Source organism: Schistocerca serialis, unplaced genomic scaffold, assembly GCF_023864345.2.
Source record: "Schistocerca serialis cubense isolate TAMUIC-IGC-003099 unplaced genomic scaffold, iqSchSeri2.2 HiC_scaffold_1362, whole genome shotgun sequence".
NCBI lineage: Eukaryota > Metazoa > Arthropoda > Insecta > Orthoptera > Acrididae > Schistocerca > Schistocerca serialis.
The window spans coordinates 27,621,664-27,693,752 of record NW_026047583.1 but is presented as its reverse complement, the minus strand read 5'-3'; the positions used below and the strand labels follow the sequence as shown (position 1 = coordinate 27,693,752).

The following is a 72,089-nucleotide window of genomic DNA, read 5'->3' as shown; positions in this document are numbered from 1 at the left end:
GGATTGGGCATATATTAAGAAAGAATGACGGACTGATAAAAACAGTTTTAGAAGGTTATGTAGAAGGGAAAAGGAAGCGAGGAAGGAAGAGATTCCAGATACTGGATGACATGATGGACGGTACAACATACAGCAGCCTTAAGAAGGAAGCATTGGATCGCAGAAAATGGAGAGGCAAAGGACCTGCTAATATAGCAGATAACTGATGATGATGATGATGATGACGATGATGAACACTTTCATTGTAATCTACATCTACATCTACATTGATACTCCGCAAGCCACCCAACGGTGTGTGGCGGAGGGCACTTTACGTGCCACTGTCATTACCTCCCTTTCCTGTTCCAGTCCCGTATGGTTCGCGGGAAGAACGACTGTCTGAAAGCCTCCGTGGGCGCTCTAATCTCTCTAATTTTACATTCGTGATCTCCTCGGGAAGTATAAGTAGGGGGAAGCAATATATTCGAAACCTCATCCAGAAACGCACCCTCTCGAAACCTGGCGAGCAAGCTACACCGCGATGCAGAGCGCCTCTCTTGCAGAGTCTGCCACTTGAGTTTATTAAACATCTCCGTAATGCTATCACGGTTACCAAATAACCCAGTGACGAAACGCGCCGCTCTTCTTTGGATCTTCTCTATCTCCTCCGTCAACCCGACCTGGTACGGATCCCACACTGATGAGCAATACTCAAGTATAGGTCGAACGAGTGTTTTGTAAGCCACCTCCTTTGTTGATGGACTACATTTTCTAAGCACTCTCCCAATGAATCTCAACCTGGTACCCGCCTTACCAACAATTAGTTTTATATGATCATTCCACTTCAAATCGTTCCGTACGCATACTCCCAGATATTTTACAGAAGTAACTGCTACCAGTGGTTGTTCCGCTATCATATAATCATACAATAAAGGATCCTTCTTTCTATGTATTCGCAATACATTACATTTGTCTATGTTAAGGGTCAGTTGCCACTCCCTGCACCAAGTGCCTATCTGCTGCAGATCTTCCTGTATTTCGCTACAATTTTCTAATGCAGCAACTTCTCTGTATACTACAGCATCATCCGTGAAAAGCCGCATGGAACTTCCGACACTATCTACTAAGTCATTTATATATATTGTGAAAAGCAATGGTCCCATAACACTCCCCTGTGGCACGCCAGAGGTTACTTTAACGTCTGTAGACGTCTCTCCATTGATAACAACATGCTGTGTTCTGTTTGCTAAAAACTCTTCAATCCAGCCACACAGCTGGTCTGATATTCCGTAGGCTCTTACTTTGTTTATCAGGCGACAGTGCGGAACTGTATCGAACGCCTTCCGGAAGTCAAGAAAAATAGCATCTACCTGGGAGCCTGTATCTAATATTTTCTGGGTCTCATGAACAAATAAGGCGAGTTGGGTCTCACACGATCGCTGTTTCCAGAATCCATGTTGATTCCTACATAGTAGATTCTGGGTTTCCAGAAATGACATGATACGCGAGCAAAAAACATGTTCTAAAATTCTACAAGAGATCGACGTAAGAGATATAGGTCTATAGTTTTGCGCATCTGCTCGACGACCCTTCTTGAAGACTGGGACTATCTGTGCTCTTTTCCAATCATTTGGAACCCTCCGTTCCTCTAGAGACTTGCGGTACACGGCTGTTAGAAGGGGGGCAAGTTCTTTCGCGTACTCTGTGTAGAATCGAATTGGTATCCCGTCAGGTCCAGTGGACTTTCCTCTATTGAGTGATTCCAGTTGCTTTTCTATTCCTTGGACACTTATTTCGATGTCAGCCATTTTTTCGTTTGTGCGAGGATTTAGAGAAGGAACTGCAGTGCGGTCTTCCTCTGTGAAACAGCTTTGGAAAAAGGTGTTTAGTATTTCAGCTTTACGCGAGTCATCCTCTGTTTCAATGCCATCATCATCCCGTAGTGTCTGGATATGCTGTTTCGAGCCACTTACTGATTTAACGTAAGACCAGAACTTCCTAGGATTTTCTGTCAAGTCGGTACATAGAATTTTACTTTCGAATTCAATGAACGCTTCACGCATAGCCCTCCTTACGCTAACTTTGACATCGTTTAGCTTCTGTTTGTCTGAGAGGTTTTGGCTGCGTTTAAACTTGGAGTGGAGCTCTCTTTGCTTTTGCAGTAGTTTCCTAACTTTGTTGTTGTACCACGGTGGGTTTTTCCCGTCCCTCACAGTTTTACTCGGCACGTACCTGTCTAAAACGCATTTTACGATTGCCTTGAACTTTTTCCATAAACACTCAACATTGTCAGTGTCGGAACAGAAATTTTCGTTTTGATCTGTTAGGTAGTCTGAAATCTGCCTTCTATTACTCTTGCTAAACAGATAAACCTTCCTCCCTTTTTTTATATTCCTATTAACTTCCATATTCAGGGATGCTGCAACGGCCTTATGATCACTGATTCCCTGCTCTGTACATACAGATTCGAAAAGTTCGGGTCTGTTTGTTATCAGTAGGTCCAATATGTTATCTCCACGAGTCGGTTCTCTGTTTAATTGCTCGAGGTAATTTTCGGATAGTGCACTCAGTATAATGTCACTCGATGCTCTGTCCCTACCACCCGTCCTAAACATCTGAGTGTCCCAGTCTATATCTGGTAAATTGAAATCTCCACCTAAGACTATAACATGCTGAGAAAATTTATGTGACATGTACTCCAAATTTTCTCTCAGTTGTTCTGCAACTAATGCTGCTGAGTCGGGAGGTCGGTAAAAGGAGCCAATTATTAACCTAGTTCGGTTGTTTAGTGTAACCTCCACCCATAATAATTCACAGGAACTATCCACTTCTACTTCACTACAGGATAAACTACTACTAACAGCGATGAACACTCCACCACCGGTTGCATGCAATCTATCCTTTCTAAACACCGTCTGTACCTTTGTAAAAGTTTCGGCAGAATTTATCTCTGGCTTAAGCCAGCTTTCTGTACCTATAACGATTTCAGCTTCGGTGCTTTCTATCAGCGCTTGAAGTTCCGGTACTTTACCAACGCAGCTTCGACAGTTGACAATTAGAATACCGATTGCTGCTTGTTCCCCGCATGTCCTGACTTTGCCCCGCACCCGTTGAGGCTGTTGCCCTTTCTGTACTTGCCCAAGGCCATCTAACCTAAAAAACCGCCCAGCCCACGCCACACAACCCCTGCTACCCGTGTAGCCGCTTGTTGCGTGTAGTGGACTCCTGACCTATCCAGCGGAACCCGAAACCCCACCACCCTATGGCGCAAGTCGAGGAATCTGCAGCCCACACGGTCGCAGAACCGCCTCAGCCTCTGATTCAGACCCTCCACTCGGCTCTGTACCAAAGGTCCACAGTCAGTCCTGTCGACGATGCTGCAGATGGTGAGCTCTGCTGTCATCCCGCTAGCGAGACTGGCAGTCTTCACCAAATCAGATAGCCACCGGAAGCCAGAGAGGATTTCCTCCGATCCATAGCGACACACATCATTGGTGCCGACATGAGCGACCACCTGCAGATGGGTGCACCCTGTACCCTTCATGGCATCCGGAAGGACCCTTTCCACATCTGGAATGACTCCCCCCCGGTATGCACACGGAGTGCACATTGGTTTTCTTCCCTTCTCTTGCTGCCATTTCCCTAAGGGGCCCCATTACGCGCCTGACGTTGGAGCTCCCTACTACCAGTAAGCCCACCCTCTGCGACTGCCCGGATCTTGCAGACTGAGGGGCAACCTCTGGAACAGGAGAACAGGAGGAAACTTTGAGAAGGCCTTCCCTTTCCATATTCTCAAGGCATGGAAAGGTATTGCTTGGTCCCAAAAAAGAGTCAAATAACTATGTAATGGAACACTTCTAGTTGAAACTGCTAATTCAACCCAGGTATCTAAGCTTCCGGGATCTAAGGACTTAGATGAATACCCACTAGAGGCCTTAACTTTAGTGAGGGTGTTGTTACTAGCTCCAATATGCTATATCTGTCTCGAGGTTTGTCCATTTGTTCCTAACCCAGAGTGATGGTAAAAATTGGAAGAATTTGGCTGTACCTCTATGGGATGTAATGGGAGTGCTACATGTGGCCATTGCTGAGGCTCAGCTCACAAAACAGGCAATTATTGTATACTTCTTGCAAAATATATGAACTGCTCCTAGGATCACCCAGTGTGGAGCAAGAAGTGCGAGGTTTTACAACAAGGAATGGAAAATTCAGGAGTTGAAAGTCAAGCTATGGTGAAGCTATAAAAGCTTTCAGAGCTACGCAATCTCACGTTCTTGCTAGTTCTTTCACATGAGCCCTTAAGACGCCAATTGCTGAGCGTGATGCCTCTGCACAATCTCAGACCACAGATTAAAGTATGAGCTATGAGCTTGTTGGAGAACCTGTGGGGGAAATGCTCCAGTTGAAACTGAAGTCTTCGAAAGCCATCAGCAGTGGGTGTCACCATCTAAGGCACATACCACTACCCACCATCAGAAACAAACTAAGCCATACCTGTAACCCATCTGTAAAGAAAAACGTCATTCAAAAAGTAATTCAAAGTCCAAGAAAGTGGTAGCTAAACCTTCAGATTGGTGAGCTTTCTCCCTCTCTGGTGGGAACTAAGCTTTGGAAGATACGGCCTTCCAGTGACAGGATCTGGAGAGCTAAGAACTGGCTAACATTCCCCCTGATCTCACCAGCAAATCACCTCTGAAGGAGAAAGAAAAGACCAACCATCACTAAACAATGGTTGCCACATGAACTTCTGCATTGCAGTTGTATTTAAATTGATACCGCTCACATTTGGAAGAATGACAGCTCCTGGTCCAGGAGAAACACTTCTGCATCTGGTGACAAGATACTCATTTTAAAGTCAGACACACCAGCATTATGAGGTTACCACCCCTACAGGAAAAATGATGACACTGGAGGTAGGGCTAAAGGTGGAGTGACTGTTTTCATTGATGACAGTCACCCCTCCTCACCTATCCCTCTTACCACGACCATGGCAGTAATAGCTGAGAAAGTTCTCACACCCTTTAATATCACAGCATGTTCTTTGTGCCTTCCACCTAATGATGATTTGGTTGTAAACATACTGACAGAACTCTTCAGGCACTCCCACACCCATTCCTCATGGGGGACTTAAGTGCACACATTGTGTTGTAGGGCTCACCTACCACTTGCTGCAGGGGTCAGATGCTCTAGCGATTCATCCGTTCTGAGAATATCTGCTTTCTGAACTTGGGTCAGATGATGCACTTTTCCACAGCTCCAATGTCTTTTTTTCAGCCACTGACCTTTGTTATTATTCCCCAGCTGTTGCAGACTGAGTTCAGTGGGAAGTGGCTACAGATTCACATTCCAGTGTCCTCTTCCCAGTGTGGATCATTCTGTCGACAGGGGCTGACAGGAGACCATGCAGATGGATGATAGAAAGGGCAAATGGGTTGCAGTATAGTTGATAGGCTATTTTTGAACAAAAGGATTGTGCACAAGACACAGTGGTCCATATCAGTTGTGAGATCCATTCAGCTGCTGCAGAGTCCATCCCCCAGTCTAGTAGCCACCTCAGATGATGGCCTGAGCCTTGGTGGAATTAAGACTAGATTGGCAATCAGGGCCAAATGAACAGTTCTGCAGAACTTCAAACACCATCCAAATACAGGAAACCTTCATGCCTACAGATCTGTGAGAGCACATGGGAGGTGAGTGATAAAAGAACAGGTCTTCCTGGAAGGAATTCTTGACGTACATTAATTGGTCCACTTCTGCTGCGCAAGTTTGGGACTCAGTAAAGTGGATTTCAGGCAAGTGCAGTACACTTCCCCTTACAGGCTTGCCAAGGAATTTGGTGTTGATAGACATGACAAGCCATGGCGCAGGTTTTAGCTGAAAACATTTTTACTGTCACCAAGTCATCCAGACAAGCTCCTGCTTTACAGGTGTTCCATAGGATTGCAGAGATTAGGAAATTCAATTTCTTGTCATGTAATGAGGAAGTCCACAACCTTCTGTTCTCCATTTGGCAACTGGAATTAGCTTTGTCTGTAGCCAGAGACACAGCTCCAGGACGTGATAAGATCCACTATGTCAGGCTTTGTCATCTGTGCTCAGAACTGAAAGGATGGCTCCTTTGTTGTTTTAGTCAGATCTGGTTTCATGGACACTACCCCATGAATTTGAAGGAGGCAATATTAATTCCATTCTGGAAACCAGGCAAAGACCTTAGTGCCCCTAACAGTTACTGGGGTGTAGTCCTTACAAGTGGTATGGGTAAGACTCGTCAACGCATGGTCAACTGCCACCTCCTCTGGTTGCTTGTGTCGTGAGGTCATGTGATCCCCTAGTGGTGTGATTTCAGCCCCTACACTAAAATTCCACTCTGGACAATCAAAATTTACTGGAGACAGCGATACAGGAATCCTTGTTATGCTGAAACCATTTGGTTTGGGGAATTTTTAGACATCCAGAAAGTATGAAACGTTTTGCAGGTACAACATCCTTTGCCAACTTCATGAATGGGGACTACATAGACATCTGCCACTTTTTATCCAGTTCTTTCTTGTGGACCAGCATTTTTGATACACATGGGAAATGCCTTGGGTGACTGATATGTTAAAGAGAATTGTCATGCTAGGCAGTGTATTCAGTGAAATTTCCTGGCAGATTAAAACTGTGTGCCGGACCGAGACTTGAACTCGAGACATTCACCTTTCGCATGCAAGTGCTCTACCATCTGAGGTACCCAAACATGACTTAAGCACTCTCTGCTGCAGAGTGAAAATCTCATTCAGTTTACTCAGTGTCACACTGTTCGCCATCACTGTCAGTGGCATTTCCTCCACAGTCAGGAGAACTGTCAAATACTCTTTGTTTGTGGATGACTTTGCAATCTTCTACTTTTCCTCTGATCTTACAACAGTGACAATGTAGCTGAAAACCTGGACCAGGACTACTGCTTTTTGGTAATCACCAGAGAAGATTACACACGCCAATTTTAACTGTCCTTGTCAAAGTTTTAACCAACCAGTATTCACAGTGAGGGACAATATTTTACGTTTTCGAGAAACTGAGCACTTTTTGGGTTTATTATTTGACTCAAAATTAACTTGAAAGACATATGAACAAAGGGCTTTCAGTCACTGAACACTTTTAACTGCCTTAGTGTACAAATAAGGGACGCTTGACAGGTCCTCCCTCTTGCAGTTTTATACGGCATTTGTTCAATCACTTTTAGTTTACGGCAGTGTGGTCTATATATCAGTCCTTATTTCCTATCTCAAGGTGTTAGGTGCTGTCCACCATGAGGACATTCTGATATTCACTGGAGCCTTTTGGACCAGTCCATTTCAGTCTCTCTGGATTTGGCTGGACAGGTGCTGAAAATCTCTCTGTCCCAACTTTGGTTTCGTCCATTTTAAGCACGTACCACAGTTTTATTGTCGTTTATACAGATGGATCACAGGACAAGAATGTCTTCAGTTTTGCTGTTTTCCCTCAATGGGTTTTCAAAGTGTGTCTTCCAGAATAATTCACAAACTATGATGCAGAGTTAAATGACATTCTAATGGCACTGAAGGGGATACAGACATCACCGTACAAGGTTTCTTGTCTGTTTCGACTTGCTTAGTTTACTACAAGAACTTCACCAATTGTATCAGGAAATCTGGAAGACCAGTTGATTCAACACATCAATGACTCACTATAGTGATGCAAACACTGTGGCAAGGAAGTGATAATTTGCTGGGTACCTGGCCACATCATGATACAAGGAAACTATATGGCCAACAAAGCCACTGAGGATTCATGTTAGAATGGTGCTGTTCATCAGTGTCCCATTTTGTTGCATGCCATCATTTCATTTTCTGACAAATGCATCATGTCAGTAGGAGACTAAATGGTTGCATGAGACACAAAACTAACCTAATTCTTGTTGTCATCTGTCTTCTGACTGGTTTTATGTGGCCCATCGGAAATTCCTCCTTGGTGCCTACCCCTTCATCTCAAAGTAGCACTTGCAAGCCATGTCCTCAATTATTTGTTGGATGTATTCCAATCTCTGCCTTCCTCTTCAGGTTTGCCCTCTACAGCTTCCTCTAGTACCATGTAAGTCATTCCCTGATGTCTTAACGTCTTATTATCCTGTCCCTTCTCCTTTTAGTGTTTCCCATGTATTCCTTTCCTCACCGATTCTGCGTAGAACCTCCTCATTCCTTACCTTATCATCCACATAATTTTCAACATTTGCCTGCAGCACCATATCTCATATGCTTTGATTCCCTTCTGTTCTGGTTTTCCCACAATCCGTGTTTCACTGACATACAACACTGCTCCAGACGTACATTCTGAAAAATTTCCTCCTCATATTAAGGCTTGTGTGTGACACTAGTAGACTTCTGTTAGCCTTTCTGACAGGGCTAGTCTGCTTTTGATTTCCTCCTTGCTCCACTGGTCATTGGTTATTTTGCTGTCTAGGTAGCAGAATTCCTTAACTTCATCTACTTCATGCCCATCAGTCTTGATGTTAAGTTTCTCACTCTTCTCATTTCTGCTACTTTTCATTACTTTCGTCTTTCTTTGATTTACACTCAGTCCATATTATGTACTCATTACATTGTTCATTCCATTCAGCTTATCATGTAATTTATCTTCACTTTCACTCAGGATAGCAATGGCATCAGTGAATCATATCATTAATATCCCTTTGCATTTTATTTTAATTCCAGTCATGAAGCATTCTTTTATTTCTATCATTGCTTCTTTGATGCACAGATTGAACAGTAGGGAGGAAAGACTACATCCTGTCTTTCACACTTTTTAATCTGAGAACTTCATTTTTGGTCGTCCTCTCTTATTATTCCTTCTTGGCTCTTGTATATATTGTATATTAGTGTCTGTCCCTATAGCTTACCCCTATTTTTCTCAGAATTTTGAACGTCTTGACCAGTTTACATTGGCGAATGCTTTTTCCAGGTCAACAAATCCTATGAATGTGTCTTGATTTTTCTTTGGTGTTCCTTCCATTATCAACTGCAATGTCAAGATTGCCTCTCTGCTCCTTTTGTAAAGCCAAACTGATCGTCATCTAGCACATCCCCAATTTTCTTTTCCACTCTTCTGTGTATAATTATTGTCAGAAACTTGGGTGCCTGAGCTGCTAAGCTGACTGTGTGATAATTCTTGCACTTGTCAACTCTTGCAGTCTTCGGAATTGAGTGGATGATATTTTCCTGAAAGTCAGATGATACGTCCCCAGACTCATACGTTCTAGACACCAATGTGAACAGTCAATTTGTTGCCACTTCTCCCAATGATTTTAGAAATTCTGATGGAATCTTATCTGTCCCTTATGCCTTACTTAATTTTAAGGCTTCCGAAGCCGTCTTAAATTGATTCTATTGATGGATACCCTATCTCTTCTAAATTGACTTGTGGTTCACCTATCACATCTGAAAAATCTTTCCCCTCATAGAGGCCTTCAATGTACCCTTTACACCTATCTGCTCTCACCTCTGCATCTAACAGTGGAATTCCCATTGCATTCTTCATATTATTACCCTTGTTTTTTGTGTCACCAAAGGTTGTTTTGACTTTCCTGTATGCTGAACTTCTTTGATTTATTCGGAATTTCCATGGAGCCTTTTTGTCTTAGCTCCCTGTGGTTCCTATTTATTTCCTTCCTCAATGACTTGTATCTCTATGTTCCTGAGTTTCCCTGAACTTTTTGTACTTCTTTCATTCATTGATCAACTAAAGTATTTCTTCTGTACTCATGGTTTCTTCACAGTTACCTTCTTTGTACCTCTGTTCTTCTTTCCAACTTCTGTGATTGCCCTTTTAAGAGATGTCCATTCCTCTTCAGCTGTATTGCCTACTGAGCTGTTCCTCACTGTGCTGTCTATAGCCTTATAGAACTTAAAAGTGCATCTCATCATCCCTTAGTATATCTGTATCCCACTTTTTTGAGTATTGATTCTTCCTGACTATTCTCTTGAACTTCAGACTACTCATCATCACTATTTCAATAGAGTCTGTACCTGCTCCTGGGTATGCCTTACAGTCCAGTATCTGATTTCCGAATCTCTGTATTGCCATGATGTAATCTACCTGAGATCTTTCCTTATCTGCATGCCTTTTCCAAGTATACCACCACCTCTTGTAATTCTTGAACAGAGTATTTGCTATTACTAGCTGAAATTTATTACAGAACTCAATTGGTCTTTCTCCTCTAACTCTCCATGTCCCAGGCCCATATTCTCCTGTATCCTTTTCTTCTACTCCATCCCCTAAAACTTCATTCCAGTCCCCCATGACTATTTTATTTTCATCTCCCTTAATGTACTGTATTGCTCTTTCAACATCCTCATGTACTTTCTCTGTATTTTCATCTTCAGCTTGTGGCATCAGCACGTACGAGGTGTGGCTAGAAAAAAAAAACGGACTAGTACTGGTGAAACAATAAAACGAATGCAATAAGGCTGAAAGTCGCGTGGCCTGTCACGTGACTCTCGCTCCACCTACTGCTCGAGTTTCATCTGCCTCCTGCACCCAGTCTCCCCGTGGCGTCTGTTTTAAGTAGTTGAGTGTACTGTGCATCGGAAAATGTTGAGTGTACAGAAAGAACAGCGTGTTAACATCAAATTTTGTTTCAAGTTACGAAAATCTGCAAGTGAAACGTTTGTAATGTTACAACAAGTGTACGGAAATGATTGTTTATCGCAAACACAAGTGTTTGAGTGGTTTAAACGATTTAAAGATGGCCACGAAGACACCAGTGATGACACTCACACTGGCAGACCATTGTCAGCAAAAACTGATGCAAACATTGAAAAAATCGGTAAACTTGTTCGACAAGATCGCCGTTTAACAATCAGAGCAGTGTCTGAGTTAACAGGAGTTGACAAGGAAAGTGTTAGGCAGATTCTTCATGAAAGTTTCAACATGAACAAAGTGTGTTCAAAAATGGTTCCAAAGTGTTTCACAATTGAACAGAAGGAACGCCGAAGAATGATTTGTTCTGACATCCTGGAAAACATTGAAAGTGATCCCACCTTCTTACAAAATGTTATTACTTGCGATGAATCGTGGTTCTTTACTTACGATCCCGAAACTAAACGCCAATCGATGCATTGGAAAACTCCTGGTTCTCCACGACAAAAAAAAGCACGAATGTCAAAATCGAAATTCAAGGCAATGATTGTTTTTTTGACATCAAAGGGATTGTGCACATTGATTGGGTACCAGAGGGACAAACAGTGAATCAGCATTACTACATTAGCGTCCTGGCTACCCTACATGAGCGAGTACGGAGAAAACGGAACGATTTGTGGAGAAAAGAGTCATGGATCCTTCACCAAGACAATGCCCGAGCTCACAGTGTGTTGTCAGTGAAGACGTTTTTGGCAAAACACAACATTCCCATCTTAGATCATCCACCCTACTCACCTGATTTGGCCCCCTGTGACTTTTTTCTTTTCCCTAAAGTCAAGTCAGCTTTGAAAGGAACTAGATTTGAGACTGTTGAAGCAGTAAAAGAAAAAGCGACGGAAGTAATGTATGGACTTACCGAAAATGATCTGCAGCATTGCTATGAACAGTGGAAAATTCCTATGGAGCGGTGTAGAGACCGAGGAGGAGAATACATTGAAGGAGATAACATGAAATTGTAAATAATTGTAAATAAATGTTTTTTCCAGCAGCAGTATGGTTTTTTCTAGCCGCACCTCGTATACCAGAACTATTGTTGCTGCTGTCAATTTGCTGTCGATTCTGACAAGAACAAACCTATCACTGAACTGTTCACTATTCCACACTCTCTGCCATACCGTCCTATTCATAATGAATCCTACACCTATTATACGATTTTCTGCCACTGTTTATAGTACCTTATACCCACCTGACCAGAAATCCTTGTCTTTCCATTTAACTTCGCTGACCACTAATATATCTAGATTGAGCCTTTGCATTTCCCATTTCAGATTTTCTAGCTTCCCTACCACATTCAAGCTTCTTACATTCCATGCCGTGGGATGCAGGATGTTATCCTTTAATTGATCATTCAATCTTTTTCTCATGGTCACCTCCCCCTTGACAGTCCCATCCTGGAGATCCGAATGGAGGACTAGTCCAGAATATTTTGGCATTGGAGAGATCATGACACTATCTCAGTTACAGGCCACATGTTCTGTGAATTCACACTACATGTATTTAATACAGAGGTTTCCATTGTCTTCTGCATCCTCATGACATTGATCATTGCTGATTCTTTCGCCTTTAGGAGCAGCTTCGTACTCAAGGACAAGAGAGTGCTCTGAAAATCTGTCAACTCCTCTGCCCACTTCGACAAGGCTGAGACAGTATCTATGACGACAGGTCGTACAAGGAATGTCAATTCTTTGGCAAGGCAGACAGGATACAAATTTCAAGATACTCAGCAGTGTGCAACAAATATTCAGTGATGAGGATGAAGAGCTGGAGAACAAATGGAAAAAAATTCAAAGGCATCATTCAATATGCCCTAGACAAGTATGTTCTGAGTAAGGTTTTAAGGGATTGGAAAGATCCACCATTGTTTAATAGCCATGTTAGAAAAGTGCTATGTAAACAAACAGCACTTCATCTCAGATTCAAGAGAAGTAAAATCCTAGCTGACAAACAAAAGCTGAATGAAGCAAAAATGAGCGTAAGGAGAGCAATGAGAGAAGTGTTCAATCATTTCAAAAGTAAGATGTTGTCAACCAACCCGAGTAAAAACCATGAGAGATTTTGGTATGTAAAATCAGTAAGTGGGTCAAAATCATCTACTATTCTCTCAGTGACCACACTGGCACCAAAACGCAAGATAACAAAGAGAAGGCCAAAATACTGAATTCAGTCTTCCAAAGTTGTTTCACCATGGAAGATCATAACACTGTCCATCCTTTCAATCATTGTGCGAACGTTGAAATGAAATGGGAGATATTGAGATAATTGATAGCGGTATTGAAAAGCGGCTACAATTGCTTAGTAGTGGAAAGGCTGCAGGACCAGGTGAGACACCTGTGAGATTCTGTAAAGATTATGCAAAAGCACTTACTCCCTTCCTAGCAGTAATTCATCATAGATCGTTTGAACAATGAAAGGTACCTAGCAACTGGAAAAAAGTGCAGCTCATTCCCGTTTAATAAGAAAGGCTGTAAGACAGATCCACATAATTATAGACCTATATCATTGATGTCAATCTGTTGTAGAATTATGGAACATGTTTTACGCTAAAAAATTGACTTCTTGGAAGAAAATCAACATGGATTCCACACAGATCGTGCAAAACTCAGCTGGCTCTGTGTCTCCACGAGATCACAGCGCAGTGGACAATGGCGCTCATGCTGATGTTATGTTCCTTGACTTCAGTAGGGCATTTCATAGCTTTCTGCATTGCCGTTTAATGAAAAGGGGGGGGGGGGGGAAATTCGAGCTTACGGAGTATCAGAACAGACCAGCCCCTCTGTGGGTCTGGGGGCTAGAATAGGCCCGAGATATTCCTGCCTGTCATATGAGGTGACTAAACGGAGTTTCACACATTTCAGCCTCTATGTGATGGTCCCCTGTAGGGTTTATTTATTTATTGTTCCATTGGACCACATTTAGGAGAAGTCTCCATGGTCATGGAACGAGTCAATACATGAAATTATAACACAATTGTAGAAACAGATAAAATGAAATATAAGAAATATATTCAGGTGACAAGTCGTTAGTTTAAATAAAGAAAATCAAGACTGTAGCACTGGAATTTGCTTAATTTTGTAGCTATTCCAGGAGCTCCTCGACAGAATAGGAGGAGTGAGCCATGAGGAAACTCGTCAGTTTAGACTTAAAAGCGTTTGGGCCACTGCTAAGATTTTTGAGTTCTTGTGGTAGCTTATTGAAAATGGATGCAGCAGAATACTGCACTCCTTTCTGCACAAGAGTCTAGGAAGTGCATTCCACATGCAGATTTGATTTCTGCCTAGTATTAACTGAGTGAAAGCTGCTAACTCTTGGGAATAAGCTAATATTGCTAACAACAAACGACATTAAAGAAAATACATACTGTGAGGGCAGTGTCAAAATTCCCAGACTATTGAATAGGGGTCGACAAGAGGTTTTCGAACTTACACCATACATAGCTCAAACAGCTCATTTTTGAACCAAAAATACCCTTTTTGAATCAGAAGAATTACCCCACAAAATAATACCATATGATATAAGCGTATGAAAATATGCGAAGTATACTACTTTTCGTGTTGAAATGTCACTTATTTCAGATACTGTTCTAATGGTAAGTAAAGCAGCATTTAGTTTCTGAACAAGATCCTGAACATGGGCTTTCCACAACAGCTTACTATCTATCCGTATGCCTAGGAACTAGAACTGTTCCGTCTCGCTTATAACATGCCCATTCTGTCTGACTAAAATGTCAGTTCTTGTTGAATTGTGAGTTAGAAACTGTAAAAACTGAGTCTTACTGTGATTTAGCATCAAATTATTTTCCACAAGCCACTAACTTATATCATGAACTACATTATTTGATAATGTTTCAATATTACACACAAGATCCTTCACTACCAAGGTGGTGTCATCAGCAAACAGAAATATTTTTGAATCACCTTGTAATACTAGAAGGCATATCATTTATATAAATAAGAAACAGCAGTGGCCCCAGCACCGACCCTTGGGGAACACCCCATTTAACAGTGCCCCATTGGGACTGAACATCATTACCACTCTCAATATTGCGGAGGATTACCTTCTGCTTTCTGTTCTTAAAGTAGGAGGCGAACCAATTGTAAGCTACTCCCCTTACTCCATAATGTTCCAACTTCTGCAGTAATATTTTGTGGTCAACACAGTCAAAAGCCTTCGTTAAATCAAAGAAAACACCTAACGTTCGCAACCTTTTATTTAATCCGTCCAAAACCTCACAGAGAAAAGAGGCTATAGCGTTTTCAGTTGTTAAGCCATTTCTAAAACCAAACTGTACATTTGACAGCAAATTATGTAAATTTAAATGCTGCAGTAACCTTGTATATACAACCCTCTCGATAACTTTAGCAAACACCGATGGCATAGAAATAGGTCTATAATTGTCAACATTATCCCTGTCTCCCGTTTTATAAAGTGGCTTCACTACCGAGTACTTTAATCGGTCAGGAAACCGACCACTCCTAAAGGAAAAGTTACAGATATGGCTAAGTACTGAGCTAACATACGTGGAACAATACTTCAGTATTCTGCTAGATACCCCGTCATATCCATGAGAGTTCTTGGTCTTTAGTGATTTAATTATTAACTCAATCTCCCTCTTGTCAGTATCATGGAGGAGCATTTCAGGTAACAGTCTCGGAACACTTTTTTCTAAGAGCGCTATATGATTCCCTGTTGGGACTAGGTTTCTATTTAGTTCACCTGCTATATTCAGAAAGTGATTATTAAGAACTGTACATATATGTGACTTATCAGTAACACGGACATCCCCACTACGCACTGATTCTATATTCTCGACCTGTCCCTGCAGACCAGCCACTTCCTTTACGACTGACCATGTCGTTTTAATGTTATCCTGAGACTTAGCTATTCTATCTGCATACCACATACTTTTTGCCTTCCAAATAACTTTTTTAAGCACCTTACAATACTGTTTGTAATGGGCTGCTGCACTTAGATTTTGACTGTTTCCAACGTTTTGATATAATTGCCACTTTGTTCTACAAGATATTCTTATCCCATTAGTCAGCCACCCAGGCTTCCTGTTTGTGCTAGTACCCTGTTTTGAACATTCTAATGGAAAGCAACTTTCAAAGAGCATGAGAAAAGTCTTGAGGAAAGCATTATATTTATCGTCTACTGTATCAGCACTATAAACATCTTGCCACTCTTGTTCCTTGATAAGGTTTACAAAAGTCTGTACAGCAACTGGATCAGCTTTCCTAAAAAGTTGGTAACTATATTTAACATGCGTTGCAGCACAAAAATCTTTTAGACTTAAAATTTGTGCATCATGATCTGAAAGGCCATTCACCTTTTTGCTAACAGAATGCCCTTCTTATAATGACGAATGAACAAAAATATTGTCTATGGTTGTTCTACTGTTCCCCTGCACTCTCATTGGAAAGAATATGGTTTGCATAAGATTATATGAATTAAGGAGGTCTACCTGCATCCTTTTCCTTGCACCATCACTTATACAATTAATATTGAAGTCACCACATATAACTAACTTCTTGTATTTCCTATAAAGTGAACCAAGAACCTCCTCTAGCTTTAGCAAAAATGTTGTGAAATCTGAGTCTGGGGATCTATAAATAACAGTAGCAAGAAGTTTAGCTCCACTAAATTTAACCACACCTGCACAACATTCAAACACCTTTTCAGTGCAGTACTTTGAAACATCAATTGACTCAAATGAGATACCGTTTTTTACATACATGGCTACTCCCCCACACCGCAAAGAGCTCCTAGAAAAGCTGCCAGCCAACCTGTATACTGGTAAAGGAAGCCTCTGAATTATCTCCTTATTTAAGAAGTGTTCAGATATACCAATAATTTCAGAGTCAACATCTATAAGCAGTTCACTAACTTCATCTCTAATACCTTGTATATTTTGATGAAATATACTAATTCCCTCATTAATCGGATACCCAAGCTTTGTAGAAAGTGGTTTCTTTGTTAGAGAGACTTCCATTAAGCAGAAATACCTACCAGTTGACTTCAATCTAAACAAGGTTTGACCTCCATTCTACAAAATTTTTTCAAAGAGCGAACCAATTGGGGAAGGGCACCTTACAAGGCGTATCGTGTCCATCATGCATTCACATCTTTAGCACACTTTCTTGTCGTCGCATTGCAGTCCTGCCCATTCTCCATCTCATGGGAGAGGACACCTTCCTGCGTACATTTTCCACAATTCACTATGCAGCATCGATTTCTGCATCGACAATGAACATGGACTTCTTTGCACCTGATAGCCAGCATGGTAGCCAGTCCGTAGTGGTGGGGCCACCATGTACCCTGTTTGTTGTAGTCCCCTGACCACACAGGGATTGCTCTGCTGATGATGCCTGCGCCGTTAACTCCCCATGTATGCCAAGAGGTAGACGCCCAGCCCCCTGGGGCACCAGCTAGGCGGTGCCCATGGGGAGGGCCCCTGGTTGGAGTGGGTGGCATCAGGGCAGATCACACGTGATGAAGTGTAGTCCATCATCTCTTGCTGGTGGTGAAACACCAGCAATCTCTAAGCGATGACGAACTCGATTAAATGCACAGAAGTATGACCCCAAATCATTCCCCTCCCTGGCCACACCATGGGAGGAACATCAGGCTAAAGATGGCAGCGGATCTTATTCGCCCCGGTACCTTGTATGTTCAAGAGCTGATGAGGAAACTTTCATGACGATGAAGCCTCAGTTTTTTGTTCAGCATTTAGAGGACAAGTTCAGGGAGGTGGAGGGCTTAAATGAGATCTGTGTCAGTCTTGATCAAAACAGAGTCCTCTGCCACGTCACGGGAGTTACTCACTTCTGACATGGAGGGGAATGTTTCTGTAGCCATCGCGCCCCATAAGAGCTTAAATATGGTCCAGGGTATCACAGATACCTTCTTTTGCAGTCCAACGATGAGCTGCACGCCAATTTAGAGCAGCGAGGTGTATATTTCATCCAGTGTGTCCACTGGGGTTGGAAGGATAATCAGGTTGCCACCAGTTCCTTCAACTTGGCCTTTGAGGGTGATATGTTGCCCGAGAAGGTCAAGGTGATGGTGTACCGGTGTGATGTAAAGCCCTATATCCCTCACCCAATGCGGTGCCTTAAGTGCTGCAAGTTTGGTCATGTGTCTTCCTGCTGTACTTCCAGCATAACATGCCAAGATTGCGGACGCCCATCACATCCCAATATTCCATGTGCCCCGCCTCCCATCTGTGTCAGCTGCGGAGAGCACCATTTGCCTTGCTCCCCTGACTGCAGGATTCTCCAGAAAGAAAGGAAAATCATGGAGTACAAGACCCTGGACCAACTGACCTACACTGAGACTAAGAGAAAATTTGAACCTCTGCTGCCTGTGCGTATGACATCGTCTTATGCTGCCGCTACAACAGTTTTGGCACCATCAGCTCTGCCAACCCAGGTCACCTCTCGGAGCCAGAAGAGTACACCTGCCCCCTTGACAGTGGGGGGCATTTCTGTCCCTGTTGCTCCTGCACCACTTACTTCAGGAGCAACACCCCCTCAACCATCAGGGACATCCGTCCCCATTTCTAAGCTGGAGGAGCGTAAGTCGTCTTCGGGTTCTCTCACTAGGAAGGGTCCCCTGGGACACTCCATTCCCAGGTTTCTTCTAGTGGGAAAGATGACACCCGCCAGTGTCTGAAGAGCCCAAAAGCAGCTGGCTGTAGGGCTTCATGCTCATACCCAGTCCCGGAGACTGAGCCAGTGAAGTCCTCCCAGCCAGGGAAACCCAAGGAGCAGCGAGAGAAATCCAAAATGAAAACTCCCAAGACCAAGGAAACTGTGGTGGCACCCAAACCACTGCTACCTACAAGCTCTGTGGCTGAGGATGGGGTGGAGGTTTTGGTGTCTGCTGAGGACCTAGATCTCGCCAGAACCTCAGACACAATGGATATAGACTGCTCAGGCAATAAATCAGAGGCAGCGCATGACTCTGAGGCGTAAACTGCCTCATTAAATGTTCCATGCCTTCCCAGTCTCACGATGTCATCCTCCAGTGGTGGCAGAGCTACGGCAACTGTTGCACTTTACACCTGCTACCTGCATTGCTCTCCAGGAAACATGGTTCCCAGAAATGCAGATTCCTGCCTTCCACAGATATAAGGGATATTACATGAACCATAGCGACTACAATAGTGTCAGGTGGAATTGGCATTTATGTCATAAACTTGGTCTGTAGCTGAAGCTCTGGCTGTCAGAATAAGGATGATGTGGGAAATAACTGTCTGCAATGTATACCTTCCTCCAGGTGGTGCAGTACCCCTGAATGTATTAGTTGCACTGATTGATCAACTCTCTAAACTTCTCCTACTTCTGGGAGATTTTAATGCCCATAACCCCTTGTGGGTTGGTACTACGCTCACTGGCAAGGTCAGAGATCTCAAAACTTTACTGTTGCAATTCGACCTCCTCCTCTTACATACTGGGTCCACCACACATTTCATTGTGGCTCATGGTAGTTACTCGGCCATTGATTTATCAATTTGCAGCCCAGGACTTCTCCCAGCTATCCACTGGAGAGCACATGATGGCCTGTGTGGTAGTAGTTGTTAGTTGGTCTATGGAGGAACGTGTCAGTGGAGTGGTGATAAGAAAAAATTGTTCCTAGCAATTAATTTCAGTTTGAAAAAGGTTTTTTGTCCCTATCAGGTGGACTTTTTACGTGCAATTTTAAACCCTGGACATTAGTTTTATTTGTAAATTTATTTCCTACGGAGATTGTATAATTTCACGGGATGTAACACTCACTACTCTAACAGTCTGTTTATGTGTACTATTTAAATGAACCACACAAAATTGTATGCTTTTGTGTGATGAATAGTCAAATGCTGCAGGCTTTGTTTAGTGCAGTAAAATAAACTAGAAGCATTTAGACAACACTTATTTAATTGTAAAAATAAATGTTATGTAGCATAAATTAAAAATTTCAAATCATTTTTGCCTTGATCACAGTTTAAACATCGGGCTCCCAGAGACCCCTCCTTGTGGTATGAAATGGAAAAAATTTCCCATGCTTCATGACAGAGCATATGGGAACAATGCAGGAGACCTGCACCGCCATACTAGGCAGGGTCCTAATGGAGGTGGTTTGCCATTGCCTTCCTCCAACTGTAATGGGGAGATGATGATGATGATGATGATGATGATGATGATGATGATGGGGACACAACAACACCCAAACATCTCGGGGCAGGTGAAAAATCCCTGACCCCGCCGGGAATCAAACCTGGGACCCAATGCTTGGGAAGCGAGAATGCTACAGCGAGACCATGAGCTGTGGAGCTTGTGGCATACGTTACAGAAAAGTCACCTCTTGAGTTACGGTTTAAATGACTTCCATCTGTTGATACACTACCAAATACAGCAGCGGCCTCGTTTGTACTGTGCGTACAGTTACAATGCAGTGAGGCCAGTACACTGATGCTAGCAGTCAAATATGTGTTGTTATGGGTGAATACTATCGATGGCCACTTGGAGGGGTGTGTCACCATGTTTTAAGTATGTTTGTAGTTGGCTGTAGGTGTATGAACTTGCAATAGTTCCCATGTCAGTAGTAAGAGGTTGGCTGTCATCAGTATGCTCTGATGACTGACTGTGCCCTCTGGGAAGCTCTTCATAACTGTATTACGCTGTAAAAAATCATTTACACACATCTTTGTCAAATTACTTTGAAAAAATTACTTCACTACAGTCTTGACACTATCGTATAACATTTCATTGTAGTTTCTTTGGGAAGGATGTTGAATAGTTAACTGTCTACTCAGCAGAATTTAATGTAATGCTGGTGGTGAGCATTGCTTGAAAACTGAGAAACCAAAATGAAGGAGAGTTAAGGCCTAGATAGCAACAAGCTCAGTGTGCTGACCAGAATTTGCTTAGTGAGCTACAGTGCGAGAACAGAAAGATTAGGGAATGGTTCAAGAATGGACAAACCAACATTTCAATTTGTCTTTGTGACAGTAATCTCACATTTTTGCTGGTAAGTAGTGTGGGATAGGGTAAGGATGACCTGCTAACATGGAAAACACCAAGGAACGCACAGCCACATAGTTTGTCGATTGCAAACATAATTTGATATCTAGTGGGGTTATACAACGTGATGTCCAGTCAGAGCTGGGTGCCTGGTGTGGCGGCTAGAGTCTCGCAATCTACTAACCACTGCACAATGTGAATTTCCAACACACCATCCTACAGTTGACCATCTCATAACCTTGTCAACCCGTGTCATTTCTGCGGAAATAACACTGTACGTGCATTTTTTGACCCGGAGAAAATGTAAAATACTTGCTTGAAGACTGGTATACTCCGTACTCTCTACACATGGGGCTTCTGAGGCTGCCTGCACCATTCCCTTCAGGAATTTTTAAAAGACAACTTTCAAGGTACATAAGGGTTTTGCTTGTCAACCCCATTTATCCAGGAAAATGCTGTGCCTCAGGGATCCGTCCTGAGTGTTGTCATCCTTGCTGTCACCTTTGATACTGTTATGGCCTGTATCTCGCAGGGCATATCGGGCTCCCTTTTCATTGACGATTTTTCGATCTATTGCATTCTCCCACAGACTGGTCTCATTGAGCAGCGTCTTCAGTGATTGTCTTTACTCACGGAGCATTGACAAATGCTTTTGTTTTTTCACTGACAAAACGGTTTGTAGGAATTTCTGGCAGTGCAATGGGTTTCTTCCACTGTCTTTACATCTTGAGCCTGTTGCTCTTCTGTCTGCTGAAACTGTGAAATTCCTGGGGCTCATGCTTGATAGGAAATTTTCTTAGTCCTCCCACATCTTACTTGGCTGCCTCCTATACCCTGTCCCTCAATGTCCCATCAACAGCACTTCCTGGGGAGTGGATTGGACCTTCCTCCTCCAGTCCAACAGATCCCTTGTCCATTCAAAACTAGGCTATTGGTGTTCTTTTTATGCATCCATCTTGCACCATCATGGCATCTGTTTGGCTACTGAAGCATTTTACGCTAGCCCAATTGAGAGTATGAATGCAGAAGCTGCTGAATTACCACAGTCATACTGGTGTGATGTTCTCCTCAACAGGTGCACATGATGTTTGTCTGCCATGCCTGGCTACCCATCCTCTACCCTCTTTTTTGATGATTCTTTTCACCACCAGTGTTAGGTGCATCCTTCTTCTGTTACTTCCCTTTTGGCTGCTGCTCCAGCTGCTTAAATACATGCTACCTGACACTTTACCAACCTCGGCTTCTTGCGGCAGCCTGTGTTCACTCCAGACTTCATAAGAACACTAATCCAGATTTGATCTATTGCATAAGTTTCTCAACCTTCGCACAGAACGTAGCAATAGTACATTTGTGTACACTGATGGCAGTAAGACTGATTGTGGTATCACGTGTGCCTTTGTCATTTGCATTGACAAATTTCGGTACCAGCTTCCAAAACACAGCTAAGTATTTACAGCAGAGCTCTTTGTTCTGTATCAAGCCACGCATTACATTTGGCAACACAGGCTTTTCAATTGTTATCTGCTCCAGTTCTCTCATATCCCTTCAGATCCCCTGTGCTGCACAAGGTCCATCCCTTAGTGCAACTTGTTCAAGAAAGCTTCCACTTGCTCACTCTTTATGGAGCTACTGTGATGTTTATGTGGGTACCTGGTCATGTCGGTCTGATCAGAAACGCAGCTTCTCTTGTTGCTGCCAAGGCAACAGACTACCTCAGCCTGTTAGTTCTTCCATACCGTCTGATGATCTCTGTGTTGCCATCAGTCCGCAGGTGGTACCCTTGGGCATCACCACTGGTCCCCCCTTCATGGGAACAAGCTCCAGCAAAGTCCATCTGCTTGTCATCAGCCTTTGACAGTTTGGCATTTCCTGACAGAATTCCCTTTTTTCAACCACTTATCTTCTCATTTATGTTTGCTGCCTGAGTTATTACCCATTTTAGCGAAAGCTCCACAGGCGGTTGATCCTGTCTTACCTTTAATCTATCGTAGCAATACAGCAAATGACATTTAATATTTAGTTCAGGACCTCTGTTGTCTCTATGGAAAATTTTATGCAACTTTCTCCACAAGGAATTTTTCAGTTTTAACTGTCTCTCTTCTGTAGATTCGACTTAACGTGCACTTACTTTTAACTTCTTTTTTGTCTTAGTTTTCAGATGCTCTGACATGGGTACATATGACCTTAGTTGTTCTTATGCCCTAGAATAAAACAAATAAAACAATCAAAGTGTTAAGAACATACTTGATGGGGTTTCTAAAAACAAATTCAAATTCAAATTGAATTTAATGAAGATTTCAGATGTGGAAACCTTTTGCAGCTTTGACTGGGCTCCCTTTATGAGTGCTGACAGGAAATGCACAATTGGGTTCTTTAGAAGTGAAGCAGTGTTTCTTCATGTATAAGGAACTATTGAACTCAGTGTCCATGACTTGAAGTGAAAACTGAAGTGATTTGTGTAATCTGATATAACAGAACCCTGGACATGGGACAAAAATAGTTAATGTAGCTGATGTAAATCAAATAAAGTAATTCCATTGGCACCTTTTGATCTGTATTTTCAGAACCTTCTTGCCCCTTTGTGGCCATAACTTATGGCTTAAAATCCTTTTACTATAACCATATTTTAGGGGAAGAGTAAAGGAAAAAATATGTGAATGATGTACTTGGCTAAATGACATACATAGATAATTTAAAAGTAAAATAGTTCATAAACTGCAATAAGATATTTGTTCTATTACATTGTAGTGGTAAAATTGAGCAAATTGGAATATATTTTGCAACAAATATTTAATTATCAGTCCTTTGCCTTTTAACAACGACAGTATTCCTGAACAGCCTTGAATTCTCTGCATAACAGTTACTCTTGACACATGCACTGAAGACTAAGTTTATTATAAATCAGCATTGTACTGTAAGTGACAGTTGCATGGCATTAGATTGTTAGCCATCTGCCTCCGGGCCACCCCTCTTACAGACTTTCAGGAAAACCAAGCAGATCTATGCTGATCCATCTTACTTCTTCATCACAATTGGACTTGTAGCAATATAACTGATTTTAATTCTGAATATTGTCTTTTTAATGAATAATATAAGATGATTTGAATTACTAGCACATTAGTAAATCCACAAAACATTAATTCTTACTGCAAAAATGTGTTTAGTTCGTATAAGTTGTTAAGCTTGGATATATTCATTCAATGGTGTCATGTTTCTCTAACTAAGACTCAAGAAATTGAAATTCCTTTTCAAACTTAGTGAAGAGGCAGGACATTGAAAGACAGTAAGTACCATCATATAAAATCAGTGTCTCTGACAGGATTTAGATCTTGTTTTCCTGTCAGCTCTCTCACACTACCAGTTTGTTGTTTTACTCCTCCATTTGGCCTCCTGTCTCTCTTCTGCATTCAGATTCTCATCTGAGATCATGAAAACTTTGTACTGCCTGTCCCAATTTGTCATTGGCATTGACTGAATTTTTAAAGATGATTTCAAAATTTCATTTATATTTACTGATTTAGCCTATATGACGACTGCAGGGTTGTCTTACTGACCTCCAAAGTGGGAGACAGTGCCACTTTCTTCCAAGGTTGTCTTCAGTGTGGCTATTGTGTGAGGATGAACACTGTGAGCAGCAACATACCTTCCAGCAGCAGGTCAAACATGTTCTTTTATGCAGTTCATATTGATGCTCAAGCTAACTGACTATGTGCTAGATTGCCATGTGAAATGTATATTTACATGATGAGCCTCATATGGTTGAATTTTGTTGCAAGAAGAATGAAATAGTCACCTACTGCTCCAGTGTAAACTTAGAGGTGGACTGTGGTGTGTCTTCCAAAATGTGGAGTTTCAATGGAGTAGTTAAAACACTGTAGGATAGAAGAGCTCATGTCAAAGAATTGGATAAGTAGTTCACTGTGACTTTTCATATTAGAGCACAGCATTACACATACACCTAAAATTAACTAGCTTGTCCCCAAGTTGACCTGGAAAGGAAAGTTGCTACTCACCATTAAACAGAGATGCTGAGTTTGAGATAGGCACAACAAAAAGACTGTCAAAAATATAACTGGTTATAGTAGTTACAGGCACTCCTTTTAGGGTATGCAGTACTGTAGTCCAATGTAACACAAATGAATATTGACAAATACTTAACACAGGTTTGTGTATGCTTTTACTTCCAGTTCCAAGAACATCTACCAGCCAGTGCAAGCAGCTGCTTTTTATGCCGTGAAGTGGTGGGAATTACAGGGACTCCCATGACTGCCCTCACCAACACCAGCAGAATTAGCTTCAGCCAGAGGCTGGCTGAAATTATACATATGAGGAACGTAGAAATTGACAGAAAAGGAATGCTCTGTGAAGCATGCTGTTCTGAAATTAATGAGATAGATGAGAAGGAAATGCGAGTAAAGCAGCTTAAGAAATTAATTATACTTCGTGTGCTCGCCAGGGACCCTGATTATGGTAAGCACTGCAGATGTTCCACAAATGAGTCACATTATCTGATTTTTAGTGTTTATGATAATTTTGTCTTGAAACAAATTATTGTGATTTCAGCACATGGGAAAGGGTGGGGAGGGGAATGGTGTGATCATTCTAGTTCAGAGTGGTTTATGGCGGTTATGGAACACTGAGAACCCTGCTATTTTGGTGGAACACCTTGCTTATTTTGAAGGTTAATAAATGTAAAAGACTGAGAATCCTGTTTTATTCAGTGATTACTTCAATTTTCAATTATAACAAACAACATAGAGATCAGAACAAAACAAAAAATCCTTTTGCAGTTTTCCAAAAAGTTTTATTGTTCTGGTATCCTGGTTGGAGACAGTAAGAAAATTATGAAACATGTCCAGTGAAATGTTCTAAACAGCATTACTCTCCTTTGATTTTCATAGCATTTACTCGTGTGCTCCTAAATCCAGAAGTTTAGGTGTAAAGAAAACAAAGTTCACAAGAGATGGCATGCAGTATGGCATCTGAACTACAGAATTCTATATACTGTGCACCTAAATGTGTTAATCATTGGCCTAGTTTTTTGCAACCTTCATCAGAAACAGCTTTGAGGACTCGTGTCTTTGGCACACATTGCAACACACTTCTGTGCTATACTGTTGTTTATTACTTCCGCTATCTCTGAAGGAGCTGTGTCAGTGTGGGTTTTATCACAAATGTGTTGCTTTAAATGAGTGGTTCCTGACTGGAAACAAAATAATGCAGAGCTGTATATGTGGAATGCGTACCTACTAGACGTGATGTTTCCATCGCTAACCAATCAAATTGTACTCTATACTTCACTGATTAGATCCCCCCTATTTACTTCCTCAATGTGTATGCATTGATTCCAGTCTTACTGCTCACTGCATTGGCTGTCCCATGTTGCAGGATTATTTACACATACATGAGAAGACATTGCTGGATGTAGCCAAGCATTATAGACATATTGAATGTCTTCGGAGTGAAACATTATCGAGGCCTGATGAAAGAAATTTGACTTATACTGCAATAGCACATTGAAACAACTGAATAGTGACACATGAAAATTTCTTTTGCACTCTGGGTATCAGTCTGTTTCTTTCCTAACCCAAATCTCCACAGTAGTGTACCCTGTATATTAGCCTTCTTTGCTTGCGGGTCTACTATATTTCTGTGGGATATCTGACATTGCAGTGCATTTGGACTGAAAGGCCAATATTACATCAGGCATGAATATTTATAAAAGTGTGGTGTCTGTTCCTTTGGATGTCTATTTGTTAATTAATTAATTAATTAATTTATTTATTTATTTATGTATTTATTTAGCGTCCAATAGATCACACACGTGATACAGGATTTGTCATTTGATTACACGTAACTCATAACAACACATACACAAAATAAATGGACGAACATATACAAACAGCCAAACAAATTACATACACATAGTACATAAGTAGTGTACAAGAACTTATTACACAAAAACAAAAGTACGTGCTCATGATAAACAATCACAGACCATGAACTACGCCTTGTACACAAAATGTATTACAGATGATTAACAGATTTTTCATAAGTACCATAATTATGAAGTTGAAAACACAATTAAATTAGTTTAATTTTTTTAAAAAGTAAGTACAGGTTTCAATCCACAGTCTGAGACAGGTCTTTGCTTACTCTAGTAGCATTTTTCCATCAAGTATTTTTTTTTACTTAATGCTTTAATTATTTTTACCTTTCAATTCTTTAATTGCCTAACATGTTTCTGACTTCTAGTTTTTGCTACATAGGGAATGTGGAAGTCTTTACAATGCCTTGTATTGTGATCATGGTAGCTTGAGTTGATTTGGAGATCGCAGTTATTTTTACTGACCATTTCCAGGCATTTAAAGATATATATCAATGGTATTGTCAGTATCTTCAGTTGTCTGAATAAGGGTCTACAGTGAGTTTGTGGTGGGCTGTGTGTCATGATACGAATAGCTCTTTTTTGCATAATAAAAATGTCATTCAGTCTTGACCTGGTTTTCTCCCCAAAAGCTTGTGCCACAGCTAGCAACTGATCGGAAATAACTAAAGTACACCACTCTAATATATTCCTTGCTACATACCTTGGATATTATTCTTAAGGCAAAACATGCTGAGCCAAGTTACTGAGTAATATAAAAACTGTATTCATTCCAGTTAAAATCTTGGTCAATTCGCATTCCCAGAAACTTCGTGGTGCACATTTTTTCTATTTCTTTGCTATCCAGCATAAGGCACATATTTTCCCCTTGTCACTTTCTCCCTTACTGTATAAAGTTCGTTTTCTTTCTATTTAATGTCAGCTTATTTTAATATAACCATGACTGTATGTATGAGCATTTTTTCTGCTGTAGTACACAGTGATTCTTTTTTATCACTAATTATGATACTCGTGTCATCTGCAAATAGTAGAATTTTGGCTGAACTGTCTGGAGCCTGCATATCATTGATATAAACTAGAAATAACAATGGGCCCAGAATGCTGCCCTGAGAAACAACTATTTAAATTTGTTTTGGTTCAGATATGGGTTTAAAATTGTGAAGATTCTTGGATGACCTCAGCTCAACAACTTGTGACCTGTTTTGCAGATAGGATTCAAACCAATTTTTAACGGTACCCCTGATGCATATTGCTTCAAGTTTCCCTAGTAATATTACATTGTTCACAGTATTGAAGGCTTTGGCTAAATCTAGATTAATTCCAACAACCTGTTTATTTGACTCAAAATTTCTTACTATTTCTGTGCAATATGGCTGTTTCTGTACTGTGCCATGTTGACTGTTATTTATTAGTTTATGTTTTTCTAGATATTTTGTAACCCTGATTTTCATAAATTCCTCAAGTATTTTGGAGAAGTATGGGAGGAGAGATATAGGTTGGTAATTTTCTATTTTATGTCTGTCACCATTTTTGTGTAGAGGTATCACTTTAGAGATTTTATTTTATCCGGAAATATCTCTTCACTAAGGGACAAGTTTGCTATGTGCTCTATAGGTTCGACAACACGTGGAGCAATTTTTTAATTATTGATACAGGTACATCATCCAAACCAGAGGACAATTTGGATTTCAAGCATTTAATGACTTTTAGAACTTAATGCTCGTCTGATGGGATTGCCATCATGCTGGTATTTACCATTGGAGACATCACTGTTAATTGTTGCTTAAAGTAAGGGGAATATTAACAAAATAATTGTTTACATTGTTTGCCATGGCGTTTTTTCTATGGGGATATTTTCATTATTTTTAAGATGGATTTCCTGTTCTTTAGTTTGACCCAAATTTTTTTCTTTTTTTTTACCTCATCATTCTGGACTTGTTACTAGCCTGCCTTATTAATCTATCATTACTTAATAATTTTGCTTTTGATATTACTTTGCGGTAAGTCTGTTTGTATGTTCTCACATACTCAACAAACTGCTGATCATGACATGTTTTTAACTTTAAACTTAGTAATATCATGGTTTCACTTGATGTTTTAATTCCGGATGTACTCCACGTCCCTTTGGATCCAGATGATCTGTAACTCAAAAGCTTTTTTGGGAAGCACATTTCAAAGTATGCCATAAAAGTGGAAGCAAATGTATTGTAAGCATCTTTTGTGTTTGTTTGTGCCAAGACCTCTGGCCAAACTGCATTTTTAACATTATTTTTGAACTGATTACAATTTTCAGTAGAGAAAAATCGTTTGTACTCCTTTTTATTTTCCCCTCCTTGGGAGTTGCAGTGAGATTAAAGGTTAGTGCATTATGATCTGATAATCCTATATTCACATTTGTAACTGCAACTTCATGTGTGACCACATTTGAGAAGATGTTATTTATTAGGCTTTCACTGGAATCTGTTGTTCTAGTGGGAGCTGATACGTGGGGAAACAAGTTGAAGCTTTTAGTATGTCTAAAAACTTGTATTTTACTGAACTCTGGACCAATAGATTAATATTAAAGTCACCACAAAGAATTATGGCAGAGTTCTCATTTGAGAAAAATGTCTAGCATTTCTTCCAAATTCTTAAGAGAGACTTCAGTATCTCCAGATGGTGATCTGCAAATTGCTGCAACAATTACTTTCTTTTCTATGATTAATGGTTTAGCCTCATATCTTAACTTAAATTTAAGCTTGGGATTTAGATAAATGCATACACCACCACCTTTGACATTTTGCCTATAGTACTGACTGGCAAGTTTATAATATGTGTGACCAAAAGGACTTAAACTATATCTGTACATTGTATAAGGCTCAGTCACAACTTCTGTGCATGTCTATGACAGGTGGGGTGGGCAGCCTATCAAGTTAGGCTGTGGTCTCCTGATCTCACATTTTGTGCTCGCTTACTCAGTTGTGAAGGACTCTGACACTTGTCTCACTCCTCTGTCAACACAGCTTCCCTTTCATGTCGTTTGTCCCCTAACACTGCAGTCAGGTGTCATGTGGTGTAATTATTTAATACAATGATGTATTATATTCTGTACCTTATCTTCTATACTTCTTCTCAAACTCTGTTATAATTACTTTAAAATTCAAAATTGATGCCTTTGACGCATCACATTTATATAAATAACTTACTATGTCACTTTTGACTTAACAAATTATTTATTCCCTTCATCATCACACTCATGAACTACACTAAAAGATCACCTTCATTCAGTATAAAAGAGACACTCGCAATAATTTTGAAGGTTCCTCTTCTGTGTCTCACAACATACATCAGTTGTTGAAATAACTCCTTCGGCAGCCTATTGCTTTACAGGACAGTGTGGTGACCCCACAGAATACTTATTTTAACACATGTAGTTTGGCACCCAAAGCTGCTGCGATAGCTGTACAGTGCTGAAGGTGCATATTGTCCCCTGATGTAAGTCACCACACACAAAATAGAAATAACACTAATGAACAATATCTGTACGTTTATGTTTGACATGTTGTTTTCTATTGCTCTTTTCATAATGTGTACACAAAACTTCTTTCAAAATGGCATTCATTGATAAGAAGTCATTGATATGTGCATCTCTCCTCTGGAGTGGTACATACAAGCACAGTCTGTGAACATGGTGCCCAGTGAACACAGTCCAAAGTTTTTTAAATTTTTTTTCCTATATGCCATGAATGTGGATTTCTTTTTGTAACTATGGCTTCTGAGATTGGTTATAGCCTCAGTACATCATTGTCCATGATAAAATACGCAAATTTACCCTCAATCGCAGCCATAATTTAAGAGCATGTCACTAAAGTGAACATAAAGTGCTTGAAAGATGTTTTCTCTCTGTGTGTACAATAGTATCCAGTGCAGAACAACAGCGGCTACGGTCACCAGAGGCTGGACCCATTACTGCAGGTGCAGCGAAGTCACCTGGTGAGTAAGAGTAAGAGCCCACTGTGGCAGGCTTACATTCCTGCTCTGTACACTAGAGAATCAAATGTATCTGGACACCTATTAGTGGACATTAAGATTTTGTGTTCTCCTTTGAGGACTTGAACTCTTCTGGGGACACTTTGACATTTCGAAATCTCTGTGGGTGGATGCCATCCCATTCTTCCTAGATAGCTGATACCAGACAAGGTAGAAATATTGGACACAGGGTATGGAGTGAAAATGCCATTTATAACTAATCCCTAAGACGATCCATTGCTTTCAGGTTGGAACATCGGCAGGCAAGCCTTCTTCAGGAATGCCACTGGTTATAAGCCTTTGCCTAACAATGCTGATCCATGAGAGGTACAAGTGTTGAGCTGATCAAATCGGTCGTTGTCTGTGAATTGTTCCTCTGCTGTGTATTGTACACAATACTGTCAAATATGTACTTACCCTTCTGCATTTATCATATCCTGAAGTACAATAAGGGGAGAACAAGTTAAAGAGGAGAAATTGCATATTGTTACACTGCCTGCTCTGCACTGCATTGTTGGCAGTAGAGGTAATGGCAGGTAATGTTCACTTAGTAGTCACCACATCCAAATTCTTCCGTCAGACACCCCACAGAGTATAGCACTGTTTGTCACTCCAAATCTCGTTTCCACTCATCCACTCACCAGCAGTCATAGGTGTTTATGCTACAGTCAGTGTGACTTTATGTTGAACAGAAATATGTTGTTTCCAGAAGCTGCTCAGCCATTGTAACCAGTTTTTCTAACTCCCTGTACACAGCCATTTCCTTAGCGGGCTCCTAGCTGCACTTCAAAACTGAAGAGTGACTGCAGCAGCTAACTGCAAGCTGGTTTTTACTATTTCCTACCACAATGATAGAAGCACTTGTCCATCAGCATACTGTGTGTGCCTGGACTTCATGTAGCATTGGTTGTTCCTTCACATTTTCACTTAACTGTCACATCGCTGACAGCTGACTTGGGCAAGTTTGGAAGGGCTGAAATGCATTCCTGTGTTAATTATTCAGGTGTAATGCAAAGAAAAGTCCATGTTCAGTGTACTCAGATCCCTGACTGATGAATTCTGCTTACAAAACAGTATTACCTGCCACTTCTTATAATATACATGATGGCAGTATCTGTTGCCGAAAGAACAATTACCCTAGATGACCATGCAGCTTTGCTAGAAATGAAATGATAATTAAATGGACACCCTAGCTGAAAACAGGCGGTCATGTACTTCATTGGGGACATGTTGAAAATGTGTGTCCCGACCTGGACTCATTCCCGGGATCGTCTGTTTACATGGCAGACGCTCTATCCATCTGAGCCACCGCGGGCACGGAGGATAGTGCGTCTGCAGGGACTTATCCCTTGCACACTCCCCGTGAGATCCACATTCCCAACATATCCACACCACTACATTCGTAGTGTGCGTAACAGACGTTTGCTGATCATACTCATTACTTGTGGCAGATTAATCTACCAAGTCCCGTTCGAGTTTGGGCATATCGTGTGCGTTCGCACAAGGTCAATGTCCGGGAAGCCGTATTTTAACTATATATGATGGTAGTATCTGTTCTTGAAAGAACAATTACCTTGGATGACCATGCAGCTTTGCTAGAAATGAAATGGTAATTAAATGGATCGAGCGTCTGCCATGTAAGCAGAAGATCCCGGGTTCGAGTCCCGGTCGGGCCACACATTTTCAACATTTCCCCAACGAAGTACATCACCGCCTGTTTGCAGCTAGGGTGTCCATTTAATTATCATTTCACTTCCTATAATAGTAGATCCACCTCTCATTGAATTAAAATGCTCAGTTGCACGTTACATAAGGGTGCCCAGGTATTTTGATTGGATAGTGGGTTTATAGTTCTTATCTATGTGATTTCTGCAACCCCTTAGTCAGTCCACCATACAAAATTTAATTAGAATCCAGAAATCACAATATATTTTATTATATTTATGTTTTTGAATATTGAGGACTTTGATTTGGGGCGAGTATTTACTGACTTACAGAAATACAAAGTTTGCCTATATAGCTGTGGAAACGTGTGTGCTGAGAATTACAGGGAGGGAAAAGGAAACAGAAAAATGGACAGGGAACAGGCAGGAGTAGGAGACGTAGTGGGGAGGTAGTGGAGATGAGTGATAAATGTAGTGATGGAGTGAGTGACAGATAGGATAAGACAATTACATGCTCCTATCCTAGAGAGGTGAGTGGGGGGAACATTGAGGTGACAGTCTGGTGAGAGGCATTGAGTGGATATCAGGCTACATGGACTACAAGCTGCAATGCCTGTAGCTTGAGACCAGAATACCAGGAGAAGCCAGGGAAGAGGCTTAATCAAACAGTGGGACTCCAATGAATGAATGAATGATGTGAGTAGAAGAAACAGAGGATGATTTGTATTTCAAAACTGAACCTTTTTGTACAACCTATTATGGTAGTAACTTAAATGGAAATATTTGGGTGTGAATCTAGTTTATAAATGGTCATAGCTGATGCGTTCAGTACTACCATAAGTTATTTGATACTAACATTTTCAGGGGCTCCCTTAACCTTTCTGTGGTCAATCAGACATAAAGGTCCTGCCAAAATGTTTGTTTCAGAATCTGCATAACCATAGGAATGTCCCATTTCATTGTGTACTGTGATCTGTTGTTCAGTTTATGTACAATTAGAACCCAGAAGCTGACAGGTGATGCTAGAATGTGTTTTTTTCTTTGTTGGTACAGACGTGAGTACAGTATGTTTTATAGAAGGAGCTTCCTATCTTTGGCTTAATTGTGGATGGCAAAGACAGTGTAGATATTATTTATCTTTGTTACATTATTTGCTAGGTATATACTATTTGACATATATTTTCACTGATAACTCATTCTTGAAGAAAACTGATGTCTGTGCCTTGTAACTAAAATTAATGCATGTCTTTATTAATGAAAATCATATCAAAATCGTAACTGTAGTTGGAAATCTACCACCACAAATGTACAGATACTGTTCTCTTGATGTACTGTTTTTCTTCTTTCTCATGAGATAGTGTACTGGAGACATTTGTTTTCTTTTCCTTATTTTGTGTTGAATGTCTCTGTAGTTTCTTGGAATTAATTGTTTACAATTATTTATGGAGCTGTCTTTTGAATTATGGATAGGGTGGTTATGAAGAATCCAGTCAGCAGAAATAAGGTTTCTATGATCTACTTTATAACATATGAAAGCTGATCACCTCTGAAATGAAGGTGCTGGGAGTGTATAGTAGAGTGAAAACAACTGAAGCATGTGGGATGAATGTGTCAATGCTTTTGGAGAGAATGGCTGATAATACAGTATCACTTCCTCTTCACTAGATTTGTCTCTGGTGCCAGTACCTTTGTTCATAAAATACACTCCTGGAAATTGAAATAAGAACACCGTGAATTCATTGTCCCAGGAAGGGGGAACTTTATTGACACATTCCTGGGGTCAGATACATCACATGATCACACTGACAGAACCACAGGCACATACACAGGCAACAGAGCATGCACAATGTCGGCACTAGTACAGTGTATATCCACCATTCGCAGCAATGCAGGCTGCTATTCTCCCATGGAGATGATCGTAGAGATGCTGGATGTAGTCCTGTGGAACGGCTTGCCATGCCATTTCCAGCTGGCGCCTCAGTTGGACCCGCGTTCGTGCTGGACATGCAGACCACGTGAGACGAAGCTTCATCCAGTCCCAAACATGCTCAATGGGGAACAGATCCGGAGATCTTGCTGGCCAGGGTAGTTGACTTACACCTTCTAGAGCACGTTGGGTGGCACGGGATACATGCGGACGTGCATTGTCCTGTTGGAACAGCAAGTTCCCTTGCCGGTCTAGGAATGGTAGAACGATGGGTTCGATGACGGTTTGGATGTACCGTGCACTATTCAGTGTCCCCTCGACGATCACCAGTGGTGTACCGCCAGTGTAGGAGATTGCTCCCCACACCATGATGCCGGGTGTTGGCCCTGTGTGCCTCGGTCGTATGCAGTCCTGATTGTGGCGCTCGCCTGCACGGCGCCAAACACGCATACGACCATCATTGGCACCAAGGCAGAAGCGACTCACATCGCTGAAGACGACACGTCTCCATTCGTCCCTCCATTCACGCCTGTCGCGGCACCACTGGAGGCGGGCTGCACGATGTTGGGGCATGAGCGGAAGACGGCCTAACGGTGTGCGGGACCGTAGCCCAGCTTCATGCAGACGGTTGCGAATGGTCCTCGCCGATACCCCAGGAGCAACAGTGTCTCTAATTTGCTGGGAAGTGGCGGTGCGGTCCCCTACGGCACTGCATAGGATCCTACGGTCTTGGCGTGTATCCGTGCGTCGCTGCGGTCCGGTCCCAGGTCGACGGGCACGTGCATCTTCCGCCGACCACTGGCGACAACATCAATGTACTGTGGAGACCTCACGCCCCACGTGTTGAGCAATTCGGTGATACGTCCACCCGGCCTCCCGCATGCCCACTATACGCCCTCGCTCAGAGTCCATCAACTGCACATACGGTTCACGTCCACGCTGTCGCGGCATGCTACCAGTGTTAAAGACTGCGATGGAGCTCCGTATGCCACGGCAAACTGGCTGACACTGACGGCGGCGGTGCACAAATGCTGCGCAGATAGCGCCATTTGACGGTAAACACCGCGGTTCCTAGTGTGTCCGCTGTGCTGTGCATGTGATCATTGCTTGTACAGCCCTCTCGCAGTGTCTGGAGGAAGTATGGTGAGTCTGACACACCGGTGTCAATGTGTTCTTTTTTCCATGTCCAGGAGTGTATTTCCCATCAAGACTTTCACTACAGTTTGATCCCAGACCAATCTGTTCGTCTTTCTGCCTCACCTCTCTACAGGGAGTCCAGCAGGGAGCTGCCTTGCCCCATCTGCCACCCACACTCGTGGTCATATGTCCCACCTAATGTGGATGATCCATGCACAAGGAGAGAGATGTGCTCAGGTAGCCATGAACATTAGAACATCATTGCAACACAGAAGGCACATGATAATGTTGGGCAAGTGAAACAGCTTCCTAGTGCAAGCAACATAAAAATACTCCTGATATGCTGTAAGGTTGTCACTAATATGAGCTAAGCTGAGCACTGCAAGCTGCACTGATGATGTCCTAGATTCCAATGTTGCTGTGCTCAGAGGAAAAGTTTTGACTGTAACAGCAGCCAAAAGTATGAACTGTCATCCCCATGGAGGAGATGGCAGTGTCAACCATGAGGCACACACCTGGAAGAAAAATACAGAAATTGGGCCAAGACATCAGTAAGGAGGTATGATGATGTGGAATGGTGCAGGCAGAAAGATACCAGGATGAAAGAAAGAAGTGCCACAAGGCATTTGAACACGGAGCAAAACCATTCAACCACTATGCAGAAGCACTTGAACACAGAGATGAAGGCTACCTAATGGATCACAAGACACTGGTAAAAAGCTTCCAGAGACAAAAAAGGAATTATAAAAGCACAAGAAGAGAGATGTTCCTGAGTGGGCAAGAGGAAGAGTGTTTCATTGTGGCACAGATGGTACATGCCAACATGAAGCAAATGAAACAACTTTCTGATGAAGGCAAGGAAGAGAATGCCATGATGCATGAAAAGATTGCTACTAATATGAAAACTATTCTTGAAGCTTCCAGTTGAGCACTCTGTCTGTAACAACTGACAAACACTGCTGTAGGTAGCACTGGCAATGCCAATATTGTGGGCTGCATTCTTATTAATATAGTCATGCATTCCAAAGTAGATAGTTGATGTCGAGTCTGGAACTTGGGTTGGCTAGTGAGCCACTGCACATTCCCCTACAAAGGCTATGTAGTGGAGAAATACTGTTAAGTTGTCCAGTGTCGCATGGCTCCAGGGTGGAAACCATGCAGTGGCTGTCATTGGCAAGATCCACTGCACTGAGGGTAAGTTTCAGTTTCAAGCCTGTTCAGATGCCAGCAACTGACATACCTCTGTTCTGTGGCATAAGGCAGAATTGTAAAACACCAGCCAGATGCTACTCCACCCACTTCCACCTCATTCCTATTATGTCTCCTAATCCATCCTGTTCCCATACGCATCAGATTTTCTTTCTGTCTCACCTCTACAAAAAATCCACCTGAGAAATAATCTGCCTCACCTGCCACTCATTCTCCTCACTACTTGTACCCATCTGTAAGTAAAGAAAGGAGTGTTACATTGAATGTGTTTGATGTGGCATTATTACTGCACAAACAGCAAAAATGTGGTAAGTGATAAACATTTTTGCTATTACTTTCTGTGGGGTATCTGTGAGAGAAATTCATCATAATTTAAAATTATGGTGAAGTTTTCTGCAAAACACCAAGTGCTCTCATTGCCAAATACTGGATGAATATAATGTCGGTACATGAATGCAATTAGTGAAGGTGCATAAACAAGCTTACACACAGTTCCTAAATGTTAAACGTGACACTGTGTTAACTGTGTAACATAAGATTGTATGTTTTATTAAGCAGATTTTAAAATTTGATCAATAATTATGTGAAATGATGACAATAAACATTTATTTGTCCCTGCCAGTCTTCAGATAGCAAGCGTGCAACCGGAATAAAGTTCTGGCTTTCTGGAACTCGGTAATATTGATGGTTGTTTATAATTGAGTAGATTAGATGCTCAATTATACACTGATCCGTACTTTTTCTAAAAGATAGAAACAATTGATTCTGTTCTTTATCAGGTCATGTTGAAACACACTTAGTTTATCACTAGTTTGTTTTACTTGTGCAGATAAAGTATTTATTATATTAACACGCAAATTCTTTTTTTGTCAATCAGGCCCTGCTGAGGAGGAAGGCACGCGCCCCATCGCTAAGGTGAGTGAAAGTAGTGGATGCACGTATGAGACTGGCAGAGCAAGTGTGATTTTCACCAGTAGCATATAAAGTTTGGTTCTGTAGCATGTAATGAACCCCACACTGCTTCCTGTCCTCCTCCCAGGGTGAGGACATATTTCATCAGCTCAGGGCTTTGAACCGTTAAAATACTTCCTCCTATTCTGAGCTACTCTGCACACTACCAACTTGCTTAATCAAATAAACTCCTTTATTAATATCCTATTCATCTCCATTTCAGTCTCATTGCATCTCCCATGGCAGTCTGTTTCCTGACATCACAAACTTTGCAACTTCTTTAGCACTGTTAACTGAAATGCTATCTCAAGTCTAAATTACTTGCTAAATGAACCAAAAAATATCTCAAAGACCACTCATATACTGGCTCTTAATTTAAAACAAGTAACTCTCTTTAATTATTAATGTCAAGTCATGTGTCATTGGTTAGTGTACAGAATCTTACTGACAGCTCGACTTCATCTTCGTTCTCCTGATGTAATGGCAGTTGTCATGATGCTGACAGTTCTAGGGGGAAGGCACATTGCTGAACAAGAATGAGACAGCAAGGAATAAACCCATGGACTGGTTGTTTGTGTTGCCATCATCATTTGTGAAAGTGGCATGGCTGGACCATGTAAAATTTGGGGATTCGTGTGGATGCTGATAACCACACCATTGAGTGCCCCCTAACCAGGTATCATCATCATCATGATAGAATAAAACACTGAAATCATCATGAACTGTGAAGAACGATAAACTAATTATCGTTATCCCATCCTGCAGATATGCTGCATCAATCTCCACTAGATTTTGTGTGTTGTGGCTGGCAGGTGTTACTAGAGGAGGCCAAAATGCATGCGTTTTAACTCACGCAGGCTGGCGTGAGGTCTGGAACAGGACAAGGAAATTAGAATTTAGAAAAACTGACTTAGCTGGTGGAATACTTAACTTTAATCCATTAATGATGAACGTCTGTTTTGATGGTACATGATTCACAATATCAATAGTAACTGATATGGGCCACTTGCTAGGTCGTAGCAAATGAGGTAGCTGAAGGCTATGCTAAACTATCGTCTCGGCAAATGAGAGCGTATTTTGTCAGTGAACCATCACTACAAAGATGGTTGTACAGCTGGGGTGAGTGCTAGGAAGTCTCTCTAGACCTGCCGTGTGGTGGCGCTCGGTCTGCAATCACTGATAGCGGCGACACGTGGGTCCGACGTATACTACCGGACCGCGGCCGATTTAAAGGCTACCACCTAGCAAGTGTGGTGTCTGGCAGTGACACCACATTATGCACAACAGAGAAGGGTATAAAAGTTTAAAGCCATCATTTGAATTTAAAAAAAATAATAATCACTTTGTGGTGGTGACCATTGTTCATCGGTACTATAGACATTGTGAGATGTACACCTTTACCAAAGCGATGTGTTACACCATAGTTGATACTCATTAAACATGACAATAAATATTCCTTAAAATTGACACTTATCACTTACTGTTGTCTAAAATGCTTACTGATTGCAGTTGGGAACTGAGATTTCTCCATTTTTGAGCAAATATCACAAACACAAATGACAGGTACTCGCAATTGCAAACACATTTCAAAGTACCTTTCTAGAATGATATCAGACTCATTCTCCTTCATACATTCATGGCCTATCAAACTTCCTAAACTCTTCTGAAAATACTTTCCTGCTTGTGAAATAACTACCAAGTAAACTACTTTGAGAGGTATACTTGTCATAGTGTTTGTTATGTTTGACACGTGTTGATTAGTAATTCAATAAAACTACCTTAGTGTACTTAAGCACGTGCATCACAAATTGTGCAGTGTGATTTCAAAGTAACTGTTTAGTTACTTTTGTCATTAGGGATTTGCTTTCAGTAACATTAATATAGGTCTCTGGTATATTAAACAGAATTGAATGATCATTCTTGTGATCTTTCAGATCTTGCATTGACTTACTTGCCAGCTCCCATGACCATGGCAAACAGTCCTTTATCCAGTAAGTGGTTTCTTTTTCATACATCTTGTTGTTTAGGACCAATATGTGGCACAAATCATAAAGGTCAGGAATGTGTCAGATAAAATAAAATGTTTAAGAAACCAAAAAAGAGGAGCCATAAGTTTATGTAAATGCAGTCAAGAATGTAACACAGGAATGGCCGCTGAGGTGCCACCTCTCCATCTCTTTCCTCCTCCTCCTCTTTCCTAATCATGACATTATTCCAATGGAATATTAGTGGCCTTCAATCCAAAAAGATGACTTGCGGCTGCTCTTGGAATCGCAGCCTCTGCTAGTTCTCTGCCTGCAGGAAACAAAATTGCATCCTCCTGACTGATTTGAGCTTTTGTATTTCTTCCCAGTCTGCTTTGACTCCCTCTCTCCAAAGATGGCATTCCATATCGTAGGAGGAGAGAGGGGAGTCATGCTGCTCATATGGAAGGACGTTCAAAGTCAACATTTCTCCCTGACTACCCAGCTTGAAGCTATTCCTTTCCGCGTTTTACATTCCTCTCCTGAACTTTTCCATATGTACTGTTTACATCCCTCAGTCATTCCGTGTCATGGACACTCTTCATCCAGCTTACTGGCCAACTCCCTCACCCCTTTCTGCTGCTCGTTGACTGTAATGCACACCATTCTCTTTGGAAATCTCCCAGAACCTGACAGAGAGGTGCCCTCTAGGCTGAACTTCTGTCACCTTAACCTCATTTGCCTTATCGTGGGAGTACCCATCTTCCTTTTAACTACATGCACTCCTACCCATATCTGGAAATCTCCTGCACTGCCCAATTTGCCCATCATCTCATCACTGTCTCTAGTACGTACTCGAGCAACCATTTACCATTTGCTATCCATTTTCTGACTCCTACCCCACATATATGCACACCCAAATGGCAACTTTCTAGGGATGACTCGAGATTTACTGTTCCCTGGCACCCTTTGAGTAACATAATTTCTCCAGTTGTGATGGCCAGGTAGAGTATCTTACAAATGCCATCATTACCACCACACAATATTCCATTCTCGCCCTTCATCTTTACTGTGCCATGTCGCAGTGCCTTGATTGACTGAGCTGTGTTGTGACTCAACTCACATGCAGAGATGTGTTCTCCATGTTTTTCACCATCATTCTATGATGGCAAACTGCATTCATTATGAACAGTTGCATGCACAGTGTCATTGCACCCTTCAGGATAGCAAAAATCTAGCTAGATTTCCTTAACTAGTTCTTCTAACAGTTCCACTACCTCATCTGTTGTATGGGCCCTGCAGGACCAAGATCCATTGGGCTGCTATTCTGCGGAGATTTCAAGCTCCACCCACTATCATTCTGCCTTCCTCCACCAGAAACAAGTGGAGGAGGCTTGGGTAGTACCCTTATTTTGGCAGATTAGCGAGTGCTACAAGCTGCCTTTAGTATGAGGGGGCGAGAACTTGCTCTCACTTCCTATCGATCCTCCAACACAGTGCTGGACGATGTTTGCATTCAGATGTTCCTAAACCTTTCTTTTGTGGGCAAGCACTTGCTCTTTCTTATGTACAACTGCATCTGGGCAGAGGGCGCCGTTTACCAGATGCCAGCATAAAGACACTGTCATTCCCATACCCATACCCAAGCCCAGTACGGAAAAATACCTTCCTTCTAGTTACTGCCCCATTTCTCCCACAAGCTGTGTTTGCAAACTGATGAAACATGTAATTCATGCCTGGCTGGTATAGTGACTAGAGTGTGGCAATTCACTGACCACTGTACTGTGCGGATTTTGATCAGGCCGTCCTGCAGCTGACCATCTCATCACTTTGTCAACGTGTGTCGCGAATGGTTTTCTGTGGATATATCAGACACTGCCAGTGTTTTTAAATTTGCAGAATGCCTGAAACACCTTCTGAAGGATGGGTATTCTTGATCTCTCTACATGTGGCACTTCTGAGGCCACATGCCCCATGTCCTTCAGGTATTTTTAAAGTATTGATTTTTCAAGGAATGTTGGTACTGCCTTGTCAGACACCTTTACCAGGAAGTTGGTGTGCCTCAGGGTACTGTTTTGAGTGTGACCCTCTTTGCTATTGCCTTTAACCTTATTATGTCCTGTCTCCTGCAGGTCATCTCCAGCAATCTACTGTTGCTCACTTCTACCCTGTTACCCTCCCACACCTTGTCCCAGCCTCCTCCTTACCCCCACGTGATTGCCTGTTTAATCATGTGCAACTGCTCGCAGCCTGGCTTCAGCTGCCAGAGTGTGTGATCACGTGTGTGAGAGTTGCATTTGCGTGAGTATGTGAGTGTATGTTATCTATATATAACAGAGGCCTTGTTCACTGAGAGCTCACTTTCTTACAGTTTTTTTCTTTTTTTTTTTTTGTCGTGCCTGTGTGCTTTCCATGGTATTGTTAAATTCATTTCTGAAGAATTGTGATGGCTCGAGGCATTGAGGTGCTGAGGTAGGGGTCAGTGTACACTCATCAGCAAACAAACAATTGTGCCATATTAGACAAAAGCCTGGAAAGATCAGACCATTTGGCAATAGTGCCATAAAAACCAGACCAGGGATTGATCTTGGGGAGATGAGTGTCATTGGTGTGGTAAATGTGAGGTGTCTGATACTAACTCAGTATTCATGCTAGTGATCGCTTACTTAACTGCATAGGTTATGGACCTGACTCTCGGAAATTTCAAATGACTGACATAAGCACACTCTTAGCCTTAGTATATTTATTGGCATTCAGATTCTAAGTGCTCACTGTCTACCATTCAAGCAACTAAGAATGGAAGACCAGTTTTACCAACAAGTTTTTTGTTTTCCACTGCCACTCATATTCTTCATTTTGCAGCTTGAAAATATATCTCTGCATGATTTAGAATGAAGGTTATGGCCTCAAAATTACCTGCTCTTCCCAAATCCATTCTCCATGGTGAAATGATAGAAGCATTGCACGGTAACTTGAAGGTGCAGAGTTCAAAGCTACACATTTCCATTTTTTAATTGTTTTTGCAAATTCATTAGAAAGAGAGACAGATTTTTTTGACATTTATGCAAATAATGGAATTGTGTGTCTGAGTAATGAAATAGCTGCTCTTGTTGTGTATGGGCTTCACTCTGTTTCAGATACGTTTATTAAACTACCTGTAGCTAAAGTCATGAAAGTTATAATGTTTTATGATAGAGAAAATAACCAACAACAAAAGCAACATTTGAAGAGCTCTTCTTAAAAGACAGAATGAAACATGATACCTTTAACAGTTCATGATAAGAAATATTACACACTACTACAACCACACTTAATACTTACCATCCTTAAATGTTTAAAGCAGTGGTTAAAATTTCCCAGAGTACTTTGACAAAGTGTGAACAAATAATGATGTACTTTTGCACCTACATACAGCCATTAAAGCTCTAATGAATGGGCAGGCAGCATTATCAAATTAGTTATCAACATTACTGGGTCAGCTACTTGTCAGAGAATATGAACTATAATCTATTATGAACTACCAGAAAAAAGAATGCCAACAATTAAGCTTCCAGATGCATTTGAACTTGGATGCTGGCATCTTAAGTACTCACTTATGTGCCTTTACTGATGTAGATGTAGAATGGGTGCCAAGTTTGATAAAATTATTTGAACACAAACCAGACCTCATGGCAAAGAATAGAAACAGTAAAACTAATGATTCACAGTATCATCCAGTTGCAGGCCTAGGTAAGCAAAGTGTTGCAACAAAACATTTGATCATATTCCATCAGATCTCATCTGTCACATGTGCCAAACTATAACTTCACTTTCCATTACAGTGCTTGTGTATAGTCCAGCACAATATCAACATTGTGAAGTGCGCTTCCACAAACATTTCTACAGCATAAAGAGATCAAATTTCTTCACGGGGTTTACAATACTATTCAGGTTTTCATCACACAATGTTATTCTTGTATGGGAGTCCTAGTGTACTGCATATCATGCTTGAAAACGGGAACAGGGAGAAGGGGAAGATAAGGAAGATGATGGCGAGGTGAGTTGCAGTCTTGTGTTAGACCATCATAGCAACAATAGTTGCGGGCACAGATCAGTGGAAGATGTCATGGAAGGCCTTAGAACATCACTGAGACCCTAATTACAAGTAACAGACATAAGAAATAAATGAATACACCTTTGGTTGTCGTTACTCATGCCCTGGCTCCAACTCAAACCATTAATGTTTGCTTGACTGTGATATTCCTCTGGTGCTGCTTGTGAGTGGATGACTGTAACTGAGGTATTGTCAGAGGTGTTAGTCATCAGAAATGGCGTATTAGTCCAATGCTGATTTCTCTCTTGTCATGCTGATAAATGGCAAAAATGTTTAAGGAAATTTTGTTCAAATATGTGGCCTGTCCTCAGTGTAAGCTGTGCAAGGTTAAGCAAACGTCTGCAGTATGCAGATGATTTGGCTTTCCATCCATGCTTGTCACATATCTGGCAGAGTCGTGAATTTCTATGTATCCTGTGTTGACATGACAAATATTAAGGGGTAGTAACGTGCATTTTTAAAGCTATACAAATTCACCCCAAAGGTGACTATGGGAGTGGAAGTTGCCTGAGTATTGGGAACTTTGGATAAAATATCAACCTGTGTGATTGATGAATCTTTGGAATGTCAGAAGTCTACCCCTACTGTAAACAGAATTTTAAAGAATTTTGTTGAAGGAGGCACTATCAGCAGAATGCCTGGCTCAAGATACTGAGCACACAGCAGGATAACACATAGTTTGCCTGTAAGAGCCAACTAATCCCTCCCCTAGATACGAAGCAGTTGTAGTGAGTGACCAACTTCCCAGTTCCAATGATGCAGTTAGTTGAGGGCCAAGGAAAGCTGTACTGCACGCACTATGATCCACTATAAAACAGGAACTCAGTGAGGAAATGTTACAATGGCTGGCAGCCACAGAGCTACATCTGAATGCAATGTGAAAAAATGTATTTTTTCACAGATAAGTTGTCTTACCAAGACCAAACAGTAGTTTAGCAGCCGTGAGGGTCCAGACATAATGGCAAATAAGTGGTGACAACAGGTAGTACTAGCCGATTGTCAGTTTCCCGGGGGCGTCGGTTTCCCCCGCCGGGGGCGTCGGTCCCCCCCGCCGGGGGCGTCGGTTTCCCCCGCCGGGGGCGTCGGTTTCCCCCGCCGGGGGCGTCGGTTTCCCCCGCCGGGGGCGTCGGTTTCCCCCGCCGGGGGCGTCGGTTTCCCCCGCCGGGGGCGTCGGTTTCCCCCGCCGGGGGCGTCGGTTTCCCCCGCCGGGGGCGTCGGTTTCCCCCGCCGGGGGCGTCGGTTTCCCCCGCCGGGGGCGTCGGTTTCCCCCGCCGGGGGCGTCGGTTTCCCCCGCCGGGGGCGTCGGTTTCCCCCGCCGGGGGCGTCGGTTTCCCCCGCCGGGGGCGTCGGTTTCCCCCGCCGGGGGCGTCGGTTTCCCCCGCCTCAGTAGCAGTCCGTATGCCCACATTTTTAAGAAAGTGTTGCTGCATTTAGTGTGAATGCTATATTGTGGAGGGGAATTCATGCTACAGGAGGAATATTCACTTGTGTATAGGTCTGCTCATTCAACTGCAGCTGTCCAAGATAGACATTAATGTAATGGACTGGCTGTGAGAGACTGCTCACTTGAACACAATGGAAATTATGTGTGTGTAAGTAGCACGAACACACAGAGAACTGGCTGTGAAACACACCATTTATAGCTGATGCTCTTTTGGACTGGTTTTTTTGAAGCCTCGGTGGGGTTGTTTCTTCTGACAAATGGGTCCAATGCCTCACAGATTCAGTGCCAGGGTGCATGACTGAAGTCAGAAATAGAGGCATTCTGGATAAAATGTTATGGACTGAGAACATTTTACATTCTTTCCTTGTTCTTCTGTGCAGTGTTCTGCCAGTGAGAGCCAGCACAAAATCTCTTGGTGACGGAAAAATATCAAAGATGAGAGAAGGAAATTTGAGCTAGTTCTAGTTGGCATTATCCTTGTACCTGAAATAAATTTATTTTAATTTAATATTTTGAGTATTACATTCTCTTTACTTGCTCTCTGCCTACATACATGAAATGAATAAACCAAGAGTGCCCCTTTTTAGGGCTATTTTTTGTTATGTCAAATTCATTTCTCTCCCACTCTATTGCCACCCATCAGCCTCGGCCAAAAATGTGCAAAATACATCTCTCTCTCTCTCTCTCTCTCTCTCTCTCTCTCTCTCTCTCTCTCTCTCTCTCTCTCTCTCTCTCACACACACACACACACACACACACACACACACACACACAGAGGCAAATTACAAATTGGAAAGTCTCTCATGACCAAATAAGAAAACAGGGCAGTAGGATAATTTGTAGTTTCTAAATGGTGTTTGTATATAGAAATTGGTCTGTATGCTGCATTTATTTGATGGAGTACATGTGTTTCCTCATGCTGTATGTAGAATAAGAAACAATATGACATTTAATTTCTGTTGGACAAAACGTGTTTATTTCTTGTCTGAATCCTGGGCTACAGCAATGAACTTTGTCCGCAGATTGTTCTTCCTTCATGTAATGGAGGAAAAATGCAACTGTGGACACTGCATCATGTAATTTCCCCATGCATCCTCCACAGCCTGACTAAACACAGCTTTGTTAGAGGCCATCTGATCTCGACTGTCGGTCATTTGTCCCAATCAGTGCTACCTAACAATAGCAAGACCGTGCACTCAATTTGCTTACTAAATCACAATCTGTCTTACATCACTGCACCCTTCAGTAAGAGTGATAGATTTGGTGAGTGGGAAGTAACTATACTGCCACTCATCTCAGACATTTCATACTTGCAGAACTGCAGTGCGAAAGGTGGGAGGTAGGGTGGGTGGGAGGGAGGTAGGAGGGAAGTCAGTATGGAACTGATGTAGCAGAAAATCAGTTTGTAAAGTAAACACCACTTGGTGTTAGGCTCATACTCACCCAGTTTATGGACTGCAGTTGTTCTTGTTGTTGTTGTCAGTCCGAATGGGGTTTGATGCAGTTCTCCACTCTGGTCTACCTTGTGCAAGCATCCTTGGCTCTCTGTAACCATTATTAAATTCATTATCATGTGTTTAAATCTGGTAGGAGGCATACAGTAATGATTGTAACACAGTACCACATGGAATGACTTCAGCGCAGTCACCACCAGCAACTTCTGTGCAAATGACTGGTCAGAGAATTCTGTACTGCCTTCACAGAGTGAATAAAAGTACTTGTTTCTCATGAGGTACTGCAGTGCTGGAAGTTAAGCCGCATCCTGTTAGCAACTGACACAAGCTGAGTGGACCAAAATCCATTTAGTTCACTTTCAGAGGACTAATTCCAGACCACTGCTGTAGCCCCTCAATGAGCTATGGACATATGTGGACGTGTTTAGTCAGATGTTTTTACCTATTTTTCCACTTTTTGTTTCCATTTTAATTTCTTGTATTTCCTTTGTTTTGACTGCCATTGGGACCCTAGTTGTTGGGCTGCCCCAGTCCAATTATGCTCTTACTCAAGTCACTACTCGACAAAAAATTCTTATTTGCAGTTTCCTCTTTATTGGATGTGTTCACATTAGTCACATTGTGTTGCTGCTGTCATAATATCAGCTTCCATCCCTGTTAGCCATGACCACAGAGATATGCATGGCCAAAATACAAAGTTGCTTCAAAATTGTCCACAGCAACTGCTCTAACAGCTTCCCAATTAAATGTTCGAGTATACCAAAATGGGATAATGATGCATTGCCTGTAGTTCTGTCAAACTGTGCTCTTACAGATTACTTTAAAGACTTCAGTTTTGAAATTTCCTTTCCCCTCCAAGTGATGTAGGACTTGCCTTATGCATGTCAAGGAATCCAAATTTGCACTGCAGTTGGATTTTGTGTAAATGTTACATTAGTTTCTTGTAAAAGTTGTAACAGCAGTCCCTGACAGGAATGCCTGATGTTAAGTCATCAGTACTGAGTACCACACTTGTTGATGATAGTTTTGTTGGTTAAGCTGTGTATCCAAATTGGCATATAGTTCCTTTAGTTGCTGGATATAAAATTTTCCAATTGTTTAAACTCCCACACCTTTATGCTGGTTCTTCATGCTGTCATTGTTGCTCTCTGCAGTGTTGCTATGAACATGTGCTAGGCTGTTACAGTATTTGTGATTTATGATGCCATATATCATTGCTACCAATGTCACATAGTACACTTCAAGACACCTACACTATCTTCTTTGTAAATTAGATATACTTTTCTGCATATCACCTTAACACTGTCCACAGTATGAAGTGGCTTCCACTAGTCATTCACTATGAAACACACAAGTCTCACTTGTTCTGTGTGTACAGGTACAAATCAGTGAGGCTGATACACTGATGCCAGTTGCCACCGATGCATTTTTACAGGAGAATGCCATCAATAGCGATTTGGATGCCTACAGTGCTATATTTCAATCACATTGCAGTCTGCTGTAGCAGTGTGAACAACAAGAGCTATTCAGTGTAGTTTGGGGGCTAACTGAGCATGTGCTAATAAACACAAAATACATAGAAAATAACTATCCAAACCCTAACCAACAATGTACCTAGAACAAACTGCTTGCATCTGTAAGAAGCTCCCTAACAGGGTAGTGTGACTCAATTGAAATGAAAACTTATGTGCTGGCCACGCATGTTAAGTATCTGTGGGCATACCCTCGACACATTAAACCTCCTTACCACTGGGGCAGCTATTAGCATGTTGGAATCCAAAATATGAACTTTGATGAAGAATTACTCTAACACAACAACACTCTGGAACAGGTTAGTACACCCCTAAATAGAAAAAGCTCATAAAATCATAATGTATTGTTGAGGCCAGTGTCCTCCAGTTTTGTAGGTATGCAGTCATTACAGTACTTGCAGATAGTTTAAAGTGTTTCGATCAGGATTCTCGGTATTCATGTGGCCTTTATGGCTTCCTATCAACATCACACTACTAATACAAAAGAAAGTGAGTCACATAGTTGTAAGCAGCCACAACTCTGCTACACTACATGGCATGTCATTTGCGACGTGTGCTACGTGAACTGCTGTGGCTCATCACTTTGGGATCTGCTGGTTCTCAGTAACTTGAAATCCAATGGAGACACTAACAGAATTGTACATGACATAATTTCTCTATCTCCTAACTGTGACAATCTGTAATTTTATAATGGTCTGTTATTCCTTTCCCCTTTCATGAGGGGTGTTCATTCCAGCAAACTAAGCTGTACCATTATTTCGGTCACTGGCAGTGTCCTTACACCAGCCTCCAAACACCAATGTTGCCTTGCTTTTTGTGGGCACCTTTGTCCTTCTCTGTGACAGTGGCTGTATATGGCAGCTGTAATGAATTCAGACAATTAAAATTAAAATATTTTGTGGTTCTTCACTTGGATCATTATGCAGTTTTCATCAATCTCACTTTTATAAAATTCCACATGTATGTACATGCCACAGCACCTGATTCCTTATCTCCATCACTATTTTAATTTAGCAACTTCTTGACATTAAAATGAGCATGTGCAGTGAGAAGACAACCACTGCCACATATCAAGATGTTTGATTTACACTCAAATTCTGTTGATGTAAAGTTATTCAGCTTCTTAATATTTTTGCAGATGCCGCAGAAGTTGAGGATGGAGGAGCTGTTGGCAGGTGAGATATTTGCTTTCTTCAGTAGCTTAATTACACATTAAAGTTACGACTTTAATATTTTATTATGTGGTACTTTATTTTTCATCTTTTTCTTTGACATTAATATTCCATTGGTGGTGTGCTAAATAATTTTTGTGAAACAGTTTTTAAAAACTCTATACTATAACTTAACACTGGATGTTAATTATGTCATACATAATTCATACTGAAAATTGGCGGTGTTATTGTAACTACGAAAGATTGGTTACAAATGTGCAGTTGCATTGAAAATGTGTACTGTGGTAAATTGTGAGGGAAATGTGGTCAAAGAGAAAAAAGACAAATTTTTAAGTACCAAATTGACATTTAGAAATTTGTCATTGTAATGTTAAGCAAACATTACAAATAGGCACACTACGATAAGTAGTAATGAATTTTGCCACCTGACTGATGTGTGAAATAGCCTGACCCATCTGGGTGCCACAGTTACTCTCAATCCCCCGCCTGCCAAGAGTGTTGTTGACTACCCGGTGACAACATGCTACTGAGTACAAGGTGGCTGACTTGTTGGTGGCTTCACAACTTGTGTACTGCATTCTCGAGACCCATCTCATACTCCTCTCGCCCCCTCTACTCCCATACCAGCTTCCCTAATTTGAAAATTTTGGAGTTCCCCTTAACTTAAGTTTCACAATCCTTCCCTCAGTACTAGCCTGTACCTGTACCTGTACCTGTACCTGTACCTGTACCTGTACCTCCTATGTTACACCCTCTGCCACCCCATCACCTCTATGACATTTGCATTAAATCTGTCCACCACAACTCCTCACGCAGTTGGCCTGCGGGTTTATGACAATTTATCTGGTTGGCAGAGGGACAGAACGCAACAATGTAATTCCTGGCTTAGCCTTTTACTGCTTATTTCCAGATTAACCCTTTCATGGCCAATCGAACGTCTTAGGCTGATGCATAACACTGTAGTGTTTCTTACAAGTTAAGAAAGTCAGACAATACATACTGGAGACTTAAATCATCATAAATAATATAATTTGTTTCGCTGTTCACTTCAGTCTGTTGGGATAACTTTCTGGATCCACAACTGTAGAAATCATGTGGTTTTGTAGCAAAAAGCCATGTTCAAAGTGTATTTTCACTCCAAAGGAAGTATGTCAAGATCATTGAACAGAGAGCAGAGAAGATGAAATCTGAGGGTGCAAGATCAGATGAAAAGGGTGGGTGCAAAATGACTTCTCAACCCAGTTGTTCTATAGTGTTTGTTGCCAGTCTAGCAGAATGCTGGTGACTGTTACTGTGGAATAGCACCACTTCACACAGTCTTCCTGGATGTTTTTCTGGAACTATATCTGCAAGATGTCTGTTGTTGACAATAAATACCAACAGGAAAGTTTCACCTCATGCAAGCAACTCGTAGTACACCACATGGTCACCTACATCTAAATCTACATGATTACTCTGCAATTCACATTTAAGTGCTTGGCAAAGGGTTCATCCAACCACAATCATACTATCTCTCTACCATTCCACTCCTTAACAGCGCATGGCAAAAACGAACACCTAAACCTTTCTATTGGAGCTCTGATTTCTCTTATTTTATTTTGATGATCGTTCCTACCTATGTAGATTGGTCTCAACAAAATATTTTCGCTTTCAGAAGAGAAAGTTGGTGATTGAAAATTCATAAATAGATCTCGCCGCAATGAAAAACGTCTTTGTTTTAATGACTTCCATCCCAACTCGCATATCATATCTGCTATACTCTCTCCCCTATTACGAGATAATACAAAACGAGCTGCCCTTTTTTGCACCCTTTCGATGTCCTCCATCAATCCCACCTGGTAAGGCTCCCACACCCCGCAGCAATATTCTAACACCGGACCTCTGCACAATATCCATAACATTATCTTGTGTGGATGCTCAAATGTCTATGTGGCACTGCTGCTCTGTTTGGACTAATACATTCCTTTCCGTTCTTTCTCTTACATTAGCATAAAAACAAAATTTCTAGTCATCAATAACAATACAGGTTAGAAATGGTCAGTGGTATTCACCCACTAATCAAGAACAAGCAAGAGGGTAATGTACATACGGCCAACCACTGATTTATATGGTTTGGCATGTGGTACCCGTATGATTTATTGTTGAACCTTCTCCTTTGTATTCAAATGCTGCACAGTGACGGAATGGTCATACTTCATCACATTTTCTGGTTCTTGAGTGCAATGATGTGCATCATCGTGGATTAATGCATCCAGACGATCTTCATCAAATGCTGAAGGTCTTTCTGAAAATGGAGGGTCAATAATGTCAAAACACTCATCCTTTAAATTAGAATATCTTTCCTTGCCATGCTCTGTCCCATGGCATTATCCCCATACATGGTGAAAACGTTACCATTGAAACCACATATTCATAAACTCCACTGTTCTCATTTTGCCGACTTAGCCATTTTAAATTAAAATGTAGCAGTGCTTTGTGTCAACATAATATTCATAGAATGACAATTTACCTAAAAGAATGTGTCCACATTAAGTGAGAACAAGGTAATGTACTTCGTAAAAATGGTGGAAAAGACAACTGTATCCTTTGATCCCTAGGCATATGAACTTGTCTTAGATCACATGTAATGCCCCCAACAACACAAAACACAATGATGGGAAAGGCTGACTTAAAGCATACATTGTGTGCTCACTCTTACATTATTGGTATCGGCTGCATAAGTAACAATAACACAGTGCACAGTGTTCACTTAAGATGTCTCTCTGTTTTTGCTCCCAACATTTAATGTTCTAATGATGTACCAACATCATAATGCATTGATGGTGGGTGGTTTAAATAAAAAATATGTACAAATGAAATGAGCTTCGTGACAAGGCTGAAGATATATCGGTACATAGGACACTGCATAGAACTGTATGGAACATTGTAGATGTAACTGTAGATGTGCTCCAAGGAAGTGTGTGGGGCCCTTGATATTGATGTTTCATATTAATGACATCACAGACATTCTTCTTCTTTTTGTTTTTCTGTTTGGAGTATCTAATGACCACATACTAATTTCAATGCTTCCTCCTTTGTTCTTCTTCCAGGTTTCCTTCGTCTTCACTATCTATCCTTTTTTCTTCCTCAGACCATTCTGACCCTGTCTTCCTCTTCTTCTTCCTGCCTTGGAATGCTTCCATTTGCAACACTTTCTTCTTGAAATCCTATCATTCTGCTGGGTCTTTTTCTTGTATTTCTTTCCAAATCTTTCCTAACTACTTGAATCTGTCCTGTTGTTGACATCTTGTCCCAAAGATTCTTAACAATCTGCTCATGGATTTCCTAGCAGCCTGAGTATTTTTCAAATGATTCTTAATTCTAGGACTTGAAGTTTGTGTAACTCATAATTCAACATTAAACATTCACTTGCATAGAGACATTCTGGTTTTACTACTGTGCTGTAGTGCTGTATTTTCAAATTTTTAGACACACACACCTTGTTGTAAATGTTCATGTTTATATCATATGCTTTATCCATTTTACATACTATTTTGTCTACAGCTAATATTTTTGAAGCCATTGCCTTGAATCTTTCCTCCCAAATATTTAAATTTATAAACCCTCTTTATCTGTGCATTATCTGTTACTAGGATTTCTGGGTCATTTTTTTATGTTTGCCCTAAAACATTTTTCCTACAGAAACTTTTAAAGCTGCTTTGTTAGGTATTCCTTCTAAGAGGTTGATTTGTATTTCTGAATTTGTTATATTTTTATAAAGAATGGCGTAATCATTTGCAAATACTAGACACTGAATTTCAGTATCTCTTTTTCCTGAAGTCTCCAGTCTCATTGTGACAGCTTATGTTCTTTGCCTTTTGTTTCAATTATCTTACTATTTCCTCTAAGATGCAGTTGAGGTGGTGTGGAAACATGTTGTCACCCTGCATTTCACCTGTTTATTGGGATGCCTTAGGTGTTTCACACCAAAACTTTATTTATGCTTCAGTGTGTGGGTGTTTCACGAATAAGGTTTGCTAGTTTAGTGTAATGCCAAGTTCTTGAGTCACTTTACCCACTGTTTACCTGTCAATCAAATGCTTTTCTAAAACCTGTAAATGTTAAAACTATGTCTTAAAATTCGTATGGGCTAAAAGTTGAAAATTCGATCTTTCTAAATCCACTTTGATATTCTCCCAAATGGCTGTCAAGTGTTACTTCTACCTTGTTTAGTAATATTGTTAAAAATATAATACAGCCCACTGGCAACAGAAACATACCTGTGCAATTATTTAGATAATGCCTATGACTTTTTTGTGCACAGGATGGATAGGAGCCACTTTCCAGTCTTCTGGAATATTTTCAGTTTCCCATATTTCTTCAGACATAATCTGAAGGTTAGTTGTCATTTCTGCTTGACACCAGTTATGGTTGAGATGATTTTATTTCTTCTCCACTGGCTTTGTTGTTTTTCAGGGTTTTTGTTTGTTTGGTTATTTGTTTGTTTGCTGTAGGTGGTAGATCTGCTTCCATGTTTTCCTCAAATATCTGGAAATTCTAGGTAACAATTCAGTTATCTACAGTTCAAAAATTGATCAAAGTACTTTCTTAGTAATTTACATGTGTGGTTATTGCTTAGACCTATTTTACCATTTTTGTCTCTGATGTAAATACATTGGAGCATGTTTGCCCTTTTTGAATAAAACCATGGCTGTATGTATGAGAGCATTTTTTCTGCTGTAGTACACAGTGATTCTTTTTTATCACTAATTACGATACTCGTGTCATCTGCAAATAGTAGAATTTTGGCTGGGCTGTCTGGAGCCTGTATGTCATTGATACAAACTAGAAATAACAATGGGCCCAGAATGCTGCCCTGAGAAACAACTATTTAAATTTGTTTTGGTTCAGATATGGGTTTAAAATTGTGAAGATTCTTGGATGACCTCAGCTCAACAACTTGTGACCTGTTTTGCAGATAGGATTCAAACCAATTTTTAACGGTACCCCTGATGCATATTGCTTCAAGTTTCCCTAGTAATATTACATTGTTCACAGTATTGAAGGCTTTGGCTAAATCTAGATTAATTCCAACAACCTGTTTATTTGACTCAAAATTTCTTACTATTTCTGTGCAATATGGCTGTTTCTGTACTGTGCCATGTTGACTGTTATTTATTAGTTTATGTTTTTCTAGATATTTTGTAACCCTGATTTTCATAAATTCCTCAAGTATTTTGGAGAAGTATGGGAGGAGAGATATAGGTTGGTAATTTTCTATTTTATGTCTGTCACCATTTTTGTGTAGAGGTATCACTTTAGAGATTTTATTTTATCCGGAAATATCTCTTCACTAAGGGACAAGTTTGCTATGTGCTCTATAGGTTCGACAACACTTGGAGCAATTTTTTAATTATTGATACAGGTACATCATCCAAACCAGAGGACAATTTGGATTTCAAGCATTTAATGACTTTTAGAACTTAATGCTCGTCTGATGGGATTGCCATCATGCTGGTATTTACCATTGGAGACATCACTGTTAATTGTTGCTTAAAGTAAGGGGAATATTAACAAAATAATTGTTTACATTGTTTGCCATGGCGTTTTTTCTATGGGGATATTTTCATTATTTTTAAGATGGATTTCCTGTTCTTTAGTTTGACCCAAATTTTTTTCTTTTTTTTTACCTCATCATTCTGGACTTGTTACTAGCCTGCCTTATTAATCTATCATTACTTAATAATTTTGCTTTTGATATTACTTTGCGGTAAGTCTGTTTGTATGTTCTCACATACTCAACAAACTGCTGATCATGACATGTTTTTAACTTTAAACTTAGTAATATCATGGTTTCACTTGATGTTTTAATTCCGGATGTACTCCAGGTCCCTTTGGATCCAGATGATCTGTAACTCAAAAGCTTTTTTGGGAAGCACATTTCAAAGTATGCCATAAAAGTGGAAGCAAATGTATTGTAAGCATCTTTTGTGTTTGTTTGTGCCAAGACCTCTGGCCAAACTGCATTTTTAACATTATTTTTGAACTGATTACAATTTTCAGTAGAGAAAAATCGTTTGTACTCCTTTTTATTTTCCCCTCCTTGGGAGTTGCAGTGAGATTAAAGGTTAGTGCATTATGATCTGATAATCCTATATTCACATTTGTAACTGCAACTTCATGTGTGACCACATTTGAGAAGATGTTATTTATTAGGCTTTCACTGGAATCTGTTGTTCTAGTGGGAGCTGATACGTGGGGAAACAAGTTGAAGCTTTTAGTATGTCTAAAAACTTGTATTTTACTGAACTCTGGACCAATAGATTAATATTAAAGTCACCACAAAGAATTATGGCAGAGTTCTCATTTGAGAAAAATGTCTAGCATTTCTTCCAAATTCTTAAGAGAGACTTCAGTATCTCCAGATGGTGATCTGCAAATTGCTGCAACAATTACTTTCTTTTCTATGATTAATGGTTTAGCCTCATATCTTAACTTAAATTTAAGCTTGGGATTTAGATAAATGCATACACCACCACCTTTGACATTTTGCCTATAGTACTGACTGGCAAGTTTATAATATGTGTGACCAAAAGGACTTAAACTATATCTGTACATTGTATAAGGCTCAGTCACAACTTCTGTGCATGTCTATGACAGGTGGGGTGGGCAGCCTATCAAGTTAGGCTGTGGTCTCCTGATCTCACATTTTGTGCTCGCTTACTCAGTTGTGAAGGACTCTGACACTTGTCTCACTCCTCTGTCAACACAGCTTCCCTTTCATGTCGTTTGTCCCCTAACACTGCAGTCAGGTGTCATGTGGTGTAATTATTTAATACAATGATGTATTATATTCTGTACCTTATCTTCTATACTTCTTCTCAAACTCTGTTATAATTACTTTAAAATTCAAAATTGATGCCTTTGACGCATCACATTTATATAAATAACTTACTATGTCACTTTTGACTTAACAAATTATTTATTCCCTTCATCATCACACTCATGAACTACACTAAAAGATCACCTTCATTCAGTATAAAAGAGACACTCGCAATAATTTTGAAGGTTCCTCTTCTGTGTCTCACAACATACATCAGTTGTTGAAATAACTCCTTCGGCAGCCTATTGCTTTACAGGACAGTGTGGTGACCCCACAGAATACTTATTTTAACACATGTAGTTTGGCACCCAAAGCTGCTGCGATAGCTGTATAGTGCTGAAGGTGCATATTGTCCCCTGATGTAAGTCACCACACACAAAATAGAAATAACACTAATGAACAATATCTGTACGTTTATGTTTGACATGTTGTTTTCTATTGCTCTTTTCATAATGTGTACACAAAACTTCTTTCAAAATGGCATTCATTGATAAGAAGTCATTGATATGTGCATCTCTCCTCTGGAGTGGTACGTACAAGCACAGTCTGTGAACATGGCGCCCAGTGAACACAGTCCAAAGTTTTTAAAAATTTTTTTTTCCTATATGCCATGAATGTGGATTTCTTTTTGTAACTATGGCTTCAGAGATTGGTTATATCCTCAGTACATCATTGTCCTTGATAAAATACGCAAATTTACCCTCAATTGCAGCCATAATTTAAGAGAATGTCCCTAAAGTGAACATAAAGTGCTTGAAAGATGTTTTCCTCTCTGTGTGTACAATAGTATCCAGTGCAGAACCACAGCGGCTGCGGACACCCAAGCCTGGAACCAGTACTGGGGCTGAGGACATACGTGCAGTGAAGTCACCTGGTGAGTAAGAGTAAATTTACACGTAATTGCAGCCTTAACTAAAGCAGTACATAAAGTACTTAAAAGACGTTTTACTCTCTGTGTGTACAATAGTAGGCAGTGCAGAACAGCAGCAGCTACGGTCACCAGAGGCTGGACCCAGTACTGCAGGTGCAGCGAAGTCACCTGGTGAGTAAGAGTAAGAGCCCACTGTGGCAGGCTTACATTCCTGCTCTGTACACTAGAGAATCAAATGTATCTGGACACCTATTAGTGGACATTAAGATTTTGTGTTCTCCTTTATGGGGACTTGAACTCTTCTGGGGACACTTTGACATTTCGAAATCTCTGTGGGTGGATGCCAGCCCATTCTTCCTTAATAGCTGATACCAGACAAGGTAGAAATATTGGACACAGGGTATGGAGTGAAAATGCCATTTATAACTAATCCCTAAGACGATCCATTGCTTTCAGGTTGGAACATCGGCAGGCAAGCCTTCTTCAGGAATGCCACTGGTTATAAGCCTTTGCCTAACAATGCTGATCCATGAGAGGTACAAGTGTTGAGCTGATCAAATTGGTCGTTGTCTGTGAACTGTTCCTCTGCTGTGTATTGTACACAATACTGTCAAATATGTACTTACCCTTCTGCATTTATCATATCCTGAAGTACAATAAGGGGAGAACAAGTTAAAGAGGAGAAATTGCATATTGTTACACTGCCTGCTCTGCACTGCATTGTTGGCAGTAGAGTTAATGGCGGATAATGTTCACTGAGTAGTCACTCTATTCAAATTCTTCCGTCAGATACCCACGGAGTATAGCACTGTTTGTCACTCCAAATCTCGTTTCCACTCATCCACTCAACAGCAGTCATGGGTTTTTATGCTACAGTCAGTGTGACTTTATGTTGAACAGAAATGTTGTTTCCAGAAGCTGCTCAGCCACTGTAACCAGTTTTTCTAACTCCCTGTACACAGCCATTTCCTTAGCGGGCTCCTAGCTGCACTTCAAAACTGAAGAGTGACTGCAGCAGCTAACTGCAAGCTGGTTTTTACTATTTCCTACCACAATGATAGAAGCACTTGTCCATCAGCATACTGTGTGTGCCTGGACTTCATGTAGCATTGGTTGTTCCTTCACATTTTCACTTAACTGTCACATCGCTGACAGCTGACTTGGGCAAGTTTGGAAGGGCTGAAATTCATCCCTGTGTTAATTATTCAGGTGTAATGCAAAGAAAAGTCCATGTTCAGTGTACTCAGATCCCTGACTGATGAATTCTGCTTACAAAACAGTATTACCTGCCACTTCCTATAATATGTATGATGGCAGTATCTGTTGCCGAAAGAACAATTGCCATGGATAACCATGCAGCTTTGCTAGAAATGAAATGATGATTAAATGGATGGAGCGTCTGCCATGTAAGCAGGAGATCCCGGGTTTGAGTCCCGGTCGGGCCACACATTTTCAACATTTCCCCAATGAAGTACATCACCGCCTGTTTGCAGCTAGGGTGTCCATTTAATTATCATTTCACTTCCTATAATAGTTGCTCCACCTCTCATTGAATTAAAATGCTCAGTTGCCCGTTACATAAGGGTGCCCAGGTATTTTGATTGGATAGTGGGTTTATAGTTCTTATCTATGTGATTTCTGCAACCCCTTAGTCAGTCCACCATACAAAATTTAATTAGAATCCAGAAATCACAATATATTTTATTATATTTATGTTTTTGAATATTGAGGACTTTGATTTGGGGCGAGTATTTACTGACTTACAGAAATACAAAGTTTACCTATATAGCTGTGGAAATATGTGTGCTGAGAATTACAGGGAGGGAAAAGGAAACAGAAAAATGGACAGGGAACAGGCAGGAGTAGGAGACGTAGTGGGGAGGTAGTGGAGATGAGTGACAAATGTAGTGATGGAGTGAGTGACAGATAGGATAAGACAATTACATGCTCCTATCCTAGAGAGGTGAGTGGGGGGAACATTGAGGTGACAGTCTGGTGAGAGGCATTGAGTGGATATCAGGCTACATGGACTACAAGCTGCAATGCCTGTAGCTTGAGACCAGAATACCAGGAGAAGCCAGGGAAGAGGCTTAATCAAACAGTGGTACTCCAATGAATGAATGAATGAATGATGTGAGTAGAAGAAACAGAGGATGATTTGTATTTCAAAACTGAACCTTTTTGTACAACCTATTATGGTAGTAACTTAAATGGAAATATTTGGGTGTGAATCTAGTTTATAAATGGTCATAGCTGATGCGTTCAGTACTACCATAAGTTATTTGATACTAACATTTTCAGGGGCTCCCTTAACCTTTCTGTGGTCAATCAGACATAAAGGTCCTGCCAAAATGTTTGTTTCAGAATCTGCATAACCATAGGAATGTCCCATTTCATTGTGTACTGTGATCTGTTGTTCAGTTTATGTACAATTAGAACCCAGAAGCTGACAGGTGATGCTAGAATGTGGTTTTTTTCTTTGTTGGTACAGAAGTGAGTACAGTATGTTTTGTAGAAGGAGCTTCCTATCTTTGGCTTAATTGTGGATGGCAAAGACAGTGTAGATATTATTTATCTTTGTTACATTATTTGCTAGGTATATACTATTTGACATGTATTTTCACTGATAACCCATTCTTGAAGAAAACTGATGTCTGTGTCTTGTAACTAAAATTAATGCATGTCTTTATTAATGAAAATCATATCAAAATCGTGACTGTAGTTGGAAATCTACCACCACAAATGTACAGATACTGTTCTCTTGATGTACTGTTTTTCTTCTTTCTCATGAGATAGTGTACTGGAGACATTTGTTTTCTTTTCCTTATTTTGTCTTGAATGTCTCAATAGTTTCTTGGAATTAATTGTTTACAATTATTTATGGAGCTGTCTTTTGAATTACGGGGAGGGTGGTTATGAAGAATACAGTCAGCAGAAATAAGGTTTCTATGATCTACTTTATAACATATGAAAGCTGATCACCTCTGAAATGAAGGTGCTGGGAGTGTATAGTAGAGTGAAAACAACTGAAGCATGTGGGATGAATGTGTCAATGCTTTTGGAGAGAATGGCTGATAATACAGTATCACTTCCTCTTCACTAGATTTGTCTCTGGTGCCAGTACCTTTGTTCATAAAATATTTCCCATCAAGACTTTCACTACAGTTTGATCCCAGACCAATCTGTTCGTCTTTCTGCCTCACCTCTCTACAGGGAGTCCAGCAGGGAGCTGCCTTGCCCCATCTGCCACCCACACTCGTGGTCATATGTCCCACCTAATGTGGATGATCCATGCACAAGGAGAGAGATGTGCTCAGGTAGCCATGAACATTAGAACATCATTGCAACACAGAAGGCACATGATAATGTTGGGCAAGTGAAACAGCTTCCTAGTGCAAGCAACATAAAAATACTCCTGATATGCTGTAAGGTTGTCACTAATATGAGCTAAGCTGAGCACTGCAAGCTGCACTGATGATGTCCTAGATTCCAATGTTGCTGTGCTCAGAGGAAAAGTCTTGACTGTAACAGCAGCCAAAAGTATGAACTGTCATCCCCATGGAGGAGATGGCAGTGTCAACCATGAGGCACACACCTGGAAGAAAAATACAGAAATTGGGCCAAGACATCAGTAAGGAGGTATGATGATGTGGAATGGTGCAGGCAGAAAGATACCAGGATGAAAGAAAGAAGTGCCACAAGGCATTTGAACACGGAGCAAAACCATTCAAACACTATGCAGAAGCACTTGAACACAGAGATGAAGGCTACCTAATGGATGACAAGACACTGGTAAAAAGCTTCCAGAGACAAAAAAGGAATTATAAAAGCACTAGAAGAGAGATGTTCCTGAGTGGACAAGAGGAAGAGTGTTTCATTGTGGCACAGATGGTACATGCCAACATGAAGCAAATGAAACAACCTTCTGATGAAGGCAAGGAAGAGAATGCCCTGATGCATGAAAAGATTGCCACTAATATGAAAACTATTCTTGAAGCTTCCAGTTGAGCACTCTGTCTGTAACAACTGACAAACACTGCTGTAGGTAGCACTGGCAATGCCAATATTGTGGGCCGCATTCTTATTAATATAGTCATGCATTCCAAAGTAGATAGTTGATGTCGAGTCTGGAACTTGGGTTGGCTAGTGAGCCACTGCACATTCCCCTACAAAGGCTATGTAGTGGAGAAATACTGTTAAGTTGTCCAGTGTCGCATGGCTCCAGGGTGGAAACCGTGCAGTGGCTGTCATTGGCAAGATCCGCTGCACTGAGGGTGAGTTTCAGTTTCAAGCCTGTTCAGATGCCAGCAACTGACATACCTCTGTTCTGTGGCATAAGGCAGAATTGTAAAACACCAGCCAGATGCTACTCCACCCACTTCCACCTCATTCCTATTATGTCTCCTAATCCATCCTGTTCCCATACGCATCAGATTTTCTTTCTGTCTCACCTCTACAAAAAATCCACCTGAGAAATAATCTGCCTCACCTGCCACTCATTCTCCTCACTACTTGTACCCATCTGTAAGTAAAGAAAGGAGTGTTACATTGAATGTGTTTGATGTGGCATTATTACTGCACAAACAGCAAAAATGTGGTAAGTGATAAACATTTTTGCTATTACTTTCTGTGGGGTATCTGTGAGAGAAATTCATCATAATTTAAAATTATGGTGAAGTTTTCTGCAAAACACCAAGTGCTCTCATTGCCAAATACTGGATGAATATAATGTCGGTACATGAATGCAATTAGTGAAGGTGCATAAACAAGCTTACACACAGTTCCTAAATGTTAAACGTGACACTGTGTTAACTGTGTAACATAAGATTGTATGTTTTATTAAGCAGATTTTAAAATTTGATCAATAATTATGTGAAATGATGACAATAAACATTTATTTGTCCCTGCCAGTCTTCAGATAGCAAGCGTGCAACCGGAATAAAGTTCTGGCTTTCTGGAACTCGGTAATATTGATGGTTGTTTATAATTGAGTAGATTAGATGCTCAATTATACACTGATCCGTACTTTTTCTAAAAGATAGAAACAATTGATTCTGTTCTTTATCAGGTCATGTTGAAACACACTTAGTTTATCACTAGTTTGTTTTACTTGTGCAGATAAAGTATTTATTATATTAACACGCAAATTCTTTTTTTGTCAATCAGGCCCTGCTGAGGAGGAAGGCACGCGCCCCATCGCTAAGGTGAGTGAAAGTAGTGGATGCACGTATGAGACTGGCAGAGCAAGTGTGATTTTCACCAGTAGCATATAAAGTTTGGTTCTGTAGCATGTAATGAACCCCACACTGCTTCCTGTCCTCCTCCCAGGGTGAGGACATATTTCATCAGCTCAGGGCTTTGAACCGTTAAAATACTTCCTCCTATTCTGAGCTACTCTGCACACTACCAACTTGCTTAATCAAATAAACTCCTTTATTAATATCCTATTCATCTCCATTTCAGTCTCATTGCATCTCCCATGGCAGTCTGTTTCCTGACATCACAAACTTTGCAACTTCTTTAGCACTGTTAACTGAAATGCTATCTCAAGTCTAAATTACTTGCTAAATGAACCAAAAAATATCTCAAAGACCACTCATATACTGGCTCTTAATTTAAAACAAGTAACTCTCTTTAATTATTAATGTCAAGTCATGTGTCATTGGTTAGTGTACAGAATCTTACTGACAGCTCGACTTCATCTTCGTTCTCCTGATGTAATGGCAGTTGTCATGATGCTGACAGTTCTAGGGGGAAGGCACATTGCTGAACAAGAATGAGACAGCAAGGAATAAACCCATGGACTGGTTGTTTGTGTTGCCATCATCATTTGTGAAAGTGGCATGGCTGGACCATGTAAAATTTGGGGATTCGTGTGGATGCTGATAACCACGCCATTGAGTGCCCCCTAACCAGGTATCATCATCATCATGATAGAATAAAACACTGAAATCATCATGAACTGTGAAGAACGATAAACTAATTATCGTTATCCCACCCTGCAGATATGCTGCATCAATTTCCACTAGATTTTGTGTGTTGTGGTTGGCAGGTGTTACTAGAGGAGGCCAAAATGCATGCGTTTTAACTCACGCAGGCTGGCGTGAGGTCTGGAACAGGACAAGGAAATTAGAATTTAGAAAAACTGACTTAGCTGGTGGAATACTTAACTTTAATCCATTAATGATGAACGTCTGTCTTGATGGTACATGATTCACAATATCAATAGTAACTGATATGGGCCCCTTGCTAGGTTGTAGCAAATGAGGTAGCTGAAGGCTATGCTAAACTATCGTCTCGGCAAATGAGAGCGTATTTTGTCAGTGAACCATCACTACAAAGACGGTTGTACAGCTGGGGTGAGTGCTAGGAAGTCTCTCTAGACCTGCCGTGTGGTGGCGCTCGGTCTGCAATCACTGATAGTGGCGACACGTGGGTCCGACGTATACTACCGGACTGCGGCCGATTTAAAGGCTACCACCTAGCAAGTGTGGTGTCTGGCGGTGACACCACATTATGCACAACAGAGAAGGGTATAAAAGTTTAAAGCCATCATTTGAATTAAAAAAAAAATAATCACTTTGTGGTGGTGACCATTGTTCATCGGTACTATAGACATTGTGAGATGTACACCTTTACCAAAGCGATGTGTTACACCATAGTTGATACTCATTAAACATGACAATAAATATTCCTTAAAATTGACACTTATCACTTACTGTTGTCTAAAATGCTTACTGATTGCAGTTGGGAACTGAGATTTCTCCATTTTTGAGCAAATATCACAAACACAAATGACAGGTACTCGCAATTGCAAACACATTTCAAAGTACCTTTCTAGAATGATATCAGACTCATTCTCCTTCATACATTCATGGCCTATCAAACTTCCTAAACTCTTCTGAAAATACTTTCCTGCTTGTGAAATAACTACCAAGTAAACTACTTTGAGAGGTATACTTGTCATAGTGTTTGTTATGTTTGACACGTGTTGATTAGTAATTCAATAAAACTACCTTAGTGTACTTAAGCACGTGCATCACAAATTGTGCAGTGTGATTTCAAAGTAACTGTTTAGTTACTTTTGTCATTAGGGATTTGCTTTCAGTAACATTAATATAGGTCTCTGGTATATTAAACAGAATTGAATGATCATTCTTGTGATCTTTCAGATCTTGCATTGACTTACTTGCCAGCTCCCATGACCATGGCAAACAGTCCTTTATCCAGTAAGTGGTTTCTTTTTCATACATCTTGTTGTTTAGGACCAATATGTGGCACAAATCATAAAGGTCAGGAATGTGTCAGATAAAATAAAATGTTTAAGAAACCAAAAAAGAGGAGCCATAAGTTTATGTAAATGCAGTCAAGAATGTAACACAGGAATGGCCGCTGAGGTGCCACCTCTCCATCTCTTTCCTCCTCCTCCTTCTTCCTAATCATGACATTATTCCAATGGAATATTAGTGGCCTTCAATCCAAAAAGATGACTTGCAGCTGCTCTTGGAATCGCAGCCTCTGCTAGTTCTCTGCCTGCAGGAAACAAAATTGCATCCTCCTGACTGATTTGAGCTTTTGTATTTCTTCCCAGTCTGCTTTGACTCCCTCTCTCCAAAGATGGCATTCCATATCGTAGGAGGAGAGAGGGGAGTCATGCTGCTCATATGGAAGGACGTTCAAAGTCAACATTTCTCCCTGACTACCCAGCTTGAAGCTATTCCTGTCCGTGTTTTACATTCCTCTCCTGAACTTTTCCATATGTACTGTTTACATCCCTCAGTCATTCCGTGTCATGGACACTCTTCATCCAGCTTACTGGCCAACTCCCTCACCCCTTTCTGCTGCTCGTTGACTGTAATGCACACCATTCTCTTTGGAAATCTCCCAGAACCTGACAGAGAGGTGCCCTCTAGGCTGAACTTCTGTCACCTTAACCTCATTTGCCTTATCGTGGGAGTACCCATCTTCCTTTTAACTACATGCACTCCTACCCATATCTGGAAATCTCCTGCACTGCCCAATTTGCCCATCATCTCATCACTGTCTCTAGTACGTACTCGAGCAACCATTTACCATTTGCTATCCATTTTCTGACTCCTACCCCACATATATGCACACCCAAATGGCAACTTTCTAGGGATGACTCGAGATTTACTGTTCCCTGGCACCCTTTGAGTAACATAATTTCTCCAGTTGTGATGGCCAGGTAGAGTATCTTACAAATGCCATCATTACCACCACACAATATTCCATTCTCGCCCTTCATCTTTACTGTGCCATGTCGCAGTGCCTTGATTGACTGAGCTGTGTTGTGACTCAACTCACATGCAGAGATGTGTTCTCCATGTTTTTCACCATCATTCTATGATGGCAAACTGCATTCATTATGAACAGTTGCATGCACAGTGTCATTGCACCCTTCAGGATAGCAAAAATCTAGCTAGATTTCCTTAACTAGTTCTTCTAACAGTTCCACTACCTCATCTGTTGTATGGGCCCTGCAGGACCAAGATCCATTGGGCTGCTATTCTGCGGAGATTTCAAGCTCCACCCACTATCATTCTGCCTTCCTCCACCAGAAACAAGTGGAGGAGGCTTGGGTAGTACCCTTATTTTGGCAGATTAGCGAGTGCTACAAGCTGCCTTTAGTATGAGGGGGCGAGAACTTGCTCTCACTTCCTATCGATCCTCCAACACAGTGCTGGACGATGTTTGCATTCAGATGTTCCTAAACCTTTCTTTTGTGGGCAAGCACTTGCTCTTTCTTATGTACAACTGCATCTGGGCAGAGGGCGCCGTTTACCAGATGCCAGCATAAAGACACTGTCATTCCCATACCCATACCCAAGCCCAGTACGGAAAAATACCTTCCTTCTAGTTACTGCCCCATTTCTCCCACAAGCTGTGTTTGCAAACTGATGAAACATGTAATTCATGCCTGGCTGGTATAGTGACTAGAGTGTGGCAATTCACTGACCACTGTACTGTGCGGATTTTGATCAGGCCGTCCTGCAGCTGACCATCTCATCACTTTGTCAACGTGTGTCGCGAATGGTTTTCTGTGGATATATCAGACACTGCCAGTGTTTTTAAATTTGCAGAATGCCTGAAACACCTTCTGAAGGATGGGTATTCTTGATCTCTCTACATGTGGCACTTCTGAGGCCACATGCCCCATGTCCTTCAGGTATTTTTAAAGTATTGATTTTTCAAGGAATGTTGGTACTGCCTTGTCAGACACCTTTACCAGGAAGTTGGTGTGCCTCAGGGTACTGTTTTGAGTGTGACCCTCTTTGCTATTGCCTTTAACCTTATTATGTCCTGTCTCCTGCAGGTCATCTCCAGCAATCTACTGTTGCTCACTTCTACCCTGTTACCCTCCCACACCTTGTCCCAGCCTCCTCCTTACCCCCACGTGATTGCCTGTTTAATCATGTGCAACTGCTCGCAGCCTGGCTTCAGCTGCCAGAGTGTGTGATCACGTGTGTGAGAGTTGCATTTGCGTGAGTATGTGAGTGTATGTTATCTATATATAACAGAGGCCTTGTTCACTGAGAGCTCACTTTCTTACAGTTTTTTTCTTTTTTTTTTTTTGTCGTGCCTGTGTGCTTTCCATGGTATTGTTAAATTCATTTCTGAAGAATTGTGATGGCTCGAGGCATTGAGGTGCTGAGGTAGGGGTCAGTGTACACTCATCAGCAAACAAACAATTGTGCCATATTAGACAAAAGCCTGGAAAGATCAGACCATTTGGCAATAGTGCCATAAAAACCAGACCAGGGATTGATCTTGGGGAGATGAGTGTCATTGGTGTGGTAAATGTGAGGTGTCTGATACTAACTCAGTATTCATGCTAGTGATCGCTTACTTAACTGCATAGGTTATGGACCTGACTCTCGGAAATTTCAAATGACTGACATAAGCACACTCTTAGCCTTAGTATATTTATTGGCATTCAGATTCTAAGTGCTCACTGTCTACCATTCAAGCAACTAAGAATGGAAGACCAGTTTTACCAACAAGTTTTTTGTTTTCCACTGCCACTCATATTCTTCATTTTGCAGCTTGAAAATATATCTCTGCATGATTTAGAATGAAGGTTATGGCCTCAAAATTACCTGCTCTTCCCAAATCCATTCTCCATGGTGAAATGATAGAAGCATTGCACGGTAACTTGAAGGTGCAGAGTTCAAAGCTACACATTTCCATTTTTTAATTGTTTTTGCAAATTCATTAGAAAGAGAGACAGATTTTTTTGACATTTATGCAAATAATGGAATTGTGTGTCTGAGTAATGAAATAGCTGCTCTTGTTGTGTATGGGCTTCACTCTGTTTCAGATACGTTTATTAAACTACCTGTAGCTAAAGTCATGAAAGTTATAATGTTTTATGATAGAGAAAATAACCAACAACAAAAGCAACATTTGAAGAGCTCTTCTTAAAAGACAGAATGAAACATGATACCTTTAACAGTTCATGATAAGAAATATTACACACTACTACAACCACACTTAATACTTACCATCCTTAAATGTTTAAAGCAGTGGTTAAAATTTCCCAGAGTACTTTGACAAAGTGTGAACAAATAATGATGTACTTTTGCACCTACATACAGCCATTAAAGCTCTAATGAATGGGCAGGCAGCATTATCAAATTAGTTATCAACATTACTGGGTCAGCTACTTGTCAGAGAATATGAACTATAATCTATTATGAACTACCAGAAAAAAGAATGCCAACAATTAAGCTTCCAGATGCATTTGAACTTGGATGCTGGCATCTTAAGTACTCACTTATGTGCCTTTACTGATGTAGATGTAGAATGGGTGCCAAGTTTGATAAAATTATTTGAACACAAACCAGACCTCATGGCAAAGAATAGAAACAGTAAAACTAATGATTCACAGTATCATCCAGTTGCAGGCCTAGGTAAGCAAAGTGTTGCAACAAAACATTTGATCATATTCCATCAGATCTCATCTGTCACATGTGCCAAACTATAACTTCACTTTCCATTACAGTGCTTGTGTATAGTCCAGCACAATATCAACATTGTGAAGTGCGCTTCCACAAACATTTCTACAGCATAAAGAGATCAAATTTCTTCACGGGGTTTACAATACTATTCAGGTTTTCATCACACAATGTTATTCTTGTATGGGAGTCCTAGTGTACTGCATATCATGCTTGAAAACGGGAACAGGGAGAAGGGGAAGATAAGGAAGATGATGGCGAGGTGAGTTGCAGTCTTGTGTTAGACCATCATAGCAACAATAGTTGCGGGCACAGATCAGTGGAAGATGTCATGGAAGGCCTTAGAACATCACTGAGACCCTAATTACAAGTAACAGACATAAGAAATAAATGAATACACCTTTGGTTGTCGTTACTCATGCCCTGGCTCCAACTCAAACCATTAATGTTTGCTTGACTGTGATATTCCTCTGGTGCTGCTTGTGAGTGGATGACTGTAACTGAGGTATTGTCAGAGGTGTTAGTCATCAGAAATGGCGTATTAGTCCAATGCTGATTTCTCTCTTGTCATGCTGATAAATGGCAAAAATGTTTAAGGAAATTTTGTTCAAATATGTGGCCTGTCCTCAGTGTAAGCTGTGCAAGGTTAAGCAAACGTCTGCAGTATGCAGATGATTTGGCTTTCCATCCATGCTTGTCACATATCTGGCAGAGTCGTGAATTTCTATGTATCCTGTGTTGACATGACAAATATTAAGGGGTAGTAACGTGCATTTTTAAAGCTATACAAATTCACCCCAAAGGTGACTATGGGAGTGGAAGTTGCCTGAGTATTGGGAACTTTGGATAAAATATCAACCTGTGTGATTGATGAATCTTTGGAATGTCAGAAGTCTACCCCTACTGTAAACAGAATTTTAAAGAATTTTGTTGAAGGAGGCACTATCAGCAGAATGCCTGGCTCAAGATACTGAGCACACAGCAGGATAACACATAGTTTGCCTGTAAGAGCCAACTAATCCCTCCCCTAGATACGAAGCAGTTGTAGTGAGTGACCAACTTCCCAGTTCCAATGATGCAGTTAGTTGAGGGCCAAGGAAAGCTGTACTGCACGCACTATGATCCACTATAAAACAGGAACTCAGTGAGGAAATGTTACAATGGCTGGCAGCCACAGAGCTACATCTGAATGCAATGTGAAAAAATGTATTTTTTCACAGATAAGTTGTCTTACCAAGACCAAACAGTAGTTTAGCAGCCGTGAGGGTCCAGACATAATGGCAAATAAGTGGTGACAACAGGTAGTACTAGCCGATTGTCAGTTTCCCGGGGGCGTCGGTTTCCCCCGCCGGGGGCGTCGGTCCCCCCCGCCGGGGGCGTCGGTTTCCCCCGCCGGGGGCGTCGGTTTCCCCCGCCGGGGGCGTCGGTTTCCCCCGCCGGGGGCGTCGGTTTCCCCCGCCGGGGGCGTCGGTTTCCCCCGCCGGGGGCGTCGGTTTCCCCCGCCGGGGGCGTCGGTTTCCCCCGCCGGGGGCGTCGGTTTCCCCCGCCGGGGGCGTCGGTTTCCCCCGCCGGGGGCGTCGGTTTCCCCCGCCGGGGGCGTCGGTTTCCCCCGCCGGGGGCGTCGGTTTCCCCCGCCGGGGGCGTCGGTTTCCCCCGCCGGGGGCGTCGGTTTCCCCCGCCGGGGGCGTCGGTTTCCCCCGCCGGGGGCGTCGGTTTCCCCCGCCGGGGGCGTCGGTTTCCCCCGCCGGGGGCGTCGGTTTCCCCCGCCTCAGTAGCAGTCCGTATGCCCACATTTTTAAGAAAGTGTTGCTGCATTTAGTGTGAATGCTATATTGTGGAGGGGAATTCATGCTACAGGAGGAATATTCACTTGTGTATAGGTCTGCTCATTCAACTGCAGCTGTCCAAGATAGACATTAATGTAATGGACTGGCTGTGAGAGACTGCTCACTTGAACACAATGGAAATTATGTGTGTGTAAGTAGCACGAACACACAGAGAACTGGCTGTGAAACACACCATTTATAGCTGATGCTCTTTTGGACTGGTTTTTTTGAAGCCTCGGTGGGGTTGTTTCTTCTGACAAATGGGTCCAATGCCTCACAGATTCAGTGCCAGGGTGCATGACTGAAGTCAGAAATAGAGGCATTCTGGATAAAATGTTATGGACTGAGAACATTTTACATTCTTTCCTTGTTCTTCTGTGCAGTGTTCTGCCAGTGAGAGCCAGCACAAAATCTCTTGGTGACGGAAAAATATCAAAGATGAGAGAAGGAAATTTGAGCTAGTTCTAGTTGGCATTATCCTTGTACCTGAAATAAATTTATTTTAATTTAATATTTTGAGTATTACATTCTCTTTACTTGCTCTCTGCCTACATACATGAAATGAATAAACCAAGAGTGCCCCTTTTTAGGGCTATTTTTTGTTATGTCAAATTCATTTCTCTCCCACTCTATTGCCACCCATCAGCCTCGGCCAAAAATGTGCAAAATACATCTCTCTCTCTCTCTCTCTCTCTCTCTCTCTCTCTCTCTCTCTCTCTCTCTCTCTCTCTCTCTCTCACACACACACACACACACACACACACACACAGAGGCAAATTACAAATTGGAAAGTCTCTCATGACCAAATAAGAAAACAGGGCAGTAGGATAATTTGTAGTTTCTAAATGGTGTTTGTATATAGAAATTGGTCTGTATGCTGCATTTATTTGATGGAGTACATGTGTTTCCTCATGCTGTATGTAGAATAAGAAACAATATGACATTTAATTTCTGTTGGACAAAACGTGTTTATTTCTTGTCTGAATCCTGGGCTACAGCAATGAACTTTGTCCGCAGATTGTTCTTCCTTCATGTAATGGAGGAAAAATGCAACTGTGGACACTGCATCATGTAATTTCCCCATGCATCCTCCACAGCCTGACTAAACACAGCTTTGTTAGAGGCCATCTGATCTCGACTGTCGGTCATTTGTCCCAATCAGTGCTACCTAACAATAGCAAGACCGTGCACTCAATTTGCTTACTAAATCACAATCTGTCTTACATCACTGCACCCTTCAGTAAGAGTGATAGATTTGGTGAGTGGGAAGTAACTATACTGCCACTCATCTCAGACATTTCATACTTGCAGAACTGCAGTGCGAAAGGTGGGAGGTAGGGTGGGTGGGAGGGAGGTAGGAGGGAAGTCAGTATGGAACTGATGTAGCAGAAAATCAGTTTGTAAAGTAAACACCACTTGGTGTTAGGCTCATACTCACCCAGTTTATGGACTGCAGTTGTTCTTGTTGTTGTTGTCAGTCCGAATGGGGTTTGATGCAGTTCTCCACTCTGGTCTACCTTGTGCAAGCATCCTTGGCTCTCTGTAACCATTATTAAATTCATTATCATGTGTTTAAATCTGGTAGGAGGCATACAGTAATGATTGTAACACAGTACCACATGGAATGACTTCAGCGCAGTCACCACCAGCAACTTCTGTGCAAATGACTGGTCAGAGAATTCTGTACTGCCTTCACAGAGTGAATAAAAGTACTTGTTTCTCATGAGGTACTGCAGTGCTGGAAGTTAAGCCGCATCCTGTTAGCAACTGACACAAGCTGAGTGGACCAAAATCCATTTAGTTCACTTTCAGAGGACTAATTCCAGACCACTGCTGTAGCCCCTCAATGAGCTATGGACATATGTGGACGTGTTTAGTCAGATGTTTTTACCTATTTTTCCACTTTTTGTTTCCATTTTAATTTCTTGTATTTCCTTTGTTTTGACTGCCATTGGGACCCTAGTTGTTGGGCTGCCCCAGTCCAATTATGCTCTTACTCAAGTCACTACTCGACAAAAAATTCTTATTTGCAGTTTCCTCTTTATTGGATGTGTTCACATTAGTCACATTGTGTTGCTGCTGTCATAATATCAGCTTCCATCCCTGTTAGCCATGACCACAGAGATATGCATGGCCAAAATACAAAGTTGCTTCAAAATTGTCCACAGCAACTGCTCTAACAGCTTCCCAATTAAATGTTCGAGTATACCAAAATGGGATAATGATGCATTGCCTGTAGTTCTGTCAAACTGTGCTCTTACAGATTACTTTAAAGACTTCAGTTTTGAAATTTCCTTTCCCCTCCAAGTGATGTAGGACTTGCCTTATGCATGTCAAGGAATCCAAATTTGCACTGCAGTTGGATTTTGTGTAAATGTTACATTAGTTTCTTGTAAAAGTTGTAACAGCAGTCCCTGACAGGAATGCCTGATGTTAA

General features: G+C 41.2%; 2 protein-coding genes across 2 annotated transcripts; both read right to left on the bottom strand.

Annotated features, from left to right (window-relative positions):
- Positions 1-43,484: 43,484 nt before the first annotated feature.
- LOC126440365 (proline-rich protein HaeIII subfamily 1-like) lies at positions 43,485-44,923 on the bottom strand. Its single transcript, XM_050090654.1, has 2 exons — positions 44,546-44,923; positions 43,485-43,556 (listed from the first exon to the last, which is right to left on the bottom strand). The coding sequence occupies exons 1-2, from the start codon at positions 44,921-44,923 to the stop codon at positions 43,485-43,487; spliced, it is 450 nt and encodes a 149-aa protein (XP_049946611.1).
- A 3,799-nt stretch (positions 44,924-48,722) lies between these two features.
- Positions 48,723-69,619, bottom strand: LOC126440364 (proline-rich protein HaeIII subfamily 1-like). The gene is made up of 2 exons (XM_050090653.1): positions 69,176-69,619; positions 48,723-48,806 (listed from the first exon to the last, which is right to left on the bottom strand). Exons 1-2 carry the CDS (start codon positions 69,617-69,619, stop codon positions 48,723-48,725), a joined length of 528 nt encoding a protein of 175 aa, XP_049946610.1.
- Positions 69,620-72,089: the final 2,470 nt, after the last annotated feature.

Excerpts from the sequence above, each read along its gene's own strand:
- LOC126440365 (XM_050090654.1), bottom strand. The coding sequence starts at position 44,923 with ATGTGGGCATACGGACTGCTACTGAGGCGGGGGAAACCGACGCCCCCG. Across the intron at positions 43,557-44,545 it reads GGGGGGGACCGACGCCCCCG|GGTCTCAGTGATGTTCTAAG; the intron begins GCGGGGGAAACC and ends ACTTGTAATTAG.
- LOC126440364 (XM_050090653.1), bottom strand. The coding sequence starts at position 69,619 with ATGTGGGCATACGGACTGCTACTGAGGCGGGGGAAACCGACGCCCCCG. Across the intron at positions 48,807-69,175 it reads GGGGGGGACCGACGCCCCCG|CTGCCATATACAGCCACTGT; the intron begins GCGGGGGAAACC and ends AATTCATTACAG.